Genomic DNA, 72,089 nt, shown 5'->3' with positions numbered 1-72,089 from the left:
CTTGAGGTATTCACGATGTTTGACACCGCGAAAGTCGACATCAAGAAGGAGCATCAATTGTTGACGGTTGGTGAAACCACTAGTTTCAAGAAGGGCAGGGGCAAGAAGGGATACTTCATGAAACGACAAATCAGCTGCTGCTCCAGTGAAGAAACCCAAGGTTGAACCCAAACCCAAGACTAAGTGCTTCTGTGATAAGGGGAATGGTCACTAGAGCAGAATTACCCTAGACACTTGGTAGATGAGAAGGCTGGCAAGGTTGATAGAAGTATATTGGATATACATCATGTTAATGTGTACTTTACTAGTAGAACCAGGGTATTAGATACCGGTTCGGTTGCTAAGTGTTAGTAACTCGAAATAAAAGAGCTACGGAATAAACGGAGACTAGCTAAAGGTGAGCTGACGATATGTGTTGGAAGTATTTCCAAGTTTGATGTGATCAAACATACATCAAGATTAGTATTAAACCTGAATAATTGTCATTTGGTGTTTGCGTTGAGCATAGACATGATTGGATTATGTCTATCGCAATACAGTTATTCATTTAAGGAGAATAATGGTTACTCTATTTATTTGAATAATACCTTCAATGGTCTTGCACCTGAAACGAATGGTTTATTGAATCTCGATCGTAGTGATACACATTTTCATGCCAAAAGATATAAGATAGTAATGATAATACCACTTACTTGTGGCACTGCCATGTAAGTCATATTGGTATAAAACGCATGAAGAAGCTCCATGTTGATGGATCTTTGGACTCACTCGTTTTTGAAAAGTTTGAGACATGCGAACCACGTCTATTGGTGTATACGCATGAAGAAACTCCATGCAATGGATCGTTTGGACTCACTTGATTTTGAATCACTTGAGATATGCAAATCATACCACAAGGGCAAGATGACTGAGAAGCCTCATTTTTAGTAAGATGGAACAAGATAGCAACTTGTTGGAAGTAACACATTTCGATGTGTGTAGTCCAATGAGTGATGAGGCATGCAGTGAATATCGTTATGTTCTTACTTCACAGATGATTCGAGTAGATGTTGAGTATATTTACTTGATGAAACACAGGTCTGAATTATTGAATGGTTCAAGTAATTTTAGAGTGAAGTTGAAGATCATTGTGACAAGAGGATAAAATGTCTATGATATGATCATAGAGATGAGTATCTGAGTTACAAGCTTTGGCACGCAATTAAAACATTGTGGAAATTGTTTCACAATTAATACCGCCTGGAACACCATAGTGTGATGGTGTGTCCGAACATCATAGTTGCACCCTATTGGATATGGTGCGTACCATGATGTCTCTTATCGAATTACCACTATCGTTCATGGGTTAGGCATTAGAGACAACCGCACTCACTTTAATAGGGCACCACGTAATTCCGTTGAGATGACACCGTTTGAACTATGGTTTGGAGAAACCTAAGTTGTCGTTTCTCAAAAGTTTGGGGCTGCGACGCTTATGTGAAAAAGTTTCAGTTGATAAGCTCGAACCCAAAGCGGATAAAATGCATCTTCATAGGACACCCAAATCAGTTGGGTATACCTCCTAATTCAGATCCTAAAGCAATAGGGATTGTTTCTTGAATCGGGTCCTTTCTCGAGGAAAAGTTTGTCTCGGAAAGTTAAGTGGGAGCATGGTGGAGACTTGATGAGGTTATTGAACCGTCACTTCAACTAGTGTGTAGCAGGGCACAGGAAGTTGTTCCTGTGGCGCCCACACCAATTGAAGTAGAAGCTTATGATAGTGATCATGAAGTTTCGGATCAAGTCACTACCATACCTCGTAGGTCGACAAGGATGCATACTACTTCAGAGTGGTACGTACTCCTGTCTTGGAGGTCATGTTGCTAGACAACAATGAACCTACGAGCTATGGAGAAGCGATGGTGGGCCCGGATTCCAAAATGGCTCGAGGCCATAAAATCTGAGAGAGGATCCATGTATGAAAACAAAGTGTAGACTTTGGAAGAACTACTTAATGGTCGTAAGGCTGTTGGGTACAGATGGATTCTAAGAGGGAAGACAGACAATGATGGTATGTGTCTCCATTAAACCTCGACTTGTCGTTAATATGTTTTCCGACAAGTTCAAGGAGTTGACTACGGTGAGGCTTTCTCACTCGTAGCGATGATAAGAGTCTGTTGGAATTGGATTAGCAGTTACTGCATTATTTATGAAATCTTGCAGATAGGATGTCAAAACATTGTTTCCTCGACAATTTCTTGAGGAAAGGTTGTATGTGATACAACCAGAAGGTTTTGACAATCCTGAAAGACGCTAACAAGTATGCAAAGCTCCAGCAAACCTTCTAAGGACTGGAGTAAGCATCTCGGAGTTGGAATGTACGGTTTGATGAGATCAAAGATTTTGGGTTTACACAAAGTTTATGAGAAAATTGTATTTCCAAAGAAGTGAGTGGGAGCACTATAGAATTTCTGATAAGTATATGTTGTAAACATATTGTTGATCAGAAATGATGTAGAATTTCTAGAAAGCATATAGGATTATTTGAAAACTGTTTTTCAATGGAAAACCTGGATTAGGCTACTTGAACAATAAGCATCAAGATCTATAAGATAGATCAAAATGCTTAATAGTACTTTCAAATGAGCACATACCTTGACATGATCTTGAAGGTGTTCAAGATGGATCAGTCAAAGAAGGAGTTCTTGCCTGAGATGTAAGGTATGAAGTTAAGACTTAAAGCTCGACCATGGCAGAATAGAGAGAAAGGACGAAGGTCGTCCCCTATGCTTTAGACATAGGCTCTACAGTATGCTATGCTAAGTACCGCACCTGATGTGTGCCTTGCCACATGTCTGGCAAGAGGGTACAAAGGTGATCAAAGAGTGGATCACCAGATAGCGGTCAAAATTGTCCTTGGAGTAATAAGGACATGTTTCTCGATTATGGAGGTGATGAAGAGTTCGACGTAAAGATTTGCGTCGATGCAAGCTTAACACCTATCCGGATAGCTCTGAGTAGAGAAGCCGGATACGTATAGTGGAACAACCATGTGGAATAGCTCCAAGTAGAGCGTGGAAGCAACATTTAGAATATGACCTAGAGATTTGCGAAGTACATACGGATCTCAATGTTGCAGACCCGTTGACTAAAACCTCTCTCAAGCAAAACATGATCAAACCCCAGAACTCATTGAGTCTTAATCACATGATGATGTGAACTAGTTTAATGACACTAGTAAACTCTTTGGATGTTGGTCACATGGCGATGTGACCTGTGAGTGTTAATCACATGGCGATGTGAACTAGATTATTGACTCTAGTGCACGTGGGAGACTGTTGGAAATATGCCCTAGATGCAATAATAAATTAGTTATTATTATATTTCCTTGTTCATGATAATCGTTTATTATCCATGATATAATTGTATTGATAGGAAACTCAGATACATGTGTGGGTACATAGACAACACTATGTCCCTAGCAAGCCTCTAGTTGACTAGCTCATTGATCAATAGATGGTTACGGTTTCCTGACCATGGACATTGGATGTCGTTGATAACGGGATCACATCATTAGGAGAATGATGTGATGTACAAGACCCAATCCTAAGCCTAGCACAAAGATTGTAGTTCGTATGCTAAAGCTTTTATAATGTCAAGTATCTTTTCCTTAGACCATGAGATTGTGCAACTCCCGGATACTGTAGGAATGCTTTGGGTGTACCAAAGGTCACAACGTAACTGGGTGGCTATAAAGGTGCACTACAGGTATCTCCGAAAGTGCCTGTTGGGTTGGCACGAATCGAGACTGGGATTTGTCACTCCGTGTAAACGAAGAGGTATCTCTGGGCCCACTTGGTAGGACATCATCATAATGTGCACAATGTGACCAAGAGGTTGATTACGGGATGATGTGTTACAGAACGAGTAAAGAGACTTGCCGGTAACGAGATTGAACAAGGTATCGTATACCGACGATCGAATCTCGGGCAAGTACAATACCGTTAGACATAGGGAATTGTATACGGGATCGATTGAGTCCTTGACATCGTGGTTCATCCGATGAGATCATCGTGGAACATGTGGGAGCCAACATGGGTATCCAGATCCCGCTGTTGGTTATTGACCGGAGAACGTCTCAGTCATGTCTGCATTGTTCCCGAACCCGTAGGGTCTACACACTTAAGGTTCGATGATGCTAGGGTTATCAAGGAAGTTTGTATGTGGTTACCGAATGTTGTTCGGAGTCCCGGATGAGATCCCGGACATCACGAGGAGTTCTGGAATGGTCCGGAGGTAAATATTTATATGTGGGAAGTCCTCTTTTCGTCACCGGAAAAGTTTCGGGTTTTATCGGTAACGTACCGGGACCACCGGGAGGGTCCCGGGGGTCCACCAAGTGGGGCCACCATCCCCGGAGGGCTGCATGGGCCAAGTGTGGGAGGGGACCAGCCCCAAGTGGGCTGGTGCGCCCCCCACAAGGTCCCAAGGCGCCTAGGGTTTGGGGAGGGGGCGCCGCACCTTGCTTGGGGGCAAGTTTCCCCCTCTCCCCCCCTTGGCCACCGCCCCTAGGGGTGGAAATCTAGGTGGGGGCGCAGCCCCCTCTCCTCCTATATATAGTGGAGGCATAGGAGCAGCCCAAGACACAAGTTTCTTCTCTTGTTGGCGCAGCCCTACCTCTCTTTCTCCTCATATCTCGCGGTGCTTGGCGAAGCCCTGCTGGATCACCACGCTCCTCCACCACCACCACGCCGTTGTGCTGCTGCTGGATGGAGTCTTCCTCAACCTCTCCCTCTCTCCTTGCTGGATCAAGGCATGGGAGACGTCACCGGGCTGTACGTGTGTTGAACGCGGAGGTGCCGTCCGTTCGGCACTAGGATCTCCGGTGATTTGGATCACGACGAGTACGACTCCTTCAACCCCGTTCTCTTGAACGCTTCCGCTTAGCAATCTACAAGGGTATTTAGATGCACTCTCCTTCCCCTCGTTGCTGGTTTCTCCATAGATTGATCTTGGTGATGCGTAGAAAATTTTGAATTTCTGCTACGTTACCCAACAGTCTCAGCAGCGGCAACAGCTAGCGGATGATCCAGCATTGGATAGTGATAACCCGCAAGTATACAGGATATTTGTAGCCTCTTTTGATAAGTAAGAGTGTCGAACCGAACGAGGAGCTAAAGGTAGAGCAAATACTCTCTCAAGTCCTATCGGCCACTGATACGACTCTACGCTCGCTTGACGTTCGCTTTACCTAGAACAAGTATGAAACTAGAAGTACTTTGTAGGTGTGATAGGATAGGTTTGCAAGATAATAAAGAAAGCATAAATATAAACTAGGGGCTGTTTAGATAAAGATGCAATAAATTAAATATAGCGAGTGTGGAAAAGTGGTGGTAGGAGTTGTGAAATTGTCCCTAAGCAATTGACTACGTTACTAGACCGGTAATCACTATTGCAATTCTATTTGAGGGAGAGGCATAAGCTAACATCTTTCTCTACTTGGATCATATGCACTTATGATTGGAACTTCTAGCAAGCATCCGCAACTACTAAAGATTCATTAAGGTAAAACCCAACCATAGCATTAAAGTATCAAGTCCCCTTTATCCCATACGCAACAATCTCCTTAGTCGGGTTTGTGTTTCAGTCACTCACGCAACCCACTATAAGCGAATCATGAGCGCATTGCAACACCCTACAGTGGGAATCCCTCACGCTAGCGCGACATGGAGGGCACTATAGGACAGCACCAATAATAAGACATGCAACTCAAACCAATCATAGCAATTCATCAATCACCGGTAGGACAACGAAAATCTACTCAGACATCATAGGATGGCAACACATCATTGGAAAATAATATTCATAAAGCACCATGTTCAAGTAGAGGGTACAGCAGGTTGTGGTAGAGTGGACCGCTGAATATAGATGGGGAAGGTGATGGAGATGTTGGTGAAGATGACGGCAGTGTTGGTGAAGATCGCGGTGATGATGATGGCCCCCAGCGGCGTTCCGGCGCCACCGGAAGCAAGGGGGAGAGAGCCCCCCCTTCTTCTTCTTCTTCTTCCTTGACCTCATCCCTAGATGGGAGAAGGGTTTCCCCTCTGGTCCTTGGCTCCCATGGCGTGGGAGGGGCGAGAGCCCCTCCGAGATTGGATCTATCTCTCTATTTCTGCGTTCTCAGATTCTGCCCCTTCACCGTTTCTTTTATATCCGGAGATCCGTAACTCCGATTAGGGTGAATCTTTCGCCCAGATTTTTCTCGTAAAATTAGCTTTCTTGCAGCAAAAAAAGAGCATCAACCGCCTTATGGGTGGCCGACGAGAGTCCTGGGCACGCCCAGGGGGGAGGGCGCGCCCCCCTGTCGTGGCCACCCCAGACACCGTTTCGCGTTGATTCTTCCTCTGGAAAATCCCAAATATTCCAAAATAATTCTCCGTCTGTTTTTATCCCGTTTGGATTCCGTTTGATATTGTGTTTCTGCGAAACAAAAAACATGCAACAGACAGGAACTGGCACTGGGCACTAGATCAATATGTTAGTCCCGAAAATAGTATGAAAAGTTGCCAAAAGTATATGAAAGTTGAAGAATATTGGCATGGAACAATCAAAAATTATAGATATGACGGAGACGTATCAGCATCCCCAAGCTTAATTTCTGCTCGTCCTCGAGTAGGTAAATAATAAAAAAGATGATTTTTGTTGTGGAATGCTACCTAGCATAATCTTGATCATATGTCTAATCATGGCATGAATATTAAGACATGAGTGATTCAAAGCAATAGTCTATCATTTGACATAAAAACAATAATACTTCGAGTGTACCAATGAAGCAATCATGTCTTTTTAAAACAACATGGCCAAAGAAAGTTATCCCTACAAAATCATATAGTCTGGTTGTTGCTCTATCTTCATCACACAAAGTATTTAATCATGCACAACCCCGATGACAAGCCAAGAAATTGTTTCATATTTTAATAATCTCAAACTTTTTCAACTTTCACGCAATACATGAGCGTGAGCCATGGATATAGCACCATAGGTGGAATAGAAAATGATGGTGGGGATTATGTGGAGAAGACAAAAAAGGAGAAAGTCTCACATCGACGCGGCTAATCAACGGGCTATGGAGATGCCCATCAATTGATGTCAATGCGAGGAGTAGGGATTGCCATGCAATGGATGCACTAAGAGCTATAAGTGTATGAAAGGTCAAACTGAAACCAAGTGGGTGGGCATCCAACTTGCTTGCTCATGAAGACCTCAGGCATTTGAGGAAGCCCACCATCGGAATATACAAGCCAAGTTCTTTAATGAATGTCGGTGTACTAAAGTAGGGGTACCTTAATATCCCGAACTTGTGCACGGGCAGTCGCAGCGTCCCGCGGCAAGGCTTGCCGGATGCCCGCCAAGATCCTCCGTAGTTCCTATTAATGCCATTCAAGAACAAAGTATTTTAACTAAGAAGACAAGGCCCCGGTAAGAGGAGCTTCCCGGGAAGGACAAGGCCCCGGCAAGAGGAGCTTGCCGGGAAGGCCAACCAAGGCATTTCAAGAAACTTGCCGCAACGCGCCGCGCGTCCCGGCAAGACCCGGCGAGCGACGGGCTTCCGGGAGCGACAAGACAACGACTGCGGCAAGGTGCTTGCCGCGGAAAAGCCACCACTCTGTGCCCACACTCCAGCACATCCGTCGACGTGTCGCCACAGGACCATTCCAGGCGCATGTGGCGGGAAGCTGTGCAGCCAAGCGGTGTGAGGTGGCGAGTGGAGATGACGAGAAGGCCATCGTGGCGAACGGTGGCGCCCCTAACGGTCGCTTTTATGCACTGTTGGGCGACACGGACGGGCATTAAATGCTCTTGTCCCCTGCCGTCAGAGTTAGGTAGGATGCACTGTAGAGGCAGTTGTACCAACCCCTCTTTTTACATTTGTACCCCTGTCTGCGTTGCCACCTGTCGGTGATCCCTTTAGCCTATAAAAGGAGGCCCATGCGCAACGTAGGGGGGGTTCGACTCATTCGAAACTACAGAACGCTCACGCTCTCGAGCAAGAACACAATACAACCACAAAGCACCAGTAGGAGTTTTATCTCTCCGGAGAGCTCCGAAGCTGGGTAACATCCCTCGCGTGCTCTGCCTCGATCCGCTCTTCGTGCGCCTTCCGCTCCCTGCCGGACCGAAAAGGGGCCCTGCCCCATAGGTGTTCGTTCCCCACGACATCTTTGGCGCGCCAGGTAGGGGGCGTCGAGGTTGTGTGAACCTGATCCGGCGTTCGCGCGCGCTACATCATCATCTTCATCGACATGCCGCCGAAGAAGAAGGCTTCGGAGGTGGCTGGTCCGTCTGCGTCGATCCCACCGCCACCGGAGCAAACGGGCGGTGGGGGAGACGCCAGCGGAGGAACGGGCGCCGACGAGGGAGCTCATGATGCAGCCAAGTCCAAGGACGAGGCTGCACAGACCTCGGCGTCCGTACATGCGCCGCGCCCATCTCAGGAGGCGCGGGACCGACAACGCCATGGTACGCGCGGTACCATACGTTCGTTGGGTCAAGGCCAAGCTGGTGGATCTCGGGACGATCAAGATCAGCATGCACGTCAACATGCTGGCGCGAGCGCGGCGCGGTCGCCTGGGCGAGACGCTGCTCCTTCTAACATTGTTAGAAGTACGAGCATATATCGTTCCTCACGCCGTTCACCGCCGCCGCCCAAAACTCCAGAAGAAGCGTTGGCTCGAGCCCAACTGCTTCTAGATTACCCTCCAGCGCCAGACAAGATCGACGATTGGAGGGCCACCATTCAGAGCCTCATCGGCTTCGCCAACGGCGACACTCCCCGGCAACCGAGCACATCGAAGCCGCGGCAAGACGCCCAGGCGCAAGCCGGTGGCGACAAGACCGGTGGGGGTGCAACCACCGTGCACTCCCCACCCCGAAGGCCAAGATCGCCGATTCGCCGGGTCAACCTCGACACTGACTCCACAGCGTCATCAGATCCGCGAGCTCGTCGTGATCAGCGCCAAGTTCTTCAAGAACGACAGCAAGAGGACGCTCGTACTCAAATCGAGCGTCGAAGAGAAGCACGGCGTCAGTCAGATCAGCGCGCTGGGCCCACTGTCGACATGCATGCGCCAGGGGAACCAGGCGACTTGCCGTACGTGGTAGGTTACCCTGCGTTCACTCGTGAGTTGCGGCAAGTCCAGTGGCCCAGCACCAAGAATTTCAAGCCAGATGTACCGGAGAAGTATGATGGCAGGTTGCATCCGTCGGAGTTCCTCAGCATCTACACCATCGCGGTGCAGGCTGCCGGGGGGCGCTACGAGAAGATCCTCGCCAACTACTTCCCGTTGGTGCTCAAGCCCAACGTCAGATCTTGGCTCATGCACTTGCCGGACAACTCCATCTCCTCATGGGCAGATCTGTGCCATCAGTTTGTCGGCGCCTTCACAGGCGGCCACAAGCCCCATAGCCAGGAGAGCGATCTTCATCTGCTCGCCCAGAAGGAAGGAGAGCCCCTGCGCAAGTACATTCAGAGATTCAGCCAGGTGCAGCGCAACATCCCATACGCCCACCCTGCTGCGGTTATCAGTGCGTTCCATCAGAACGTGCGAAACCGCAGGATGAGGGAGGAGATGGCGATGTGCAAGATTAGAGACGTCAGTGAGCTATATGCCCTGGCCGACAGGTGCGCATGTGCTTAAGAGGGGAGGAAACTCCCCGGAGAGAATGCAGGAGCAGAAGGGTCTGACAGTGAGGATGCCGCCCCGGCAAGGAAAAACCGGCGGCTGAACAACAGAAAGAGGAAAGCAAAAGATGTGCTAGTCGTCGAGCAGTCCGGCAACGGAGGGGGCGCTGAGAAGGCCAAAGCTAGTAACTCCGGCGAGGCCGTGGTGGCCGCCGACAAGCAGGACGGCTCCGGCAAGCAGTACTGCAAGATCCACCGCACCAAGGGCCATGATCTCTAGACCTGCAAGAAAGTTGAGCAGCTTGTTGAACTGCAGAAAGCTGAATACGAGCGACGCGACAAGGAGAAGGCCCAAGAAGGTGGTGGAGGATCCGGCAAAAAGCGTCCCGGCCGGGGAGGGCACCGCGGCAAGGCCAAGCAGCGGCAAGGAGATAGGCCTCCCCGCGGCCGCGACAAGGATGAAGGTGAGGACGAAGATGAGGATATGGAAGATGATGAGGCCGACAAGCAGGAGTTTCAGAAAGCAATGGAGGTTTTGTGCGTTGACGGTGGTGCTTCTCTGCATACCTCGCACCGCCAGCTCAAACAGTGGGTGCGAGAAGTCAATGCAGCAGAACCATCAGTTGAGTCACGCAAGCCCCTGAAGTGGTCCAGCACGCCTATCATCTTTGACATTGAGGACCACCCTGATCGCATCACTGCGGTCGGGTGCTTGCCGATGTTGGTTTCACCAACTATCCGCAACGTCAAGGTCACAAAGATGCTAGTTGACGGCGGGGCCGGCTTGAATCTGATCTCCTCCGCGGTACTCCAGAAGCTACAAATCCCCGACAGCGAGCTCGAAGAGACCGGTACTTTCCAAGGAATCAACCCGGGAAGGAGCAAGCCGAAGGGGAAGATCACACTGCCAGTGACATTTGGCAGCAAGCTGAATTTCAGAATAGAGAAAGTCACTTTTGATGTTGCTGATTTCCCATTGCCCTACAATGGGATACTTGGCCGACCAACGCTCGCCAAGTTCATGGCAGCATCCCACTATGCCTACAATGTGCTCAAGATCCCAGGTCCGATAAGTGTCATCTCTGTCCCTGGCGACAAGAAAGATGCCCTTATCTGTACCGACAAGATCTACCGGGAAGCAGCAGCCGCAGCCGAACGCAAACCACTTGCCGCTGAAGCTCCCGGTGGGAAGAAGAAGACCAAGTCCGGCAAGAGCTCTGATGCCCACTCCGGCAAGCGCACCTCTTCGGAGTGCTGCGCCACCGTCGAGGACGCACCATCAAGCTCCACCGGCAAGTGTAAGAAGGCGAAGGCAGCTCCACCAGAGACCAAGAAAGTGGCCGCCAAGGAGGACGGCACTGGTGGTACCTTCACCATCAGTGCCGCGCTTGACCCTAAATAGGAAAGCGCGCTCGTTGCTTTCCTGCGGGCGAATGTCGATGTGTTTGCATGGCAACCGTCTGACATCCCCGGTATTCCCAGGAAAGTAGTTGAGCACCACCTTGCCGTCTGTCCCCACGCGCGGCCCATCAAGCAGAAAGTCAGAAAACAAGCAGTGGAGCACCAAGAATTCATTGCAGAAGAGATCAAGAAGTTGGAAGTAGCAGGCCTGGTCAGAGGAGTGCTCCATCCAACGTGGCTGGCCAATCCTGTAGTCGTGCGCAAGGCGAACGGAAAATGGAGGCTTTGTATAGACTTCACTGATGTTAATAAAGCTTGTCCCAAGGATCCATTTCCCTTGCCGCGCATTGACCAAATTGTCGACTCCACGGCAGGATGTGATTTGCTTTCATTTCTTGATGCATATTCAGGATATCATCAGATTTTCATGGTAGAAGAGGATGAGGAGAAAACCGCATTCGTTACTCCATGTGGCACGCACTGCTTTGTACGGATGCCTTTCGGACTAAAGAATGCTGGTTCAACATTTGCAAGGGTAGTTCACGAAGCTTTTGAGCCATAGTTGCACAGAAATGTAGAGGCTTACATGGATGATATAGTGGTCAAGAGCAAAGACAAAGCAACTCTGATTCAAGATTTGGACGAGACCTTTGCAAATCTGCGCAAGATCAATCTCAAGCTCAACCCCGAGAAGTGGGTGTTTGGAGTCCCTTCCGGCAAACTTCTCGGGTTCTTTGTGTCTCAGCGAGGGATTGAGGCTAACCCCGACAAGATCAAGGCCATTGAGCAGATCGAAGCACCGAAGCGCGTCAAGGATGTACGAAGGCTTGCCGGCTGCGTGGCTGCTCTCAGTAGGTTTATCTCTAAGTCTGCTGAGCGTGCCCTGCCATTTTTCAAAATATTGAAAAAGGCAGGTCCAATGAAATGGACTCCAGAAGCGGAAGCTGCGCTGCAGGACTTGAAGAGATACATGTCCTCCACTCCAATACTTGTCGCACCTAAACCGCAAGAGAAGTTGCTGCTATATCTAGCGGCAACCAATCAAGTGGTTAGTGCTGTGTTAGTAGCGGAAAGGGAGGTAGATGATGAGCCAGCGGCCACGGCAAGTGCATCCAGCGACAAGCAGGGGGCTTCCCTGACAAGCTCTGGTCCCGACAAGGATGGATCTGTGCAGCCACAAGAAGAGAAGCAAAAGAAAATGGTGCAGCGCCCAGTTTAGTTTGTCAGTTCCCTTCTGCAGGGGGCTAGATCAAGGTACTCTGGTGTGCATAAGTTGCTTTTCGGCCTTCTCATGGCCTCGAGAAAGCTGCGCCATTACTTTCAAGCACATGAGATTACAGTTGTCACTCGCTTTCCGTTGAAGAGGATATTGCAAAATCCAGAAGCAACAGGTAGGATCGTCGAGTGGGCACTGGAACTGTCAAGCTTTGGCCTCAAGTTTGAGAGTACTTCAACTATCCAGAGCCGAGCATTGGTAGAGTTCATAGCAGAATGGACGCCAACACCTGATGAAGAAACTCCGGAGACGAGCATCCCCGTCAAGGAGGCAAGCAAAGAATGGATCATGTACTTTGATGGTGCCTTCTCGCTGCAAGGCGCCGGTGCAGGCGTGTTGCTTGTCGCACCCACCGGAGAGCACCTCAAGTATGTCGTCCAGATGCACTTTCCCAAGGAACAAGCGACAAACAATACTGTAGAGTATGAAGGTTTGCTTGCCGGACTTAGGATCGCAGCAGACCTTGGGATCAAGAAGCTTATTGTCAGGGGTGACTCGCAGCTTGTCATCCGCCAAGTGAACAAAGATTATCAGAGTCCGTTGATGGAAGCTTATATTGATGAAGTGAGAAAGTTGGAAGAGCATTTTGACGGCTTACAGATGGAACATGTTACAAGAGCCCAGAACAATGTTGCCGATGGCCTGTCGAAATGCGCTACATGAAAGTTACCTGTGGAACCAGGGATCTTTGTGCTCAGGCTGACTCAACCATCTGTGATACCATCAACTGGACAGAGCAAAAAGAGAAAGTTAGTTTCCGGTGACTACTTTCTGGCTAAGCTCCCCGAAGCCGCCGCCAAGAAGATCCCCAAGATCAACACCGAGAGTGCTGAGGAGCAGTCTGCTCCGACAAGCCCTAAGGTTTATTCCATTGAAGCAGACGCTCCCGACAAGTTTTGCTCCGGCAAGCTTGCCGGGGAACATCAAGCTCTGGCTGAAACGCAGGTTCTTGCCGTAGAAGCAGATGTTCCCGCAGCAACGTTTATGCCTTTAGTCCTTGTTGTTGAGCCGCAAGCTCCGGCAGGGCACAGCAGATTGTCCGTTTCCTTCAAACAGGAGAACTTCCCGAAGAGCAAGAAGAAGCGGAGAGAGTAGCCTGGCAATCAAGTATGTACCAATTTGTCGACGACATACTGTACAGAAGGAGATTCAATGGAGTGAAATTGAAGTTCATTCCCCGGGATGATGGACAGAAGCTGTTGGCGGAGATACATGGAGGCATATGTGGTCATCACATTGGCGCAAGAGCACTTGCCGGCAAAGCTTTCCGGCAAGGTTTCTTTTGGCCAACAGCCTTCCAGGATGCAACTGCACAAGTAACCAAGTGTGAAGCGTGCCAGTTCCACTCCAAGCAGATACATCAACCAGCTCAAGCTCTCCAGACGATCCCTTTATCCTGGCCATTTTCGGTCTGGGGGCTCGACATCCTCGGCCCCTTTCCCCGAGCTGTCGGGGGCTTTGAGTACTTGTACGTGGCAATCGACAAGTTCACAAAGTGGCCAGAAGTGGAAGTAGTGAGGAAGGTGACAGCACAGTCAGCAGTCAAGTTCTTCAGGTCAATTGTTTGCCGTTTCGGAGTCCCTAACAGGATCATTACCGACAATGGCACGCAATTCACGAGCCGCACCTTCATGCAGTACGTCCAAGATCTTGGCGCCAAGGTCTGCTTCGCTTCTGTTGCTCACCCGAGAAGCAACGGTCAAGCGGAGAGGGCAAACGCTGAAGTGCTGCGCGGGCTCAAGACCAGAACTTTTGACAGGCTGCACAAGTGTGGAAAGAACTGGATCGAGGAGTTGCCAGTGGTTCTTTGGTCGATCAGGACGACGACAAATCGAGCCATTGGCCAGACACCTTTCGCTCTGGTCCATGGAGCGGAGGCAGTTCTCCCCACGGAACTCGTATACGGATCGCCTCGAGTGCTCGCTTATGATGAGCTTGAGCAAGAGCAGCTGCGGCAAGATGACGCGCTGCTCCTTGAGGAAGATCGTCTTCAGGCTGCTGTACGAGCTGCTTGATACCAGCAAGCTTTGTGTCGCTACCATAGCCGCAAAGTCAATGCCAGAAGTCTCGAGGAAGGCAACCTTGTTCTTCGGCGCGTTCAATCCGCCAAGAATTCTAACAAGTTGACGCCGAAGTGGGAAGGCCCTTATCGGGTAAAGTGAGTCACTAGGCCTGGCGCTGTCCGCCTTGAGACCGAAGATGGCTTTCCGGTGAGAAACTCCTGGAACATTGAGCATCTTCGTAAGTTTTACCCATAAGGCGCAGTTGCCGGAACCCGTTCCGGCAACCACCTTTTGTACAAGCTTTGCCGCTGTTGCATGTAACCCTTTGTACAAAGCCGGGCGCAGATCCCGTGCATAAATAAAGATCATATGCTCCGCACATCTTGTCGGTTTTCATGATTTTTTCTTTCTTTTGCATGCATTATCTGACACTTTGTGCAGCACCTGCCCCCGGTAAGCAATAACGAGCCTTAAGGCTCCATATCTTTATTTTCTCTTCTTTCTTTTTTCTCAAAAAAGGAAGGTTCCCTCGCCCACAAGTTCACCGGGGGGGAAGGAGGAGATAATGGTGTGGACCAGGCATCGTTCAAGAAAAGTATCGCCTTGCCGGGATGCAAACGACAGAAAAGCTAAGTTGCCAAAGTTTGAGCACACTCAGTTTTAAAATTTAAAGTTATCTTCCTCGAACGACCGTACTTCGTATGGAAAACCTGTGCGCGGAGGAACTAACTCGTAGCTAGTTGCGCCCTTACTTTGTTTCGAGTCCGCTCAACAACTAGTTGCGACAAGGTTTCTTGCCGAAAGCGACACCGCCTGCAAGCTGCTGATGTTCCGCACTCAGCGCTCGCGGCAAGGGTGCCTGCGCCGGCAAGTTTCCCTGAAAGCATAGGGTAGAAAAACATACAAAGGGAGGAATCAAGTAAAGGAAATAACATAGCAAATACTGCCCAAGATAAAGTTATATTACAAAAATGGCTTGCCGCGCTCTAATAGATTGTTCCCGTAACATGGTTGGCAGCGGCAAGAAAAAGGAGAAAGCATGCGGCCTAATCTACGCGGCCGTCATCAACCCTCCTGACTTCATTCACCTTGTCCACAATGGGTGCGACAAGGGCCTTGAGCTCTTCAAGATCAGTACCCGCCGGCAGCTTCTTAAGGACGTTGGTGAGGTTGAGGCCCGGATTGCGGAAAAGCACCTTCACCAACACCTTCTCCAGAACTCTGGCGCAGATTGCGCGCGACTCGTCAGCCAGCTGTTTTGGGATCCTTTCCCGGAGTTGCTGGAGAGCCGTCGCCACACCCTTGAAGTACAGAGTGAGCTTGGCGCTGGCGCTGGGCTGGAAGCTACCCGAAGAACAGAGTGAGCTTGACTGCAGCAATGTTTACGAGGCCCTCTGTCCAGAGCTCCACCGTAGCCCTGAAGGTGTTTTGAGTCTCGGCGGCCCTCGTCAGCAATTCTTCGTTGGCCTTGATCTCCCCTTTTAGGTCCTCCTCTCGCTTCTCGGCGCCGTCCAGTGTCTTTGTCAGCGTGGCCAGTTTCAGCTCCAGATCAGCATTTGAGTCTTTGACGGCGCTCAGTTCTTTGCCCTTCTCGGTGAGTTGACCCTGTAGATCACCATGGGCGAGGGCGTCCTTCTCGCGCTCGCGCTGGAGCGCGGAAAGCTCTTCATTCTTTGCCTTGAGGGTGGCTTCTAGCTCCGCCACCTTCACCTCAAGCTCCTTCTTGGCGGCCTCGACGGCTGCTGCGGCATCTTTCGCTTCCTTGAGAGCCCCGCCAAGTGTCTCCTCATGTGCAGCGAGCTCCTCCTCATAGCTGTCCAAGTTGACCTTCCTTTGCGTCAGCTCGCCTTCTCGCGTGGACATCTCCTCGGCGGCAAGCCGTTGCTGCTCATCGGCTTCAGCCTTCTCGAGGAGGAAGGCCTTCCACGCCTCGGCAAGCTGTGCCCTCTCCTCTGCAATAGACCGGAGGGCCTCTTGGTTGCGGCTCTGGAGCTCCTCCGCATGCTTCTCTATGTCCACCCCCGCCTGCACGACAAGCGCTTCCCGGGATTCCAGTTTTGCTTGTCGGGCGCGGTAGAGTGACACTAGCTTCCGGAGCAGCTACTCCTCCTCAGACTCGCCGCTGCTGCTGCTTGGCGCGTCAACCACTGTCAACCCAGCGGAGGCGATCACTTCTCCGTCAAAAGCCTCTCCCTCAACCGGCGCCCTGGAGCTTGATGCCCAGGGGAGCTTGATGAAGACACCGTCGCCGGCCATCAAGTAGGCGCCGGGCTGGGGCTCTTCGGAGCCTGGCGCTGCGTCAGCGGCAGAGGGATCGGCGGTCGGCGTAGCGTCTTGCGCTCCTGCGGCCCCCGGGTCGTCAATACGATCGCCAGACCCCTCGCCAGCTCCTGCGCCAGCAGCCTTGGCGGCCTCTTCGTTGGCAGGATCATTAGCGCCGGCCCCTCCTTCAGTAGCAGCGGCATCGTCAGTATTGCCGCGCACGTTCTCCTCGCCGGTGCCATCGGTCTCCATCGGCTCCGAGGAGGGAGGATCTGAAGACAGGAAGAGGTAGAAAGAGTCAAGCAAAATTCCAAGAAAGAAGATCAGAAGAAAAAGAACCAAGGGAAGTTTTCCAGCAAGAAGGATTACCTATGTTGCGCTCTGTAATCATGGGCTCCACCACAGGGGGATCACTGGTCCCGTCCCTTGCCGGAGAGCGCTCCCTTGCCGGGGAGTCGTCCCTTGGTGGCGTAGTAGAAGCAGATAGCACCTCAGGGGCGGCTTTTGGCTGTTCCTGGTGGGCCTGTTCTGCTCCTACACAAGAAAATTAACAATCAGGATATCAGCAAGGAAAGAACACCCGTGCGCACTTGACAGCGGGAAGGAAAATTATGTACTTACGTTGGGGGCTGCGCAGGGGGCTGCTTCGGGGAGAGGTTGCCGGGTCCGACAACGTGGTCTCGGACGGGTCCTCTACTGTCACAGCAGGATCATCCTTGATGACAACCACGGGGACCTTGGCCCTCTTCGCCGCTCTCTCGGCCAGAGTCCTGAAGAGGAACAAGGTTCAGAGGGAAGCAGATCAGATACAAGACAAGAAACAGCAAGAATAGGAGAAATATAAGTACAACAACAAGAAAGTCTTACTCCTCGTTGGAGCTCAGTGCGGAGAGGTCGAAGTCCGGTACTCTTTCAGCGCGACGAGGCGGAGGAGTACGCTCCCTTGGACGCTTGGTGGGAGCTGCGGCAGGATCAGAAGCGGCGGCTCGAGAGGACCCTGCTCCAGTTGCCGGCACGGCATGAGATGCTCCCGCGGCAACGGTGCTTGTCGCGGTGGAGCGTGTCCCGCGGCGCTGCGGTTGTTGGCCTGCCTGCCGCCCTGCTGTGTCTCCAGTCCTGCGGAGGCGCCTTCTTGGTTGAGCTGAGGGCTCCGCCTACGGCAAGCTGCTCGAAGACGGCTGGCCGCTTGCACCCTCGGCGGGCTCGCTCGTTTCGGCTTCGGGCTCTCCCTCGCCGACGACTTCCCCGACAAGCTCTTCTCGATCGGCAAGGCTTGCCGCCTCGGCCGCCTCTGCCTCCTCCACAGTGAACCCAAATTCACCCGCGGCGGCGGCGGCTGCCGCCTCTTCCGCCCTGGTGGCGATGCGCCGCATCTCATCATCGGTGGTGTCGCGGGTGAGGAGCCTCTGCTCGTCGGCACGGACCGCTACCTCCACCAGGTCGTCAAAGAATTGCTGCACGACGTCGTCGGCGGGCTCCTGCCAAGTTGGGATGATCCCGTGGGAGTCGCACTATGGCATCATTGCGCGGATGCGATCGAGCTGGGAGTTGTTGCACAATGGGACGACGCCCTGCGGCAGCCTGAACCACTCGGGATGGTTGGGGTCGTGCTTGAACAGCTCCTTGAGCGTCCCATCCAACTCCAAGACAGTAAAATTAAAACTGAGGCCTGGGCGCAGCCTCATGATATCTGCCGGACCCCCGAATAGCCAGGCGGGTCTTCCCCTCTCCTGCACAAGGGCGATGCGATGGCGAAGAAAGTCCACGCCAACAGCCCCTACAGTAAGCCCGGCAAGCCTGAGCCGCAAGATCCGGGTGGTGGCGATCTTCAGCCTAGCATCGTCCGCCGCCAGGGCGCTCCAATCGCCGCCGCGCACTACTCGGGCTTGGCGCAAGTTGGTGAATGGCTGCGAATCCTTATCAACAATCCAGCACCATTCCTCTCTCCACTCCTCCCATTTGCTACGGAGCTCCCCCTCCAGATAGACCTCCTTCATACCGGCTCTCGAGATCCAGGCGATCCCGCCAGATAAGGGCTCTCCTTTCTCGACCCGGGGCATGAAGTAGTGGCGGAAAAAGGCTACGTTTGGGTGGATTCTGACGAAGTTCTCGCAGAGATGTGCGAAAACCGCCATGGTCAGAACGGCGTTGGGGGTGAAATCGAGGAGATGGAGCCCGTATGTGTTCATGATGTCACAGAAGAAATCGGAAAAGGGCGGGCAGAGCCTGCAATAGAAGAACAATGGGAAGAAGGGGTATCCTTTTGGACACCGTTTCGAGGTAGAAGCTTCGGCGGAGAGTACCTGCGTACGCGGATGCGCCCGCGTCTCCGTCGACCAGAAGAGATAGAACCACTCCCGCAGCTCCTTCGTGGAGAGCTCGGGGGGGGGAAAGTGCTCGCTCCTTGCGCAGCGCCTCAAGCCGCAGCGCCTCGGCCGACTTCGCACCCTTCCCGGTATTCGGAGCCATGGCGGAGGCGGTGGGGGAGAACGGGGGCGTTGGCGGCGACGGCGGCGACGGTCGGCGGAGCGCTGCTCCCTTTCGGCTTTGGGAAGCGGAGGGGAGCGGCGGAGATTTCTGAGGAAGCAACTGCAAGTGGCGAAGGTGGGGGAACGACCCCTGTTTCCCCTGCTTATAAAGAGGAGGAGGTGAACGTTACGCTTTTTCCGAATAAAGAATCACCCACGATCTCTCCCACGACGCCGCGTTTGACGCGTGCCGTTACTGGAGGGCATGGTGGATATGGAGTTAGATTTGGTGTGGACTCAGGCCGCGTGTGCCCGTTCCCTGTTTTGGGCCTGGCCCAACAGCGCTCGGCACCATGTGTGGCTCAGGCCCGGGGGCTCCTGTCGGTGTACTAAAGTAGGGGTACCTTAATATCTCGAACTTGTGCACGGGCAGTCGCAGCTTCCCGTGGCAAGGCTTGCCGGATGCCTGCCAAGATCCTCCGTAGTTCCTATTAATGCCATTCAAGAACAAAGTATTTTAACTAAGAAGACAAGGCCCGGCAAGAGGAGCTTCTCGGGAAGGACAAGGCCCCGGCAAGAGGAGCTTGCCGGGAAGGCCAACCAAGGCATTTCAAGAAACTTGCCGCGACGCGCCGCGCGTCCCGGCAAGACCCGGCGAGCGACGGGCTTCCGGGAGCGACAAGACAACAACCGCGGCAATGCACTTGCCGCGGCAAAGCCACCACTCTGTGCCCACGCTCCAGCGCATCCGTCGATGTGTCGCCGCAAGACCGTTCCAGGCGCATGTGGCGGGAAGCTGTGCAGCCAAGCGGTGTGAGGTGGCGAGTGGAGATGACGAGAAGGCCATCGTGGCAAACGGTGGCGCCCCTAACGGTCGCTTTTCTGCACTGTTGGGCGACACGGACGGGCATTAAATGCTCTTGTCCCCTGCCGTCAGAGTTAGGTAGGATGCACTGTAGAGGCAGTTGTACCAACCCCTCTTTTTACATTTGTACCCCTGTCTGCGTTGCCACCTGTCGGTGATCCCTTTAGCCTATAAAAGGAGGCCCATGCGCAACGTAGGGGGGGTTCGACTCATTCGAAACTACAGAACGCCCACGCTCTCGAGCAAGAACACAATACAACCACAAAGCAGTAGTAGGAGTTTTATCTCTCCGGAGAGCTCCGAAGCTGGGTAAAATCCCTCGCGTGCTCCGCCTCGATCCGCTCTTCATGCGCCCTCCGCTCCCTGCCGGACCGAAAATGGGCCCTGCCCCATAGGTGTTCGTTCCCCACGACAATGAAAATTCCCACTAGTATATGAAAGTGAAAGCATAGGAGACTCTCTTTATGAAGAACATGGTGCTACTTTGAAGCACAAGTGTGGTAAAAGGATAGTAGCATTGCCCCTTCTCTCTTTTTCTCTCATTTTCTTTTTTATTTTCTCTCTTTTTTCTCTCTTTTTTTTTTATTTTTTTGGTGGGCTTCTTGGGCCTCTTTTTTATTTGGGCTTCTTTGGACTCTTTTATTTTTCATAAAGTCCGGAGTCTCATCCCGACTTGTGGGGGAATCATAGTCTCCATCATCCTTTCCTCACTGGGGCAATGCTCTAATAATGATGATCATCACACTTATTTACTTACAACTCAATATCTAGAATAAAGATATTACTCTATATGAATGCCTCCGGCGGTGTAACGGGATGTGCAATGATCTAGCATAGCAATGACATCAAAAAACGGGCAAGCCATGAAAACATCATGCTAGCTATCTTACGATCATGCAAGGCAATATGACAATGAATGCTCAAGTCATGTATATGATGATGATGAAAGTTGCATGGCAATATATCTCGGAATGGCTATGGAAATGCCATGATAGGTAGGTATGGTGGCTGTTTTGCGGAAGATATAAGGAGGCTTATGTGTGACAGAGCGTATCATATCATGGGGTTTGGATGCACCGGCTAAGTTTGCACCAACTCTCGAGGTGAGAAAGGGCAATGCACGGTACCGAAGAGGCTAGCAATGATGGAGGGGTGAGAGTGCGTATAATCCATGGACTCAACATTAGTAATAAACAACTCATATACTTATTGCAAAAATCTACAAGCCATTGAAAATAAAGTACTACGCGCATGCTCCTAGGGGGATAGATTGGTAGGAAAAGACCATCGCTCGTCCCTGACCGCCACTCATAAGGAAGACAATTAATAAATAAAATTGTGCTCCAACTTCATCACAAAGCGGTTCACCATACGTGCATGCTACGGGAATCACAAACCTCAACACAAGTATTTCTACTAATCCACAATCGCCCACTAGCATAACTCTAATATCACCACCTTTATATCGCAAAACTATTGCAAGGAATCGAACATATCATATTCAGCGATCTACAAGTTTATGTAGGATTTTATGACTAACCATGTGAATGACCAATTCCTGTCATCTCTCTAAATAGATATAAGTGAAGCAAGAGAGTTTAATTCTATCTACAAAAGATATTCCCACACTCTAACAAATATAATAGAAGCAAAAGAGCATTCTACAAATGGCGGTTGTCTATTTGAAGAGAAACAGGCAATATAGACGGAGGAGGAGGAGGAGTATGCCTATCCTGAAACCTCTAACCATGATGATGAGTCTTTGGTGATGGCGGTAGAGCCCGAGTGTGGTGACCCTTCTGTTGTTTGCGCTAAGCCTAAACAGACCTGGAAACGGAAGGTGTATCCAGTGTCGGCTGTGCGTAGAAGTGCTAGGATCCGTACCTCTAAAAAAATTCATAACGAAATATGAGAGGCATTTTTTGGAATAGCAGAGGTCTTAAAGACTTGGCTAAAAGACGGTTTCTAGTGGATGCTTCTCTTGAGCATCATTTAGATTTTATTGCTTTGTCAGAGACTGGACGAGGCAATTTCACTCCACAATTTCTTAGCACTTTATCTGAGGGGTAGATTTTGACTGGCATTGCCTCCCTCCTCGAGGAAGATCCGGTGGGGTTCTACTTGGGGTTAAGTGTGAAACTTTGGAGGTTCGGAGTGTAGTTTTGGGAGAGTTTGCGGTAAAGTTTCGGGTCAGAACTAAAGCCGATGGATTTGATTGGGCTTTGGTGGCGGTCTATGGAGCCGCGCAACCAGAACTCAAGCCAGATTTCTTGGCCGATCTGGTCCGTGTTTGCGGTAACAAGCAGCTACCCATCTTAGTGGGTGGTGATTTCAACATTATTCAAAGAAAGGAGGAAACGAATAATGACAATTTTGACGGCAGATGGTCGTTTATGTTCAATACTATCATTGAAAGCTTGGATCTCGGAGAGATAGAGCTCTCGGGTAGGAAATTCACTTGGGCTAACTCATTACCGGTTCCGACATTTGGGAAGCTTGATCGTGTTTTAGCTAGTGTCGATTGGGAACAGAAGTTTCCCCTGGTAATGGTGCAGGCATTGACACGAGGTATCTCGGATCACACACCGCTACTGGTCAACTCGAGGGCTCAAATTCATGTGGCTAACAAGAATGTTTTCTCGTTTGAACTTGCATGGTTTGAAAGAGAGGGTTTCCTCGAGTTGTTAGCTAGAGAGTGGGCTAAAGACTCGGGTGGAAGGTTACCCATTGAGCGGTGGCAGTGCAAGATTCGTCATCTTCGAAGATTCCTTCGTGGATGGGCCAAGCATACGCATGGGATTTATAAGGCGGAGAAGGAAAGACTCCTCCTACTTATTCACACCCTTGAGTTAAAAGCTGAAACCTCTATCTTAGATACCAGTGAGCTGGAGACTAAAATGGAGGCCGAGTTGCGGCTGAAAGAGCTTCTCCGCGAGGAGGAATTGAAATGGGTGTTGAGAGCTAATGTTCGTAAAATCATCCAAGGCGAGGATAACACCCAATTCTTTCATATGATTGCTAATGGAAAGCATCGTAAGAAGAGAATTTTACAATTAGAACAAGACGAAGGAACGATAGCTGGTCAGGAAAACCTGAAAGTTTACATTACCAACTATTATAAGCAGTTGTTTGGACCTCCGGAAGACAATTTTGTGTCTTTGGATGAGTCAAGGGTTGAGGATGTTCCTCAACTTGAGACGGACGAGAATGAGATTTTGACTGCTCCCTTTACGGAGGAAGAGGTGTTTGAGGCCATTGCACAAATGGAAAACAATAAGGCACCAGGACCGGATGGGTTTCCGGCGGAGTTTTACAAAAAGTGCTGGCACTTCATTAAGGGGGACCTGATGCCGCTCAATGGTCAGCTTCATTTGTTCAAGCTGAATTTTGGAACGATAACTCTTCTTCCTAAGAAGACAGAGGCTATTTGCATTGAGCAGTTCAGGCCTATATGTCTGCTTAATGTCAGTTTCAAAATCTTCACCAAGGTTGGGATGAACAGACTTACGCAGATTGCACATTCAGTTGTGCAACCGTCCGAGACTGCTTTCATGCCAGATAGAAATATCCTTGAAGGGGTGGTCGTCTTGCATGAAACGCTCCATGAGATTCACTCAAGAAAAGTAGATGGTGTGGTTTTTAAAGTGGATTTCGAAAAAGCATACGATAAAGTTAAATGGCCTTTCCTTCAACAAGCTTTGCATATGAAAGGATTTGACATGGCCTGGAGAAACCAAATTGAGTCCTTTACGCAAAAAGGGAGTGTAGGGATTAAAGTGAATGACGATATAGGTCACTATTTCCAGACACACAAAGGGTTAAGGCAAGGAGATCCCATGTCACCAATTCTATTCAACATAGTGGTTGGTATGCTAATTATTTTAATAGGACGGGCTAAGGATGCGGGGCAGGTAGGTGGTCTGGTTCCGCACCTAGTTTATGGCGGTATATCCATATTACAGTATGCTGATGATACTATCATCTTTATGGAGCATGACTTGGCGAAAGTGAGAAACATGAAGCTTGTGTTATGCTTATTTGAACAATTGTCCGGGCTCAAAATTAACTTCCACAAGAGTGAATTGTTTTGTTTTGGAAGAGCTAATGATGACCAGGAAGCATATAAGCAATTGTTCGGATGTGAATTGGGTTCGTTACCGTTCACGTACTTAGGTATACCCATTCATCATCATAAGCTGACTAACAAGGAGTGAAAGTGCATCGAGGATCGTTTTGAAAAGAAACTGAGCTGTTGGAAAGGGAAGCTCATGTCATATGGAGGGCGATTAATTTTGATTAATTCGGTCTTAACTAGTATGCCTATGTTTCTCCTATCCTTTTTTGAGGTCCCAGTGGGGGTCAGGAAGAGGTTAGACTTTTATCGATCTCGCTTCTTTTGGCAGAATGATGAACTGAAACGAAAGTATAGGCTTGCAAAATGGGACATCCTCTATAGGCCGAAGGACCAAGGGGGTCTAGGCATTGAAAATCTGGATGTCAAGAACAGATGTCTCCTCAGCAAGTGGCTATTCAAACTTTCGTCCGAGACGAAGGCTACTTGGGCTTAGATTTTGCGAAATAAGTATCTTCACTCTAAAACCTTGGCACAGGTGACAGTGAGACCGACTGACTCACCATTTTGGAAAGGTTTGATGAGACTCAAGCCACTCTTTTTCAACAGGACAAGGTTCTTAGTCGGAAATGGAGCTAATACGAGGTTCTGGGAGGATACATGGCTTGGGGAGACGCCCCTTGCACTTCAATATCCTACTCTGTACAACGTTGTTCAACGTCATGTTGCCAACGTTTTACAATCCACTCCCCTCAATATTAGTTTTCGGAGGACGCTAGTTGGCAATCGTTGGGAGGCCTGGCTTCATCTTCTAAGATGGTTGATGGATGTCCAGTTGTCTCAGCAGCCAGATCGGTTGTATTGGAAACTGACTAAGGACGGCGTGTTCTTGGTCAAATCAATGTATCTGGATGTCATAAACTCTAGTGTCATTCCCTCCTTGAAGCATGTTTGGAAAGTAAAGGTACCTTTGTGAATCAAAGTGTTTATGTGGTTCGTGCATAAACAAGTTGTAAGTGCATCTAGTGCCCCTTAGTGATTTTGGTGTACTGAAGACTTATAGGTTAAGGGACTAATGCGTTTGTGAGTGTACACAGGTCTATAAGTCTATGAGGAGTTTGATATTTACAGAGAAAGCCGACCCCTAAAAATGAAGTTCTTCGACTGAAGACTTTGATATTCTGAAGACTTTCTGAAGACTTTGAAAGTGAAGAAATTGGTGTGACCTTGAAGACTTGGTATTCGTTCGAGGAACATGAAGCGTGAAGACTTTTGTTTTCGTAGTTTCATTTTCTCTTTCTTGAGTCATAGGAAACACCGTACTGTTAAAGGGGGTCGAGGAAATACTAAGGAAAAATTTCCATGTGATGCTCAACTCAAAATCCTACACCTACCAATCCCTTCGAGTGAAGCCTTTGGAAATCTCATACAGTTCAGTCACTTTCTTCAGTGACAGAGACGAAGTTCTTCTGGTCACTGATGAATTTGTTCTGACTGAGGAGTTAGGAATTCGCCAGTGCGAATTACCTACACAGTGAGGAACATGATAGCCCTGAGGAATTTGAGAGTCAAATTTCCGACCGTTGTTGTGCTGCGCGCCGGCTGTCCCAAAATATCTTATCCACCTAACGGTCATATCATTGAAGGGCATTTATGTCTTATCATGTCGGGCTGCTCCCTAGGCTATAAATAGCCGCCCCCTACAACCACTAGCTGGTTGCCTGCTCCGAGAGAACTTGACACTTGTCATTTGAGAGCAACCCATCCTCCGAGGACTTTGAGCGAAAATCATCAAGTGAGCAAAACCCAAAACCAAACCCCTACAAACCCAAAGAGATTGAGCATCACTGAAGAAATTGATCATGCGTGGATTCGATGCTTGTTACCTTTGAAGACTGTGCTTCTTCCAGACGGTTAGGCGTCATGGTCTAGAGCATCCAAGAGGAATTGTGGATCGCTGAGTGACCAAGTCTGTGAAGGTTTGGAAGTCGCCTGAAGACTTACCACGAGTGATTGGACGAGGTCTGCGTGGCCTTAGTTCAAGGAGAATACGGTGAGGACTGGGTGTCCTGAGCTGCGTGCTCAGCGACTGGGTGTCCGGGACTGCGTGTCCTCGAGTTTAAATACTCAGCCGCTCCAACCAGACGTACAATTGAGACAGGAGTTGGAACTGGTCTACCAAATCATTGTCTTCACCAACCTAACTGGTTCTATTTCCTCAACCCTTCCATTTCCTCATTACTGTGTTGAGTGTTTGTACATATCTGTGTTTGAAGACTTTGACTAAAGACTTTCTCAATTTCCTCAGTTCAATTTCTTAAGTCTGTTTGTCTTCGTCTTGTGTTATCCTGTGATTACGCTTTTTGTACTCTGTGCTAGTCTTCATTTCATCATGATGACCATGCTTGTATTCTGTTATGCTTACTTCTGAGTACTTATTCCGCTGCTAGTAGTTCTTCGCTAAGGAATTTCCTCACCGGCAAATTCCTCAGTGAAGAATTCATAAAAATCGCCTATTCACCCCCCTCTAGTCGATATAACGCACTTTCAATTGGTATCAGAGAAAGGTACTCCCTTGTTCTGTGTGATTTTGGTTTAAACGCCTGGAGTTTTAGTTATGTCGACCGCAGGTATGAAGAAAGTGACATGCCCTATCTTTGACAGTCATGCATGATTATCCCAAGTGGAAGGCCATGATGAGGAAACGCCTCACGGCAATGAACAGCGAGCTGTGGACTGTCACTGAGATTGGTCTTACTGATCTATGCAAGATGGCGGATGCTGATGATATTCGCAAGTACACTCGACTTGACATCATGGCGAAGGATATCATCTGTTCCTGCCTATCCAGAGATGAATTCAGGTGCATTATGCATCTTTGCAATGCGAAGCTTATCTGGGACTGAATCTCTGATGTCTATGAAGGTCATCGAACCCGTCATGATCCCTGGTTTGATGACTTCAAGGAATCTCTCAAAACGATGACTTTCGAGTCAGAATCATCATCTTCTGCATCATGTCTCATGGCAAAGGGTGACGAGGTAACCATACGCTCCTCATCCGAGTTTTGTGACGATGAATCTGATAATGATGAATCTGATAATGATGAATCTGATGATGACATTGAATCTTGTTATACCAAACTTGTTTGCATTGCCACTAAACAATAAACAGCTTTGGAACAAGTTCAAAACATGCTAGACAAAAGTGATGATATGTTGGGTAAAGAAATGGATCTGTCAAAAGCATTGGGTGAATGTCTTCAGAGACTTCATTCCAAGTTTGACGCCCTTCAAGATCAACATAATACTCTCTTGACTGATCACGAGAAGCTTTCTTCTGAATCTCTTCAAAGAAAGCAAGATCTTGAGAAGCTAAGAGTGAGTTATGAAGATCTTCAGAAGGAGCGCGATTCATTACTAGCTCAACAAATCAGCACTTCTCAGGAAGAATTTGTTCCTACATGCTTAAAGTGCATTGAACGTGAATCTGCTAATTCTTCACCTGAATGTTCAAATGCTTCAACTGTTACAAATTCTTCACCTGCCTCTGCTATCACTAATTCCTCATCTGAGGACATTGCTAGTATCACTGACAATGCAGGGCTGAAGGAATTGTACATGACAGGCATGTACAAAAGCCTCAAAGGGCATCAGACTCTTTGTGATGTCCTTAAAAAGCAGATCCTCAACAGAAACCCTAGGAAAGAGGGTATTGCCTTTGAGAGGAAACTCAATGCTGATGGAACATATTGGAAGCCTGAGCAGTACCCCAAAACCTCATGGGTTGCTGCAAAGGGACCTCCAGTTGATCCATCTAACTTATCTGGCTTTACATGTGAATCTCCTCATTCTTCTGATGAGTCATTTGACTCCAACTATAAACTGTTCAAAAATCAGAATGGTGAAGTATTTACTAGATATGTTGGCACTAACTGCAGGAATGGTTCTCCTATGAAGAAAATCTGGATTCCCAAGAAGAGCCTCGAAAGTCTTCAGGTGAATGTCCTCATGACACCACCTGTGAAGAACAGGAACCCCAGATCAAATTCTTCATATGGACCAAATTCTTCATATGGATCCAAGTCCTCATACGGACCAAATTCCTCACGTGGATCAAATTCCTCAAAAGGATCAAAGTCCTCATATGATTATCATCGTGCTAACAACTCTGTCTCGCAGGGTAGAGCTAAGGGCTATGAATATGTGCATTATTCTTCAAACCATTATGTTCATAAGTCCTCGAAAAATTTCTCTGCTTATTCATATGCTTACCCTAACCCCTCTTATGTGAAACAAAATGGTTTGGCCTCTATGCCACCATTCTCGTATGGTGCTCGCAGAGTGATGAAGTCTTTGCCACCCCTTCAGATGTGGGTGGTGAAGAAAAAGAACTAATCTCTTCTGCAGGGTCAGGTCTCCAGACGTGCTTTAACGTCTGAAGAATTTGCGGGGGTGAAAGTGCGTTATATCGACTAGAGGGGGGTGAATAGGCGATTTTTATGAATTCTTCACTGAGGAATTTGTTGGTGAGGAAATTCCTTAGCGAAGAACTACTTGCAGTGGAATAAGTACTCAAAAGTAAACATAACAGGATACAAACATAGTCATTATGATGAAATGAGGACTGGCACAGAGTACAGAAAGCGTAAACACAGGATAACAAGATGAAGACAAACAGACTGAAGAAATTGAACTGAGGAATTTGTGAAAGTCTTCAGTCAAAGTCTTCAAGCACAGATATGAACAACATTCAACACAGTAATGAGGTAATGAAAGGGTTGAGGAGATAGAACCAGTTAGTTGGTGAAGACAATGATTTGGTAAACCAGTTCCAACAGCTGTCTCAATTGTACGTCTGGTTGGAGCGGCTGAGTATTTAAACTCGAGGACACGCAGTCCCGGACACCCAGTCTCTGAGCCGCAACTCAGGACACCCAGTACTCACTGTATTCTCCTTGAACTAAGACCACGCAGGTCTCGTCCAATCACTCGTGGTAATTCTTCAGGTGACTTCCAAACCTTCACAGACTTGGTCACTCGGCAATCCACAATTCCTCTTGGATGCTCTAGACCTTGACGCCTAACCGTCTGGAAGAAGCACAGTCTTCAAAGGTAACAAGCGTCGGATCCACGCGGGATCAATTTCTTCAGTGATGCTCAATCACTTTGGGTTTGTGGGGGTTTGGTTTTGGATTTTCCTCACTTGATGATTTTCGCTCAAAATCCTCGGAGGATGGGTTGCTCTCAAATGACAAGTGTCAAGTTCTCTCGGAGTAGCCAACCAGCTAGTGGTTGTAGGGGGCGGCTATTTATGGCCTAGGGAGCAGCCCGACATGATAAGACATAAATGCCCTTCAATGATATGACCGTTAGGTGGATAAGATATTTTGGACAGCCGGCGCGCAGCACAGCAACGGTCGGAAATTTGACTCTCAAATTCCTCAGGGCTATCATGTTCCTCACTGTGTAGGCAATTCACACTGGCGAATTCCTAACTCCTCAGTCAGAGCAAAGTCATCAGTGACCAGAAGAACTGCGTCTCTGTCACTGAAGAACTTGACTGAGCTGTATGAGATTTCCAATGGCTTCACTCGAAGGGATTGGTAGGTGTAGGATTTTGAGTTGAGCATCACATGGAAATTTTTCCTTAGTATTTCCTCGACCCCCTTTAACAGTACGGTGTTTCCTAAGACTCAAGAAAAAGAAAATGAAACTACAAAAACAAAAGTCTTCACGCTCCATGTTCCTCAAACGAATACCAAGTCTTCAAGGTCACACCAATTTCTTCACTTTCAAAGTCTTCAGAAAGTCTTCACAATATCAAAGTCTTCAGTCGAAGAACTTCATTTTTAGGGGTCGACTTTCTCTGTAAATATCAAACTCCTCATAGACTTATAGACCTGTGTACACTCACAAACGCATCAGTCCCTTAACCTATAAGTCTTAAATACACCAAAATCACTAAGGGGAACTAGATGCACTTACAATCTCCCCCTTTTTGGTGATTGATGACAACATAGGTTAAGTTTTCAACGGGGATAAATATATAAAGTGTAAATACTGATATTGAGGAATTTGATTACAAGATATAGAAGAACTCCCCCTGAATATGTGCATAGTGAGGAATTTGCTTTTGAAGCAATGCACATTTGAAGAATTGAATCATGGAGATCTCCCCCTATATCTTGTAATTCATACACGCATTTGATATATAATATGAAGAATTTGAAATGCATGATGAAATATGGTGCCTGATGAAATTCAGCATGCGTGCAATAGTATTAACGAGGAATAAGCATGCAGAATAACACATCAAAAGTATCAGAGCACAGTGCATCATCAAAGCACTATGCACCGTTCAAAAGTATCATGGCACCATCGGATTTAAGATTACAACTCGATCCAGTAAAAACTTTCGGAAGAACGAGAGTTGTAACTTAACAAAACGCCCATAATATAAACCCGCTTGAAGACTAACTCAGACTTCTCCCCCTTTGTCATCAAATGACCAAAAGGATCGAAACTGAGGACTAGCGCCCCTGAAGAATTTCAAGTTGATGGAGGAGTGCCAGCGTTGTGAGGGTTGGTTGTTGAAGTAGGGCCTACCGCACTGTCGTCCAAATCTTCATGTTCATCAGTTTCACGCGATGAAGAATAAGAGCTGGCCACCAGATCAGGAACTTTGACTCTCTTGAATTTCTTCGGAGGTGGTGCAGACCAATCAAATGCTTCCTGGAGACCCATAGTCTTCAGTTCTTCCGCGGTGTATACATGAGTGAGAACAGCCCAGGTGCGGTTGAGGGTTTCATGAAGGTGATAATGATTTTTCTTCACAGCATTATGGGTTGAGGTCATGTTGTGAAGAATAGCAGCAAACTGACGCTTCACCCATTTGTGATTGCAATCAACCTTCTGATGAAGACTGAGGAGTAACTCACGGTCAGTCATCACCCTGGGTGCTGTGGCTTGAGGCTTTTGCTTGGCTGAGGTATTTGTGGCAGTATCATGTGTAGCAGAGTCGTCATTGGTGGAGTAAGATGTAGCCAGACGAAATTGACCATCCAATGGACGAGTGCCTTCATCGATTGTAAGTGCATCAAGTGCCCCTTAGTGATTTTGGTGTATTGAAGACTTATATGTTAAGTAACTAATGCGTTTGTGAGTGTACACAGGTCTATAAGTCTATGTGGAGTTTGATATTTACAGAGAAAGTCGACCCCTAAAAATGAAGTTCTTCAACTGAAGACTTTGATATTCTGAAGACTTTTTGAAGACTTTGAAAGTGAAGAAATTGGTGTGACCATGAAGACTTGATATTCATTCGAGGATTATGAAGCGTGAAGACTTTTGTTTTCATAGTTTCATTTTCTCTTTCTTGAATCTTAGGAAACACCGTACTGTTAAAGGGGGTCGAGGAAATACTAAGGAAAAATTTCCATGTGATGCTCAACTCAAAATCCTACACCTACCAATCCCTTCGAGTGAAGCCATTGGAAATCTCATACAGTTCAGTCAAATTCATCAGTGACAGAGACGCAGTTCTTCTGTTCACTGAGGACTTTGCTTTGACTGAGGAGTTAGGAATTCGTCAGTGCGAATTGCCTACACAGTGAGGAACATGATAGCCCTGAGGACTTTGAGAGTCAAATTTCCGACCGTTGCTGTGCTGCGCGCCGGCGGACCAAAATATCTTATCCACCTAACGGTCATATCATTGAAGGGCATTTATGTCTTATCATGTCGGGCTGCTCCCTAGGCTATAAATAGCCGCCCCCTACAACCACTAGTTGGTTGGCTGCTCCGAGAGAACTTGATACTTGTCATTTGAGAGCAACCCATCCTCCGAGGACTTTGAGCAAAAATCATCAAGTGAGGAAAATCCCAAAACCAAACCCACAAAACTCCAAGTGATTGAGCATCACTGAAGAAATTGATCCTGCGTGGATCCGATGCTTGTTACCTTTGAAGACTGTGCTTCTTCCAGACGGTTAGGCGTCAAGGTCTAGAGCATCCAAGAGGAATTGTGGATCGCCGAGTGACCAAGTCTGTGAAGGTTTGGAAGTCACCTGAAGACTTACCACGAGTGATTGGATGAGGCCTGCGTGGTCTTAGTTCAAGGAGAATACGGTGAGGACTGGGTGTCCTGAGTTGCGGCTCAGAGACTGGGTGTCCGGGACTGTGTGTCCTCGAGTTTAAATACTCAGCCGCTCCAACCAGACGTACAACTGAGACAGCAGTTGGAACTGGTCTACCAAATCATTGTCTTCACCAACTGACTGGTTCTATTTCCTCAACTCATCCATTTCCTCATTCTGTGTTGCATGTTGTTCATATCTGTGCTTGAAGACTTTGACTGAAGACTTTCACAAATTCCTCAGTTCAATTTCTTCAGTCTGTTTGTCTTCATCTTGTTATCCTGTGTTTACGCTTTCTGTACTCTGTTCTTAGTCTTCATTTCATCATGCTGACTATGTGTGTATCCTGTTATGTTTACCTCTGAGTACATATTTCGCTGCTAGTAGTTCTTCGCTAAGGAATTTCCTCACCGGCAAATTCCTCAGTGAAGAATTTCGTAAAAATCGCCTATTCACCCCCCCTCTAGTCGATATAACGCACTTTCAATTGGTATCATAGTAAGGTACTCCCTTGTTCTGTGTGATTTTGGTTTAACCACCTGGAGTTCTAGTTATGTCGACCGCAGGTATGATCAAGGTCTCGGCTGGGTGTCCTACCATTGATGGAACGGACTACCCCTACTGGAAGAACAAGATGCGAATGCATCTTGAGGCAATTGATAATGATCTCTGGTATGTTGTGGAAAATGGTGTCCCCGCTGTCACTGAAACACTGACCGCTACCAATGTGAAGAGATTCAAACAACTCGACTCTCAAGCGAAGAATATCATCTGTGGCCATCTGAGCAAAGGACAGTATGGGAGAGTGAGTGCTTTGGAAACTGCTAAGCTTATCTGGGATAGGCTGTCTAAAGTAAATGAAGGAGTTTCAACTCAGCGTGACTCTCGAGTTGATGTTCTTCGGAATCTCTTCAACCGCTTCAAAAGACTCGACAACGAAAATGTCCAACAAACCTTTGATCGCCTCACTGACATCTCAAATGAGCTTCAAGCCCTCGGTGCCACTGACATCACTGATCATGAAGTTGTGAAGAAACTGCTGAGATCGCTTGATTCATCATTTGATACTCTGGGACTGATGATACAAGAACGTGCTGACTACAAATCGCTTGATCCTGCTGATATCCTCGAAAGGCTTAACACCCACGAGTTCCAGCTTGCTGAAAAGAGAGATCTCTATGGCTCAAACTATGGCAAACCATGTGCCCTGAAGGCTAAGGTTGTGTCTGACTCTGAATGTGAGGATTCTGGTAGTAGCCTTGGTGATCCTGAAGAACTGAGCCAGGATCTAGCCCTCCTTGTGAAGAAATTCCAGAAGTTCACAAGACGTGGTCGTTTTGGAAAATCCTCAAGAGGAAATGACTCTTCATCCAGTGACTACAAGAGAAGACTTTGCCACAAATGCAAGAAGCATGGTCACTATATTCAAGATTGTCCTCAGTGGGAAAAGGAAATGAAGAAGAAGAAATACAAGGACTACAGTTCTGATGATATGAAGAAGAAGAAGAAATCATCAAAATCTACGTCTTCAAAACCATCAAAGTCTTCATCTCACAAGAAGGGCAGCTCCAAGAAAGCTCGTGCATTCATTGGCAAGGAAATGGACTCTAAAGCTGAATCTGAGGAAAATGATGAAGAGGAGGAGTCTGAAGAATCTGAGTCTGGTGTGGCGAGTCTGGCCGTTGCTACTGCTTTCGTCAGCAAGTCCATCTTCAACACTGAAGAAACTGACTCCACCGACAAGCATACTGAAGATAATGACGGCTACGCTCCCACCTATTGCTTCATGGCAAAGGAGCTAAGGTACTCAAATACAACTCCTCTGACTCTAGTGAAAATGAATCTGATGAGGATCTAAAGCCCAGCTACTCTAAACTTGCTAAAATTGCTGTGAAACAACAAAGGGCTCTTTAAAAGGTTCAAACCATGCTAGAAAAAAGTGATGATATGTTGGGTGAAGAAATGGATCGCACTAAAGCCCTGACTGAAAATCTTTAGAGACTTCAGTCTAAGTATGATAACCTTCAAGGTCATCATAATTCTCTCTTGTCTGATCATGAGAAACTTTCTTATGAATTTCTTCAAGAAAAGCAAGACAATGAGAAGCTTTCTCTTGAAGCTATTCAAAGAAAGGCAGATCTTGAAAAGCTAAGAGTATGTTATGAAGATCTTCAGAAGGAGCGCGATTCATTACTAGCTCAACAAATCAGCGCTTCTCAGGAAGAATTTGTTCCTCCATGCTTAAAGTGCATTGAACGTGAATCTGCAAATTCTTCACCTGAATGCTCAAATGCTTCAACTGTTACAAATTCTTCATCTGCCTCTGCTATCACTAATTCCTCATCTGAGGACATTGCTAGTACCACTGACAATGCAGGGCTGAAGGACTTATACATGACAGGCATGTACAAAAGCCTCAAAGGGCATCAGACACTTTGTGATGTGCTCAAAAAGCAGATCCTCAACAGAAACCCTAGGAAAGAGGAAACTCAATGCCGATGGAACATATTGGAAGCCTGAGCAGTATCCCAAAACCTCATGGGTTGCTGCAAAGGGACCTCCAGTTGATCCATCTAACTTGTCTGGCTTTACATGTGAATCTCCTCATTCTTCTGATGAGTCATTTGACTCCAACTATAAACTGTTCAAAAATCAGAATGGTGAAGTATTTGCTAGATATGTTGGCACTAACTGCAGGAACGGTTCTCCTATGAAGAAAATCTGGGTTCCCAAAAGCTGTGTTGAAAGTCTTCAGGTGAATGTCCTCATGACACCACCTGTGAAGAACAGGAACCCCAGATCAAATTCTTCATATGGACCAAATTCTTCACGAGGATTAAATTCCTCAACTGGATCAAAGTCCTCATATGATTATCATCGTGCTAACAAATCTGTCTCGCAGGGCAAAGCTAAGGGCTATGAATATGTGCATTATTCTTCAAACCATTATGTTCATAAGTCCTCAAAGAATTACTCTGCCTATTCATATGCATACCCTAACCTCTCTCATGCTAAGCGAAATGGTTTGGCATCTTTGCCACCCCTCCAGATGTGGGTGGTGAAGAAAAAGAACTAATCTCTTCAGCAGGGTCAGGTCTCCAGACGTTCTCTAACGTCTGAAGAATTTGCTGGGGACCTGACAAAAATGCCTGAAAGGACACAGGCAAATCATGATGAAATGAACCTTCATTTCACACGTCCTCACACTGCTATACCTGTTTACTGCTTGATGAAATTCATCTGATGAAATTGATATCATATTCTTCACTGATGAAGCATATGAGATTGTAAGTTACACTAATTCATCTGCAGGATGATCAACCCAAAACCACTGAATGGGTCCTTGATAGTGGATGTACAAATCACATGACTGGTGACAAGAATCTATTGATGGATGCTCCTTTATCACCGTCACCTCTGAAGCATATCATATTTGCTAACAAAGGCAAAAGTCAGGTATTGGGTCTTGGTAAGGTTGCTATCTCTAAGGATAAGCACATGGACAAAGTCATGCTTGTTGAGTCCTTAGGTTACAATCTCATGTCAGTCTCAATGCTTTGTGATCTTGATATGGTTGTTGTCTTTGGCAAATATCGCTGTGTTGTGATTATGGAAGCTGACAATTCCAAAGTCTTCGAAGGCTTTAGGAGAGGAGACCTGTATATTGTTGATTTCTCTACAGGACCACAACCAGCCATGTGTCTACTTGCAAAAGCTTCAGAAGGCTGGCTATGGCATCGACGACTTGGTCATGCAGGCATGAGGAATTTGAACACGCTTGCGAAGAAGAAGCATGTCATTGGCATTGAGAATGTCAAATTCCTCAAGGATCACTTATGCGGAGCATGTGAAGCCGGAAAAATGACCAAGGCCAAGCACCCAGCGAAGACTATCATGACCACTACCCGTCCATTCGAATTGCTTCACATGGACCTCTTCGGACCGAATCATTATTCAGCAGTCACTAATGATGCATCTCTATATGGTTTTGTCATTGTTGATGATTATTCTCGATACACATGGGTACACATTGTTACTTACAAACATGAAGTGCAGGAAGTCTTCAAACGATTTTCCTCGAGGGCTTCAACCAACTTTGGTGTGAAGATCAAGCATATCAGAAGTGACAATGGGACTGAGTTCAAGAATTCTGGTCTCGATGCCTATCTTGATGAACTTGGTATTACTCATGAATTATCTGCTCCCTATACTCCTCAGCAGAATGGCATCGTGGAGCGCAAGAATAGAACTCTTGTTGAGATGGCTCGCACTATGCTTGATGAATACAAAACGCCTCAGCGTTTTTGGATTGATGCAATTGATACTGCCTGCCACATCATCAACAGAGTATATCTTCACAAATTCTTCAAGAAGACTGCCTATGAACTCCTCACTGACAAGAAACCCAATGTGAGTTATTTCAAAGTCTTCGGTGCTAAATGTTGGATTAGAGATCCTCACCACAATTCTAAATTTGCACCGAAAGCACATGAAGGTTTTATGCTTGGTTACGGAAAGGACTCGCACACCTACAGAGTCTTCAACATTGTTCTTCACAAGATTGTTGACACTGTAGATGTGCGGTTCGATGAAACTAATGGCTCGCAAAGAGAGCACCTACCTTCTGTGTTAGATGAACCAGCACCTGAGGATGCTATCAAGCTCAAGGCAACTGAGGATGTCATTCCTACTGAAGAATCTGCTGAAGAATTCATTCCTGTTCATGAAGAACGTCGAGCTGATGCACCTGAAGAACATGATGAGGAAAATGGTGCTGAAGAAAATGCTGATCAAAATCCTCAGCGTCAACCAACTCATCCACACGTTGCAAAAGAAGTGCAAGTGGAGAAGATCATCGATGACATTAGCGCACCAGGTCCTCTCACCCACTCAAAAGCCTCACACTTATCTAACTTTTGTGGGCACTATGCTTTTGTCTCTATCTCAGAGCCCACTAAGGTAGATGAAGCATTTCTGGAGCCGGAATGGATTCAGGCTATGCAAGAAGAATTACATCAGTTCGAGTTGAACAATGTCTGGGAATTGGTTAATCGCCCAGATCCTCGCAAGCATAATATCATTGGCACAAAGTGGATCTACCGCAACAAGCAAGATGAAAATGGCCTTGTGGTGAGGAATAAGGCACGACTAGTAGCTCAAGGCTACACACAGGTTGAAGGAATTGATTTTGATGAAACTTTTGCACCTGTTGCTAGACTTGAGGCTATTCGCATTTTACTTGCCTATGCTAACCATCATGATATCATCTTATATCAAATGGATGTGAAAAGTGCATTCCTCAATGGTAAGCTTGAGGAAGAAGTATATGTTGCTCAACCCCCAGGTTTTGAAGATCCCAAGAATCCTGACAAAGTCTTCAGACTCAATAAGGCTCTATATGGCCTCAAGCAAGCCCCACGGGCGTGGTATGACACATTGAAGGAATTCTTCGTGAAGAATGGCTTCACACCCGGTTCACTCGACCCTACTCTATTTACTAAATCATATGATGGTGAACTGTTTGTGTGCCAAATATATGTTGATGATATTATCTTTGGCTGTACTAACCAACGATATAGTGATGAATTTGCCTATATGATGAGTGAAGAATATCAAATGTCTATGATGGGAGAGTTGAAATTCTTCTTAGGTCTTCAAATTCGTCAGCAGCGCAATGGCATATTCATATCTCAGGAGAAATACCTCAAAGATGTACTGAGGAAATTCGGCATGCAAGATTGCAAAGGCGTCAAAATTCCTATGCCCACAAATGGCCATCTATGCACTGATGAAAATGGTATTGATTTCGATCACAAGGTATACCGCTCCATGATTGGTTCTTTATTGTACTTATGTGCATCTAGGCCAGATATAATGCTTAGTGTTTGCATGTGTGCCCGATTTCAAGCTGCACCGAAGGAATCACACCATAAGGCTGTGAAGCATATTCTTCGATATCTAGCTCACACACCAACACTAGGACTATGGTACCCCAAGGGCTCTGCTTTTGATCTCATTGGATATTCTGACTCTGACTATGCTGGTGATCGTGTGGACCGCAAGTCAACATCTGGCACTTGTCATTTCCTCGGACGATCTTTGGTCTGTTGGTCCTCGAAGAAACAGAATTGCGTATCACTGTCTACTGCTGAAGCTGAATACATTGCTGCTGGCTCATGCTGTGCTCAACTGCTTTGGATGAAGCAAACCCTCAAGGACTATGGCGTCAATGTGAAGAATGTGCCTCTCCCTTGCGACAATGAGAGTGCCATCAAGATTGCTCACAACCCAGTTCAGCACTCGAAGACTAAGCACATCCAGATTCGTCATCATTTTCTTCGTGATCATGTGTTGAAGGGCGATATCTCCATCGAGCATGTGAAGACTGAAGAACAGCTAGCTGATATCTTCACCAAGCCCTTGGATGAGAAGAGATTTAGCAAGTTGCGGTGTGAGCTAAATATCTTAGAATCTTCGAATGTTGTTTGAAAAGGACACACATTCTAACCCTTATGCATAATAGATGACTTAGATGTACAACACATGAAGAAACGTTTTTCTTCAATCAATGAAGAATAACACTCTAAGTGTGAAGAAATTAATGAAGAATTTGATTCTCAGAACCCTACGACAATTGTACGCGGTGTCTGAAATCATCATTCTTATACGGTGGGCTACGCCACCACAAAAGTTGAAAATCTTCAATTTGAGTTTTTCCTCATTTTTGAAATTCCTCAGTTTTTCAAATTCTTCAACTTTGCAAAATCTTCAATGTTTCCGTCGTTTTTCTTCATTGGCTACATATAGATATATGAGTTTATGTCCTCTACAGCATTCACTTATTGCTAATTCTTCAAGTTGCGATTTCTGCTAAGTGAATGTGATCGGACCCTTCCCCCTCTATGCTATACTCAATCCAATCTATTCACAAATTCTTCATGTGCGTTCTGATTGAAACTCGTTCAAAGTCTTCACTGGTCCTTGACAGCTGAAGAAATTGCGAACGAAACTTTTAAACAAATCTTATCCAAGTTTTCGGTTTTACCGCTCAAACCATTCCTCATCCCACGATGTATTAGTTTAATCACCCACGATCTTACACGATCTCATCTGCACAGTACGTGGGTGACACATGTCGCGTGAAGGAGAAAGGGCAGGGGCACGTTCGTCCCAAAATCTTCGGGCGAACAGTTTTTCACCGTGGCTATAAATACCCCTCTACCCTCCTCACTTCATTTACTCCGCTCGATCGTTGTCTCTCGCTCGAGCTCTCCTCAAACCCTAGCGCCACCGCTACTCCATCACCGCCGGTGAGGAAAAGCTTCACTGCCTCGACCTCATCGCCGTCGTACTCGCGCGGGTCGCGGAAATCTTCACTCTGCCGCCGCCGTAGCCGTCTCCCTCTGCCAAGTTAGGGCGTGGGAGATCTAACGTGACGAACTTCACTACAGTTCACTCCTGTTCATCGTGTTCTTCAGTTCGGGTAATTAAAAGTCACTTTTATTACTCGCGTTGATTCTCAAATCTTTCTGAAAATCTCCAAAGGTGTTTTTGCTCTTCAAATCTTCACATATGAACACCTCACACACTATATGCTCTTGATTTATCTCTCTAAGCATTCATTTCTTCAAGATTCCTCAATTGTGCGGATTTTCAATCTGTACAACTCTGGAACCTAAGACGAAATGCTTAGTGAAATTCCTCAAGGCTCAACTGGTCAAATTCCTCAAAACTTGTTCCTTTTGAAAAATCTTCTGAGAACGCATATGACCTCTCCAAATTCCTCGCACCTACACTCTGTTCACAGGTACTCATGTCCGCTGCTGAATCACTAGGTTCTCATCAACTTAACTCATTTGCAGCGTTCCTCGAAGAAAAACTGCATACTTCTTCAGAGTGCTCTATTGTTCAAATTCCTCACCTGAAGAAAATGGCAGAAGGCAAGAGACCACAGAAGGGAGGAAAGAAACCGGAAGTCATGACTGCCTTTGAGATTCCTGAGGAAATCTACAAAGACTACTGCACACCTGATGAATCCAAGTTTGGCAAGGAGACCAAAAATCAGCGCAAAGTGCGCATACAGAGGATAGAAAGAAGATGGGCACGAGAATGGAGAGAATACCGCTATGTCACTCCCAAGTACATGAGGAAATTAGCTTTAAACCCTCCATGCCCAAGAGCTCCACTTGCACCTGGCCAAGTCGCTGATCCCACTAGCATCAAGAGTGGTGAAGACTTTCCTGAAGAATGGTCCAGGCGTCAAGCCAAATTGGCAAGACAGGCCAAGGAGGCAGTGAGGAAATTCAATGAGGATTCTGCTGCTGCTGCTGAGCCCTCGGTCAAGCCGAGGAAATCAATGCCGAAGAAGCCTGCTCGCAAGCCAAGTGCTTCACCGTCAGCGCCCTCACGGCCCAGTTCCTCAGCCGCGCCCTCACGGCAAATTCCTCGGACTGCTGCTGCTCATTCAAAATCCTCAGCAGCTCCCTCCAAGTCCTCAACACCTGTGCATCTGGCTACTTGTCAAAGGACTCAGGGTTTCTCAATTGCTTCTGGTGTCTCAGCAAGTTCCTCAGCTGCACCAATGTCCTCAACAGGCCCCACTCTGCTGAAGACAAAAGCAACAGCTGGACGCGGTCCTCGCCCAAGTCCAAAGAAGAAACAGGTTGCATTCAATGTGCCTTCTGATGATGAAGCCTCTGATGAAGAACTTGAAGAAATCATCAGAGACAGACTGACCAAGGCCGCTAGAGCCAAAAGAACAAGTGTGCCTCTGCTTTTGGATCCAAAGAAGATCCTTGACTTCATTGACCTATGGCATCAGGATCCAAATACTCCTATACTGGATCTACCACTGACTCTTGATCAAAGTCATATGCTTAACCATTTCATCGCTGAAGAGAAATGGAAATTTGAAAAGGTTCGTGAATTGAAGAGAGCAAAAATAAGAAAGGAGAAGCTTCTGAGGAAGAACTTAGTCAACTTGACTCCTGAAGAACTTCTCAAAGCTCAATCAGAAATCCAAGCCCTCAGCAAGGATTTCGAAGCTTACAAGGCTGATTGGCAAGGAGCCAAGGTGAGATTCGTCAATCTGACGAAGAAAATGACAACTGTTGCAGCCCCATCGCAACAAGAAAATCCTCAGGCTGAAGACACTGCTCAGCCTGCTGAAGAACATGCCAGCACTGCTGATGACTTTCAGCGTGCTGATGAGAACACAAGTTCCAGGGCTGATGACTCCATTCCAGCTGCTGAAGAAATTCCCAGGGCATCCACTAGTGGTGCGCCTGAAGAATCTGAAGGAAACAGGGCAACTACACCAATTGCGCCTGAAGAAACAGTACCACAATCCTCAGCTCCTCCTGCACCAACACCATCTCCAATTCTTCCTTCTGCATATGAAGTGAAGAAGACAAAGGCTGCAGAACGAGCTGCAGTGAAGAAGAGGAAGGCATCATCTGCGTCAAATTCTTCGGCTGCGAAGAAAATGAAGCCAATGACCAGCTCGATTTAAAATCCTATTGATGCCATTCCCATTTCCTCCATCTCGTCCAAGGAGATTGTCCCTTATGGAGAAGATTACAAGATCCCAAGCGGATCTGATGAAGAAAATCAATCTGTTGCTACTTCAGAACAGCTTGATGAAGAAATTGAAGTGGAAGCTTTCCCTTCAATCCCAGTTGTTTCCTCACCCGTGCCTCAGTTCACAGCTAAAGAGGCAGGTGTTGAGAAAATTGAAAAAGAAGACGAAGACGTGGATATTGGGTGCACTACACCAGTGATGAACGATGACTTTTGGGAAAGTCAGCATCCCAATACTCCTCTCTTCACTCCGCTTCAACAAGTTCCTCTGTCCCCGGCTACAACTGTTCAAATGGGCTCTGAAGAAACTCATCCCACTTCATCTGTCAATGAAGAAATTCCAGCCACTAGCGCTGAAGAACCCACTGCTGATCCTCAAACTGCACAAGGAGAAGAACCAGAAATTCCTCAGCCTGAAGAACCCGAGATCGCGATTCCTGAGGTTGTGCTGCAAATCACAGATATTCCTCTGCCCAAGCCAAAGAATCTGTTCTCAAGCAAGCAAAAATTCAAGGCTGAAGACTTCTTTTCTGAGCATGTGTTCTTCACTGCTTATAATCCATATGACTCTGCTCGAATGAGGAAAAGACGCTTCTGGACTCCAACACAAGCAAACTTCTATTCCTCAGTGCTATTTGACAAGGACAAGATCTTCGACCATGAGCATATTCCTCATGTGGATATGGAATCACTACCGTGCTTCGAGCCAGTACTCCGTGTTCTTCACGATGCAGGGCTGCTGAATTTCTGCACTGATATATGTGACTGGAATGAAGAACTCATTCTTCAGTTCTATGCCACCCTGCACATCACCGGAGATGCTGAAGACATCAACTCATGGGTATTGGATTGGATGATAGAGAATACTTACTACAAGGCACCAGCAACAGAATTGCTTCGTGTCCTTCCTCTTGATCCTCCCCATGAATCTGCACGTTGCATCTACAATGATCGCGAATTGTCTGATCACTTTATGCAAGTGCTTATGAAGCCACTGAAGCCAGGTCAAGCCCCTCGAACCAAATTCCTTGTCAAGGATTTGCTGTATGTGCCTCGGACTGTTTATAGAATCTTGACGAAGACAATGAGTCCCATAAAAGGCCACGACTCAAATGAAGATGATGTCGTAGGCATCATGAAGAACATGCTTTTCAATATCATTCATGGCATTCCTGTCAATTTCCATGATTTCTTCATGAGGACTCTAGCCAATGTTGCAATGTCACCTTTTGAGCTGAAGCCATATGCGCCTTGGATCATGAGATTCATAAGGGCAAGATCTTCACTGAACTACAAGGCTGACACTCTGAATCATGGCAGCTACTTGCCGCCCATTGAAGTCCTCAAGCGACCAGTTTCATCATCTGATGATAAGGGCAAGGCAGCAGCTGTAATTGATGAAGGCACTCGTCCATTGGATGGTCAATTTCGCAAAGCTGCATCTTACTCCACCAATGACGATTCTGCAACGCATGACACTGCCGCAAATACCTCAACCAAGCAACAGCCACAAGCAACTGCACCCAGGGTGATGACTGATCGTGAGTTACTCCTCAGTCTTCATCAGAAGGTTGAACGCAATCAGAAATGGGTGAAGCGCCAATTTGCTGCAATTCTTCACAACATGACCTCAACGCATAATGCAGTGAAGAAAAACCAGTACTACCTTCATGAAACCCTCAACCGCACCTGGGTTGTTCTTAATCATGTATATTCCGCGGAAGAATTGAAGACTATGGGTCTTCAGGAAGCTTTTGACTGGTCTGCACCACCTCCGAAGAAATTCAAGAGAGTCAAAGTTCCTGATCTGGTGGCCAGCTCTTATTCTTCATCACGTGAAACTGATGAATATGAAGATTTAGACGACACTGCGGCAGGCCCTACTTCAACAAACAACCCCGACAACGTTGGCGCTCCTCCATCAAATTGAATATCTTCAGGGGCGTTAGTCCTCAATTTCGATCCTTTTGGTCATTTGATGACAAAGGGGGAGAAATCTGAGTTAGTCTTCAAGCGGGTTTATACTATGGGCGTTTTTTTAAGTTACAACTCTCGTTCTTCTGAAAATTTTATTGGATCGAGTTGTAATCTTAAATCCGATGGTGCCCTGATACTTTTGAACGGTGCATTGTGCTGACTTGCACTGTGCTCTGACACTTTTGATGTGTTATTCTGCATGCTTATTCCTCGTTAATATCATTGCACGCATGCTGAATCTCATCAGGCACCATATTTCATCATGCATTTCAAATTCTTCATATTACATATCAAATGTGTGTATGAATTACAAGATATAGGGGGAGATCTCCATGATTTAATTCTTCAAATGTGCATTGCCTCAAAAGCAAATTCCTCATTATGCACACATCCAGGGGGAGTTCTTCTATATCTTGCAATCAAATTCCTCAATATCAGTATTTACACTTCATATGTTTATTCCCGTTGAAAACCTAACCTATGTTGTCATCAATCACCAAAAAGGGGGAGATTGTAAGTGCATCTAGTGCCCCTTAGTGATTTTGGTGTATTGAAGACTTATAGGTTAAGTAACTAATGAGTTTGTGAGTGTACACAGGTCTATAAGTCTATGAGGAGTTTGATATTTACAGAGAAAGTCGACCCCTAAGAATGAAGTTCTTCAACTGAAGACTTTGATATTCTGAAGACTTTCTGAAGACTTTGAAAGTGAAGAAATTGGTGTGACCATGAAGACTTGATATTCATTCGAGGATTATGAAGCGTGAAGACTTCTGTTTTCGTAGTTTCATTTTCTCTTTCTTGAGTCTTAGGAAACACCGTACTGTTAAAGGGGGTCGAGGAAATACTAAGGAAAAATTTCCATGTGATGCTCAACTCAAAATCCTACACCTACCAATCCCTTCGAGTGAAGCCATTGGAAATCTCATACAGTTCAGTCAAATTCATCAGTGACAGAGACGCAGTTCTTCTGTTCACTGAGGACTTTGCTCTGACTGAGGAGTTAGGAATTCGTCAGTGTGAATTGCCTACACAATGAGGAACATGATAGCCCTGAGGACTTTGAGAGTCAAATTTCCGACCGTTGCTGTGCTGCGCGCCGGCGGACCAAAATATCTTATCCACCTAACGGTCATATCATTGAAGGGCATTTATGTCTTATCATGTCGGGCTGATCCCTAGGCTATAAATAGCCGCCCCCTACAACCACTAGTTGGTTGGCTGCTCCGAGAGAACTTGATACTTGTCATTTGAGAGCAACCCATCCTCCGAGGACTTTGAGCGAAAATCATCAAGTGAGGAAAATCCCAAAACCAAACCCACAAAACTCCAAGTGATTGAGCATCACTGAAGAAATTGATCCTGCGTGGATCCGACGCTTGTTACCTTTGAAGACTGTGCTTCTTCCAGACGGTTAGGCGTCAAGGTCTAGAGCATCCAAGAGGAATTGTGGATCGCCGAGTGACCAAGTCTGTGAAGGTTTGGAAGTCACCTGAAGACTTACCACGAGTGATTGGACGAGGCCTGTGTTGTCTTAGTTCAAGGAGAATACGGTGAGGACTGGGTGTCCTGAGTTGCGGCTCAGAGACTGGGTGTCCGGGACTGTGTGTCCTCGAGTTTAAATTCTCAGCCGCTCCAACCAGACGTACAACTGAGACAGCAGTTGGAACTGGTCTACCAAATCATTGTCTTCACCAACTGACTGGTTCTATTTCCTCAACTCATCCATTTCCTCATTCTGTGTTGCATGTTGTTCATATCTGTGCTTGAAGACTTTGACTGAAGACTTTCACAAATTCCTCAGTTCAATTTCTTCAGTCTGTTTGTCTTCATCTTGTTATCCTGTGTTTACACTTTCTGTACTATGTTCTTAGTCTTCATTTCATCATGCTAACTATGTGTGTATCCTGTTATGTTTACCTCTGAGTACATATTCCGCTGCTAGTAGTTCTTCGCTAAGGAATTTCCTCACCGGCAAATTCCTCAGTGAAGAATTTCATAAAAATCGCCTATTCACCCCCCCTCTAGTCGATATAACGCACTTTCATCGATCACAGCAGCTGCCTTGCCTTTGTCATCAGATGATGAAACTGGTCGCTTGAGGACTTCAATGGGAGGCAAGTAGCTACCATGGTTCAAAGTGTCAGCCTTGTAATTCAGTGAAGATCTTGCCCTTATGAATCTCATAATCCAAGGCGCATAGGGCTTCAGCTCAAAAGGTGACATAGCAACATTAGCAAGAGTCCTCATGAAGAAATCATGGAAGTTTACGGGAACGCCATGAATGATGTTGAAAAGCATGTTCTTCATGATGCCAACGACATCTTCATCGTCTGAGTCGTGGCCTTTGATTGGACTCATTGTCTTCTCAGGATTCGATAGACAGTCCGGGGCACATATAGCAAGTCCTTGACGAGGAATTTGGTTCGTGGGGCCTGCCCTGGCTTCAAAGGCTTCATGAGCACTTGCATATAATGATTCGTCAGTTCAGAGTCATTGTAGATGCAACGTGCACTGTCATGGGGAGGATCAAGAGGAAGGACACGAAGCAATTCAGCTGCTGGTGCCTTGTAGTGAGTGTTCTCGGTCATCCAATCCAGCACCCATGAATTGACGTCTTCAGCATCTCCGGTGATATGCAGTGTGGCGTAGAACTGAAGAATGAGTTCTTCATTCCAATCATAGATATCAGTGCAAAAATTCAGCAGTCCTGCATCGTGAATAACACTGAGGACTGGCTCGAAGCACGGCAGAGATTCCATATCCACATGAGGAATATGTTCATGATCGAAGATTTTGTCCTTGTCAAAGAGCACTGAGGAATAGAAGTTGGCTTGAGTAGCAGTCCAGAAACGCCTCTTCCTTATACGAGCAGAGTCATATGGATTATAATCAGTGAAGAACACATGCTCAGAAAAGAAGTCTTCAGCCTTGAATTTTTGCTTGCTTGAGAACGGATTCTTCGGTTTGGGCAGAGGAGTATCAGTGATTTGCAGCACAACCTCAGGAATCGCGAGCTCAGGTACTGCAGGCTGAGGAATTTCTGGTTCCTCTTCTTGTGCAACTTGAGGATCAACAGCAGCAGGTTCTTCAGCACTAGTGGCTGGCATTTCTTCATGAACAGATGAAGTGGGATGAGTTTCTTCAGAGCCCATTTGAACAGTTGTAGCCGGGGACTGAGGAATCTGTTGAATAGGAGTGAAGAGAGGAGTATTGGGATGCTGACTTTCCCAAAAGTCATCATTCATCACTGGTGTAGTGCATCCAATGTCCACATCTTCATCTTCATTTTCAATTTCCTCAACACCAGCCTCTTCAGCTGTGAACTGAGGCATGGGTGAGGAAACGACTGGCGTTGAAGGGAATGCTTCCACTTCAATTTCTTCATCAAACTGCTCTGACGTAGCAGCAGAATGAGTTTCTTCATCAGATCCGCTTGGGATCTTGTAGTGTTCTCCATAAGGAACAATTTCCTTTGATGACATGGAGGAAATCGGGACGGCATCAATAGGATTTTCAACAGAGCTGGTCAATAGCTTCATTTTCTTCGCAGCCGAAGAATTTGACGCAGCTGATGCCTTCCTTTTCTTCACTGCAGCTCGCTCTGCAGCCTTGGTCTTCTTTACTTCATAGGCAGAAGGAAGAATAGGAGTTGGAGTAGGCGCGGGAGGAGCTGAGGACTGTGGTTGATTTTCTTCAGGCGCAACTGATGTAGTTGCCCTGACCTCTTCAGTTTCTTCAGGCACATCACTAGTGGATGCCCTGGTAATTTCTTCAGCGGCTAGAATGGAGTCATCAGCCCTGGAACTTGTGTTTTCATCAGCAGGCTGAAAGTCATCAGCGGTGCTGGCATGTTCTTCAGCAGGCTGAGCAGAGTCTGCAGCCTGAGGATTTTCTTGTTGCGATGGGGCTGCAACAGTTGACATTTTCTTCGTCAGGTTGACGAATCTTACTTTGGCTCCTTGCCAATCAGCATTATATGCATCGAAGTCCTTGCTGAGGGCTTGGATTTCAGATTGAGCCTTGAGAAGTTCTTCAGGTGTCAGTCTGACAACGTTCTTCTTCAGAAGCTTCTCTTTTCTAGCTGGAGCTCTCTTTATCTCACGAGCCTTTTCAAACTTCCATTTCTCTTGAGAGATGAAATGGGTCAGCATGTGACTTTGACCAGGAGTCAGAGGCAGATCAGGCATTGGAGTGTTTGGATCCTGGTGCCAGAGGTCAATGTAGTCAAGGATCTTCTTCGGATCCAAAAGCAGTGGCACAGATGTGCCTTTGGCTCTAGCGGCCTTTGCTTGTCTGTCTCTGATGATTTCTACAAGTTCTTCATCAGAGGCCTCATCATCAGAGGGCACTTGGAATGCAACCTGTTTCTTCCTTGGACTTGGCCGAGGACCGCGTGCAGCTGTTGCTTTTGTCTTCAACAGTGAGGGGCCTGATGAGGACATTGGTGCAGCTGAGGAACTTGCTGAGACACCAGAAGCAATTGAGAAACCCTGAGTCCTTTGGCATGTAGCCAGATGCACAGGAGTTGAGGACTTTGAGGGAGCTGCTGAGGACTTTGATGGAGCAGCAGCAGTCTGGGGAATCTGCCGTGAGGGCGCAGCTGAGGAACTAGGCCGTGAGGGCGCTGAAGGTGAAGCACTTGGCTTACGAGCAGGCTTCTTCGGCATTGATTTCCTCGGTTTGACCGAGGTCTCAGCAGCAGTAGCAGTGGCAGAATCCTCATTGAATTTCCTCACTACCTCCTTGGCTTGTCTTGCCAGTTTTGCTTGGCGCCTAGCCCATTCTTCAGGAAAGTCCTCACCACGCTTGATGCTGGTGGGATCAGCTACTTGGCCAGGTGCCAATGGAGCTCTTGGGCATGGAGGATTTAAGGCGAATTTCTTCATGTACTTAGGAGTAACATATCGATATTCCCTCCATTCTTGTGCCCATCTTCGTTCAATCCTCTGAATATGCACCTTGCGCTGATTCTTGTTTTCTTTGCCAAACTTGGCTTCATCAGGTGTGCAATAATCCTTGTATATTTCATCAGGGATTTCGAAAGCAGTCATGACCTCCGGTTTGTTTCCTCCTTTCTGCGGTCTCTTTCCTTCAGCCATTTTCTTCAGATGAGGAATTTGAACAATTGAGCACTCTGAAGAAGTATGCAGTTTTTCTTCGAGGAACGCTGCAAATGAGTTAAGTTGATGAGAACCTAGTGATTCAGCAGCGGACATGAGTACCTGTGAATAGAGTGTAGGTGCGAGGAATTTGGAGAGGTCATATGCGTTCTCAGAAGATTTTTGAAAAGACAAGTTTTGAGGAATTTGACCAGTTTAGCCTTGAGGAATTTCACTAAGCGTTCTTGTCTTAGGTTCCAGAGTTGTACAGATCGATAATCCGTACAATTGAGGAATCTTGAAGAAAATGAGTGCTTAGAGAGATGGATCAAGAGCATACCGTGTGTGAGGTGTTCATATGTGTGAAGATTTGAAGAATAAAACACCTTTGAAGATTTTCAGGAAAACTTGAGAATCAAAGTGAGTAATAAAAGTAACTTTTAATTACCCGAACTGAAGAACACGACGAACTGAGATGAACAGCGGTGAAGTTCGTCAAGTTAGATCTCCCACGCCCTAACTTGGCAGAGGGAGACAGCTACGGCGGCGGCGGAGTGAAGATTTCCGCAGCCGGCGCGAGTACGACGGCGACGAGGTCGAGGCAGTGAAGCTCTTCCTCACCAACGGCGATGGAGTAGCGGCAGCGCTAGGGTTTGAGGAGCTCGAGCGAGAGACAGCGACCGAGCGGAGTAAATGAAGTGAGGAAGGGGAGAGGGGTATTTATAGCCACGGTAAAAACTGTTCGCCCGAAGATTTTGGGACGAACATGCCCCTGCCCTTTCTCCTTCACGCTACATGTGTCACCCACGTACTGTGCAGATGAGATCGTGTAAGATCGTGGGTGATTATAATAGTGCATCATGGGATCGTGGATAAGATTTGTTTTAAAGTTTCGTTCACAATTTCTTCAGCTGACAAGGACACAGTGAAGACTTTGAACGGGTTTCAAATAGAACACACATGAATAATTTGTGAATAGATTGGGTTGAGTATAGCATAGAGGGGGAAGGGTCCGATCACATTCACTTAGCAGAAAATGCAACTTGAAGAAATAGCCATAAGTGAATGTTGTAGAGGACATAAACTCATATATATAGAGAGAGAGAGAATGAAGAAAGACGACGGAAACAGTGAAGATTTTGCAAAGTTGAAGAATTTGAAAAACTGAAGAATTTCAAAACTGAGGAAAAACTCAAATTGAAGATTTTCAACTTTTTGTGGTGGCGTGACCCACCGTATAAGAATGATGATTTCAGACACCGCGTACAATTGTCGTAGGGTTCTGAGAATCAAATTCTTCATTAATTTCTTCACACTTAGAGTGTTATTCTTCATTGATTGAAGAAAAACGTTTCTTCATGTGTTGCACATCTAAGTCATCAATTTTGCATAAGTGTTAGGATGTGTGTCCTTTTCAAAGAACATTCGAAGACTCTAAGATATTTAGCTCACACCGCAACTTGCTAAATCTCTTCTCATCCAAGGGCTTAGTGAAGATATCAGCTAGCTGTTCTTCAGTCTTCACATGCTCGATGGAGATGTCGCCCTTCAACACATGATCACGAAGAAAATGATGACGAATCTGAATGTTCTTTGTCTTCGAGTGCTGAACTGGGTTGTGAGCAATCTTGATGGCACTCTCATTGTCGCAGAGGAGAGGCACATTCTTCACGTTGACGCCGTAGTCCTTGAGGGTTTGCTTCATCCAAAGCAGTTGAGCACAGCAAGAGCCAGCGGCAATATATTCAGCTTCCGCAGTAGACAGTGATACGCAGTTCTGTTTCTTCGAGGACCAACAGACCAAAGATCGTCCGAGGAAATGACAAGTGCCAGATGTTGAGTTGCGGTCCACACGATCGCCAGCATAGTCAGAGTCAGAATATCCAATGAGATCAAAAGCAGAGCCCTTGGGGTACCATAATCCTAGTGTTGGTGTGTGAGCTAGATATCGAAGAATATGCTTCACAGCCTTGTGGTGTGATTCCTTCGGTGCAGCTTGAAATCGGGCACACATGCAAACACTAAGCATTATATCTGGCCTAGATGCACATAAGTACAATAAAGAACCAATCATGGAGCGGTATACCTTGTGATCGAAGTCAATACCATTTTCATCAGTGCATAGATGGCCATTTGTGGTCGTAGGAATTTTGACGCCTTTGCAATCTTGCATGCCGAATTTCCTCAGTACATCTTTGAGGTATTTCTCCTGAGAAATGAATACGCCGTTGCGCTGTTAACGAATTTGTAGACCTAAGAAGAATTTCAACTCTCCCATCATAGACATTTGATATTCTTCACTCATCATATAGGCAAATTCATCACTATAACGTTGGTCAGTACAGCCAAAGATAATATCATCAACATATATTTGGCACACAAACATTTCACCATCATAAGATTTAGTAAACAGAGTAGGGTCGAGTGAACCGGGTCTGAAGCCATTCTTCACGAAGAATTCCTTCAATGTATCATACCACGCCCGAGGGGCTTGCTTGAGGCCATAGAGGGCCTTATTGAGTCTGAAGACTTTGTCAGGATTCTTTGGATCTTCAAAACCTGGGGGTTGAGCAACATATACTTCTTCCTCAAGCATACCATTGAGGAATGCACTTTTCGCATCCATTTGATATAAGATGATATCATGATGGTTAGCGTAAGCAAGTAATATGCGAATAGCCTCAAGTCTAGCAACAGGTGCAAAAGTTTCATCGAAATCAATTCCTTCAACCTGTGTGTAGCCTTGAGCTACTAGTCGTGCCTTATTCCTCACCACAAGGCCATTTTCATCTTGCTTGTTGCGGTAGATCCACTTTGTGCCAATGATATTATGCTTGCGAGGATCTGGACGTTTGACCAGTTCCCAGACATTGTTGAGCTCGAACTGATGTAATTCTTCTTGCATAGCCTGAATCCACTCCGGCTCCAGAAATGCTTCATCTACCTTAGTGGGCTCTGTGATAGAGACAAAAGCATAGTGCCCACAAAAGTTAGATAAATGTGAAGCTTTTGAGCGTGTGAGAGGACCTGGGGCTCTAATGTCATCGATGATCTTCTCCACTTGCACTTCTTTTGCAACGCGAGGATGAGCTGGTTGTCGCTGAGGAATTTGATCAGCATTTTCTTCAGCACCATTTTCCTCAGCATTTTCTTCAGGTGCATCAGCTCGACGTTCTTCATGAACTGGAATGAATTCTTCAGCAGATTCTTCAGTAGGAATGACATCCTCAGTTGCCTTGAGCTTGATAGAATCCTCAGGTGCTGGTTCATCTAACACAGAAGGTAGGTGCTCTCTTTGCGAGCCATTAGTTTCATCGAACCGCACATCTACAATGTCAACAATCTTGTGAAGAACAATGTTGAAGACTCTGTAGGTGTGCGAGTCCTTTCCGTAACCAAGCATAAAACCTTCATGTGCTTTCGGTGCAAATTTAGAGTTGTGGTGAGGATCTCCAATCTAGCATTTAGCACCGAAGACTTTGAAATAACTCACATTGGGTTTCTTGTCAGTGAGGAGTTCATAGGCCGTTTTCTTGAAGAATTTGTGAAGATATACTCTATTGATGATGTGACACGTAGTATCAATTGCATCAATCCAAAAATGCTGAGGCGTTTTGTATTCATCAAGCATAGTGTGAGCCATCTCAACAAGAGTTCTGTTCTTGCGCTCCACGACGCCATTTTGCTGAGGAGTATAGGGAGCAGATAATTCATGAGTAATACCAAGTTCATCAAGATAGGCATCAAGGCCGGAATTCTTGAACTCAGTTCCATTGTCACTTCTGATATGCTTGATCTTCACACCAAAGTTGGTTGAAGCCCGCGAGGAAAATCGTTTGAAGACTTCCTGCACTTCATGTTTGTAAGTAACAATGTGTACCCATGTATATCGAGAATAATCATCAACAATGACAAAACCATATAGAGATGCATCATTAGTGACTGCTGAATAATGATTAGGTCCGAAGAGGTCCATGTGAAGCAATTCGAATGGACGGGTAGTGGTCATGATAGTCTTCGCTGGATGCTTGGCCTTGGTCATTTTTCCAGCTTCACAGGCTCCGCATAAATGATCCTTGAGGAATTTGACATTCTCAATGCCAATGACATGCTTCTTCTTCGCAAGCATGTGCAAATTCCTCATGCATGCGTGACCAAGTCATCGATGCCATAGCCAGCCTTCTGAAGCTTTTGCAAGTAGACACACGGCAGGTTGTGGTCCTGTAGAGAAATCAACAATATACAAATCTCCTCTCCTAAAGCCTTTGAAGACTTTGGAATTGTCAGCTTCCATAATCACAACGCAGCGATACTTGCCAAAGACAACAACCATATCAAGATCACAAAGCATTGAGACTGACATGAGGTTGTATCCTAAGGACTCAACAAGCATGACTTTGTCCATGTGTTTATCCTTAGAGATTGCAACCTTACCAAGACCCAATACCTGACTTTTGCCTTTGTCAGCAAAGATGATATGCTTCAGATGTGACAGTGATAAGGGAGCATCCATCAATAGATTCTTGTCACCAGTCATGTGATTCGTACATCCACTATCGAGGACCCACTCAGTAGTTTTGGGTTGATCATCCTGCAGATGAATTAGTGTAACTTACAATCTCATATGCTTCATCAGTGAAGAATATGATATCAAGTTCATCAGATGAATTTCATCACGCAGTAAACAGATATAGCAGTATGAGGACGTGTGAAATGAAGATTCATTTCATCATGATTCGCCTGCGTCCTTTCAGGCAATTTTGTCAGGTCCCCATGTAAGTGCATCTAGTGCCCCTTAGTGATTTTGGTGTATTGAAGACTTATAGGTTAAGGGACTGATGCGTTTGTGAGTGTACATAGGTCTATAAGTCTATGAGGAGTTTGATATTTACAGAGAAAGTTGAAGAACTTCATTTTTAGGGGTCGACTTTCTCTGTAAATATCAAACTCCTCATAGACTTACACGATCTGTACAACTCTGGAACCTAAGACAAGAACGCTTAGTGAAATTCCTCAAGGTTCATCTGGTCAAATTCCTCAAAACTTGTTCTTTTCGAAAAACTTTCTGAGAACTCATATGACCTCTCCAAATTCCTCGCACCTATACTATGTTCAGAGGTACTCATGTCTGCTGCTGAATCACTAGGTTCTTATCAACTTAACTCATTTGCAGCATTCCTCGAAGAAAAATTGCATACTTCTTCAGAGTGTTCAATTGTTCAAATTCCTTATCTGAAGAATATGGCAGACGATAAGAGGCCGCAGAAAGGAGGAAAGAAGCCTGAGGTCATGAGTGCTTTCGAGATCCCTGATGACATTTATAAGGACTATTGCACACCTGATGAAGCCAAATTCGGGAAAGAAAACAAAAATCAGCGCAAGGTGCGCATTCAGAGGATTGAAAGAAGATGGGCAAGAGAATGGAGGGAGTACAGATATGTGACTCCAAAGTACATGAAGAAAATTGCCCTCAATCCTCCATGCCCAAGAGCTCCATTGGCACCTGGCCAAGCAGCTGACCCCACAAGCATCAAACGTGGTGAGGACTTTCCTGAAGAATGGGCTAAGCGCCAAGCCAAATTGGCAAGACAAGCCAAGGAGGCAGTGAAGAAATTCAATGAGGATTCTGCCACTGCTGCTGCAACTGAGGCCTCGGTCAGGTCGAGGAAATCTATACCAAAGAAGCCTGCTCGTAAGCCAAGTGCTTCACCAACAGCGCCCTCACGGCCAAGTTCCTCAGCAATGCCCTCACGGAAAATTCCTCACACTGCTACTGTTCCACCAAAGTCCTCAGCAGCTCCTTCAAAGTCCTCAGCTCCTGTGCATCTGGCTACATGTCAAAGGACTACGGGTTTCTCGATTGCCTCTGGCGTCTCAGCGAGTTCCTCAGCTGCACCTATTTCCTCATCAGGCCCCACACTGTTGAAGACTAAAGCAACAGCAGGACGCGGTCCTCGGCCAAGTCCAAAGAAGAAACAGGTCGCATTCCATGTGCCCTCTGATGATGAAGCTTCTGATGATGAACTTGCAGAAATCATCAGAGACAGACATGTGAAGGCCGCTAGAGCCAAATGCACATTTGTGCCACTGCTTTTGGATCCGAAGAAAATCCTCGATTACATTGATCTCTGGAACAAGGATCCAAACACCCCAATGCCTGATCTTCCTCTGACTCCTGGTCAAAGTCACATGCTGACCCATTTCATCACCCAAGAGAAATGGAAGTTTGAGAAGGCAAGAGAGATCAAGAAAGCTCAATACAGAAAGGAGAAGCTCCTGAAGAAAAATGTTGTCAGAATGACACCTGAGGAACTTCTCAAGGCTCAGTCTGAAATTCAAGCCCTCAGCAAAGAATTTGATGCCTACTATGCTGATTGGCAAGGAGCCAAAGTGAGATTCGTCAATCGGATGAAGAAATTCATGAATGTTGCAGCCGCATCGCAACAAGAAAATCTTCAGGCTGCAGACTCTGCTCAGCCTGCTAAAGAACATGCCAGCACCGCTGATGACTTTTAGCCTGCTGATAAAAATGCTAGTTCCAGGGCTGATGACTCCATTCCAGCCGCTGAAGAAATTGCCAGGGCATCCACTAGTGGTGCGCCTGAAGAAACTGGAGAGATCAGGGCAACTGCATCAGTTGCGCCTGAAGAAAATCAACTAGATTCCTCAGCTCCTCCCGCGCCTACACCAACTCCAATTCTTCCATCTGCCTCTAATGCGAAGAAGACCAAGGCTACAGAGTGAGCTGCAGTGAAGAAAAGGAAGGCATCAGTTGCGTCAAATTCTTCGGCTGCGAAGAAAATGAAGCCAATGACCAGCTCACTTGAAAATCCAATCGATGCCGTTCCAATTTCCTCCATGCCATCAAAGGACCTTGTTCCTTTTGGAGAAGACTATGTGATCCCAAGCAGATCTGATGAAGAAAATCATTCTGCTGCTTCATCAGAGCAGATTGATGAAGAAATTGAAGTGGACGCAATCCCTTCAACGCCAGTCATTTCCTCACCTATGCCTCAATTCACAGCTGAAGAGGCTGGTGTTGAGGAAATTGAAGATGAAGATGTGGATATAGGATGCACCACACCTGTGATGAATGATGACTTCTGGGAAAGTCAGCATCCCAATACTCCTCTATTCACACCTATCCAACAGATTCCTCAGTCCCCGGCAACAACAGTTCAAATGGGCTCTGAAGAAACTCATCCCACTCCCTCTAATCATGAAGATATTCCAGCCGCTAGTGCTGAAGAACCTGCTGCTGCTGATCCCCAGGTTGCACAAGAAGAGGAACCAGAAATTCCTCAGCCTGAAGAACCTGAGCTCGCGATTCCTGAGGTGGTGCTGCAACTTACTGACACCCCTCTGCCAAAGCCAAAGAATCCGTTCTCAAGCAAACAGAAGTTCAAGGCTGAAGACTTCTTCTCCGAGCATGTATTCTTCACTGACTACAACCCCTATGACTCAGCTCGCATAAGGAAGAGGCGTTTCTGGACTGCTAGTCAAGCCAACTTCTATTCCTCAGTGCTGTTTGACAAAGACAAAATCTTCGATCATGAACATATTCCTCACGTGGACATGGAATCTCTGCCATGCTTCAAGCCAGTCCTCAGTGTTCTTCATGATGCAAGATTACTCAATTTCTGCACTGACATTTGCGATTGGAATGAAGAACTCATTCTTCAGTTCTACGTGACACTGCATCTCACTGGAGACGCTGAAGATGTCAATTCATGGGTGTTGGATTGGATGACTGAAAACACCCACTACAAGGCACCGGCAACTGAATTGCTTCGTGTCCTTCCTCTCGATCCTCCCCATGACAGTGCATGTTGCATCTACAATGACCCTGAACTGACAAATCACTATATGCAAGTGCTCATGAAGCCTTTGAAGCCTGGGCAGGCCCCACGAACCAAATTCCTCGTCAAGGAATTACTCTATGTGCCTCGGACTGTCTATCGCATTCTGACGAAGACAATGAGTCCTATCAAAGGCCACGACTCAAATGATGAAGAAGTCGTTGGCATCATGAAGAATATGCTTTTCAACATCATTCATGGCGTTCCCGTCAACTTCCATGATTTCTTCATGAGGACTCTGGCCAATGTTGCTATGTCACCATTCGAGCTGAAGCCCTATGCACCTTGGATTATGAGATTCATCAGGGCAAGATCTTCACTGAATTACAAAGCTGACACTCTGAACCACGGTAGCTACTTGCCTCCCATTGAAGTCCTCAAACGGACAGTTTCATCATCTGATGATAAAGGCAAGGCAGCTGCTGTGATCGATGAAGGCATTCGTCCATTGGATGGTCAATTTCGCCTGGCTACATCTTACTCTACCAATGACGACTCTGCCACACATGACTCTGCCGCAAATACCTCTGCCAAACAAAATCCTCAAGCCACAGCACCCAGGGTGATGACTGACCGTGAGTTACTCCTCAGTCTTCATCAGAAGGTTGATCACAATCACAAATGGGTAAAGCGTCAGTTTGGTGCACTTCTTCACAATATGACCTCAACACACAATGCAGTGAAGAAGAACCAATACTACCTTCATGAAACCTTCAACCGCACCTGGGCAGTCCTCACTCATGTCTATAGCGCTGAAGAACTGAAGACTATGGGTCTCACGGAAGAATTTGACTGGTCTGCACCTCCTCCGAAGAAATTCAAGAGGGTCAAAGTTCCTCCACTAGTGGCCAGCTCTTATTCTTCATCGCGTGACACTGATGAGTATGAAGATTTGGACGACACTGCGGCAGGCCCTACTACAACAAACAACCCCGACAACGCTGGCGCTCCTCCATCGACTTGAAATTCTTCAGGGGCGTTAGTCCTCAGTTTCAATCCTTTTGGTCATTTGATGACAAAGGGGGAGAAATCTGACTTAGTCTTCAAGCGGGTCTATATAAAGGGCCTTTTTTTAAGTTACAACTCTCGTTCTTACGAAACTTTTAATGGATCGAGTTGTAATCTTAAACCCGATGGTGCTCTGATACTTTTGGATGGTGCTCTGATACTTTTGATGCACGGTGCTCTGGTACTTTTGGATGGTGCTCTGATACTTTTGATGCACTATGCTCTGATACTTTTGATGTGCTATTCTGCATGCTTATTCCTCATTAATATTATTGCACGCATGCTGAATTACATCAGGCACCATATTTCATCATGCATTTCAAATTCTTCATATTATATATCAAATGCGTGTATGAATTACAAGATATAGGGGGAGATCTCCATGATTCAACTCTTCAAATGTGCATTGCCTCAAAAGCAAATTCCTCACTATGCGCACCTTCAGGGGGAGTTCTTCTATATCTTGCAATCAAATTCCTCAATATCAGTATTTACACTTCATATGTTTATCCTCGTTGAAAACTTAACCTATATTGTCATCAATCACCAAAAAGGGGGAGATTGTAAGTGCGTCTAGTGCCCCTTAGTGATTTTGGTGTATTGAAGACTTATAGGTTAAGGGACTAATGCGTTTGTGAGTGTACACAAATCTATAAGTCTATGAGGAGTTTTATATTTACAGAGAAAGCCGACCCCTAAAAATGAAGTTCTTCGACTGAAGACTTTGATATTCTGAAGACTTTCTGAAGACTTTGAAAGTGAAGAAATTGGTGTGACCTTATTCATTCGAGGAACATGAAGCGTGAAGACTTTTGTTTTCGTAGTTTCATTTTCTCTTTCTTGAGTCATAGGAAACACTGTACTGTTAAAGGGGGTCGAGGAAATACTAAGGAAAAATTTCCATGTGATGCTCAACTCAAAATCCTACACCTACCAATCCCTTCGAGTGAAGCCTTTGGAAATCTCATACAGTTCAGTCACTTTCTTCAGTGACAGAGACGAAGTTCTTCTGGTCACTGATGAATTTGTTCTGACTGAGGAGTTAGGAATTCGCCAGTGCGAATTACCTACACAGTGAGGAACATGATAGCCCTGAGGAATTTGAGAGTCAAATTTCCGACCATTGTTGTGCTGCGCGCCGGCTGTCCCAAAATATCTTATCCACCTAACGGTCATATCATTGAAGGGCATTTATGTCTTATCATGTCGGGCTGCTCCCTAGGCTATAAATAGCCGCCCCTACAACCACTAGCTGGTTGGCTGCTCCGAGAGAACTTGACACTTGTCATTTGAGAGCAACCCATCCTCCGAGGACTTTGAGCGAAAATCATCAAGTGAGGAAAACCCAAAACCAAACCCCTACAAACCCAAAGTGATTGAGCATCACTGAAGAAATTGATCCTGCGTGGATCCGATGCTTGTTACCTTTGAAGACTGTGTTTCTTCCAGACGGTTAGGCGTCATGGTCTAGAGCATCCAAGAGGAATTGTGGATCGCCGAGTGACCACGTCTGTGAAGGTTTGGAAGTCGCCTGAAGACTTACCACGAGTGATTGGACGAGGTCTGCGTGGCCTTAGTTCAAGGAGAATACGGTGAGGACTGGGTGTCCTGAGCTGCGTGCTCAGCGACTGGGTGTCCGGGACTGCATGTCCTCAAGTTTAAATACTCAGCCGCTCCAACCAGACGTACAACTGAGACAGCAGTTGGAACTGGTCTACCAAATCATTGTCTTCACCAACCTAACTGGTTCTATTTCCTCAACCCTTCCATTTCCTCATTACTGTGTTGAGTGTTTGTTCATATTTGTGTTTGAAGACTTTGACTGAAGACTTTCTCAATTTCCTCAGTTCAATTTCTTCAGTCTGTTTGTCTTCGTCTTGTGTTATCCTATGATTACGCTTTCTGTACTCTGTGCTAGTCTTCATTTCATCATGATGACCATGCTTGTATTCTGTTATGCTTACTTCTGAGTACTTATTCCGCTGCTAGTAGTTCTTCGCTAAGGAATTTCCTCACCGGCAAATTCCTCAGTGAAGAATTCATAAAAATCGCCTATTCACCCCCCCTCTAGTCGATATAACGCACTTTCACAAGTCATTTTGACAAAGGATAATCTGGCAAAACGCAATTGGATGGGTTCTGCTAGGTGTAGTTTTTGTGACCATAACGAAACTATCAAACACCTCTTTCTAGATTGTTTGCTGGCTAAGATTCTTTGGCGTTCGATTCATATTGCTTTTAATATTACTCCGCCCACCTCCATCAACATGTTATTTAGAACGTGGCTTGATGGGGTTGACTCAGATATAGCGAGGCACATTCGTGTTGGAGTTTGTGCCTTATTACGGGTAGTCTGGAACTGCAGAAATGATTTGGTTTTTAACAGATCAACTAGCATTCACTTTTTGCAGGTTATCTTCAGGGCCACAGCTTTGATCCGTATGTGGTCGCTACTCACTCCGACGGAGGCCAGGGGGCGTTTGGCTACTGCGTCTACCCGATGGGAGATGGTAGCTCGGGTTATTTTCAACCGGTTTGGATGGCGGTCATGTAATAGGATAGGCATGTAGTGCTCCTATTTTATTTGCCAGCCGGTTGTGGCTTTCGTTCTGGCTCTTATGAGCTTTTTTTGTTTTATTTCTTACTTTCGAGACTTGGAGACTTTGTTGCTGGATTTTTATTATTAATATGAGCCGTATGCATCTTTCTGATGCAGAGGCTGGGGTAAAACCCCTTTTCGGAAAACTAGCTCACAAACTTCCAACACATCCGGGAATGCCTGCATCTGCGCTGCTGCGCTTGGAGTGGCAGAAAAGTGCTCAAATTCCCACATACATTCATTAAAGTCACCCGCCACGATCCACGGTAAATTTGATTGCACACTTAAAATTTGTAACAGAGACCACATGTTGTGCCTATTCTCTACTCTCGGCTCACCATAGACACAAGTGAGACGCCACTCAAGTTCATCCGGCCCCAACTTAATATGAGCATCAATACATCGCTGGTTTGAAAATACCACCTTTACCGAGAGTGACTCATGCCAAAATAGGAACAAAGCTCCACTGTTCCCTTCACTATCAACACCATGAAACCCATGCAGGCCTAGCCGTGCTTGATACCGCTTCATCCTGGAATTGGACTGGCGAGTCTCACACAAGAAGACCAAGGTGGGGGAAAGCGACTGAACTAATGTCGCAAGGTCTCGAACTGTCCGGGAGTTCCCCGCCCCCCGGCAGTCCCAACAGACAAGATTCATTTGTCCTGGCGGCGTTCCTGATTGGAACCCGCCGTGTTGGACAAATTTTTTGTTTTGGGTGTGCCATGATCAGTTTTTGTACGCTTCTGTTCATGCTTCCCAGACGGACTAGGAGGAACCGCCTGATTCATATTAGTAAGCAATAATTGGCCCTTTGCATTTACAGTAGCGGAAGTTGATTCAGTTGTCGAACGCGAAGCCAGTGCACGTTTCTTGCTTTCGTCAGGATCTGCTTCTTCATCAACCTCAGCTACAGCTCCTTTAGACGAGTCAACATCCATTCCATTTAACTCATGTTTATCGGCTCCAGATGCACCATCGTCCGCTGCAGGAGTCCTTTGGCCATAGGAGGGGGTATGTTGTGAGCATCTTTTCCAAAACCATTTCTATTGACTTGTCTACGCACCACCTTGCCTTGTGGATGAGACGATTCTACCCCTACTGCATATACTCCCTCCGTTTCTAAATAATTGTCTTTCTAGAGATCTCAACAAGTGACTACATACGGAACAAAATGAGTGAATCTACATTTTAAAACATGTCTACATACATCCGTATGTTGTAGTCCATTTGAGATGGCTAGAAAGACAAATATTTGGGAACGGATGGAGTAAATGATCAGCATGGGCCAGCAGCTAGCATATTCCATTAATTTCGTATATAACATTCTTGGCCATTCAGTTTTCACCAGGTACTTGAACACTAAATTGTAACCAACCATGCATGTCGAAGATGTTGTAATACACATACTTTCTACTTACCGTATTTATATCTCTAAGCTGAGCTGCTTTTTTTTTTTTTGAAAAGGGGTGCAACCCCAGCCTCTGCATCAATAAGATGCATACGGCTCATAATATTAAAATAGAGAGTGTCACAAAGTCTTCAGCAGGTTTAAAGTAAAAAAGACGACAAGCCGCTCAGACGAGCGTAAACATAAAGCCACAACCGGCTGGCAAAAAATAGGAGCACTACATGCCTATCCTATTACATGACCGCCATCCAAACCGGTTGAAAATAACCCGAGCTACCATCTCCCATCGGGTAGACGCAGTAGCCAAATGCCCCCTGTCCTCCATCGGAGTGAGTAGCGACCACATACGGATCAACGCTGTGGCCCTGAAGATAACCTGCAAAAAATGAAAGTTCGTTGCTCTGTTAAAAACCAAATCATTTCTGCAGTTCCATACTGCCCATAACAAGGCACACGCGCCAACACGAATGAGTCTTGCTAAAACCAAGTCTACCCCATCAAGCCATGTTCCAAACAACATATTGATAGAAGTAGGTGGAATAATATTGAAGGCAATATGAATCGAACGCCAAAGAAGCTTAGCCAGTGGACAATCCAGAAAGAGGTGCCTGATAGTTTCATTACAATCGCAGAAACTACATCTAGCAGAACCCACCCAATTGCGTTTTGCCAGATTATCCTTTGTCAAAATTACTTTTTTATGCACAAACCACATAAACACTTTAATTCGCAAAGGTACCTTAACTTTCCAGACATGTCTGGAGCAAGGAATGACACTAGTATTAATGACATCCAGATACATGGATTTAACCGAGAACCTACCGTCCTTTGTCAATTTCCAAAACAACCAATCTGGATCCTGAGACAGTTGGACATCCATCAGCCGTCGTACAAGATGAAGCCATGCCTCCCATCGTTCACCCACTAGTGTCCTCCGGAAGCTAATATTGAGAGGCGTTGACTGTAAGACATTTGCAACGTATACTTCTCGACGTTGAACAATGTTATACAGTGTGGGATATTGACGTGCCAGAGGTGTTTCTCCTAGCCACGTATCCTCCCAGAACCTCGTAGTAGCTCCATCACCAACTAAGATTTTTGTCCTGTTAAAGAAGAGGGGCTTGACTCTCATCAACCCTTTCCAAAACGGTGAATCAGTTGGGCGCACCGTCACCTGAGCTAAAGTTTTTGACTCAAGATACTTATTACGCAGAATTTGTGCCCAAGTAGCCTCTGTCTCGGATGAAAGTTTAAAAAGCCACTTGCTAAGGAGACATCTATTCTTGATCTCTAGATTTTCAATGCCTAGACCGCCTTGGTCCTTGGGCCTACAGATGATGTCCCATTTGGCAAGCCTATACTTACGTTTCAACTCATCGTTTTGCCAAAAAAACTGGGATCGATAAAAGTCTAATCTCTTCCTAACCCCCACCGCGATATCAAAGAAGGATAGAAGAAACATAGGCATACTTGTGAGAACCGAATTAATCAAAATTAATCGACCTCCATATGACATGAGCTTCCCTTTCCAACAGCTTAGTTTCTTTTCAAAACGATCCTCAATACACTTCCACTCCTTGTTCGTAAGCTTACGATGATGAATGGGAATGCCCAAGTAAGTAAACGGTAGTGAACCCAACTCGCATCCGAACAATTGCTTATACGCCACCTGGTCCTCAGTAGCTCTTCCAAAGCAAAACAATTCGCTCTTGTGGAAGTTAATCTTGAGTCCAGACAATTGTTCAAATAAGCACAGCACAAGCTTCATATTCCTAGCTTTCACCAAGTCATGCTCCATAAAGATGATCGTATCATCAGCATACTGCAAAATGGATATACCTCCATCAACTAGGTGCGGAACCAAGCCCGAAACCTGCCCCGCCTCCTTGGCCCGGCCTATTAAAATAGATAGCATATCAGCTACTATGTTAAATAAGATCGGTGACATTGGATCCCCCTGTCTTAGGCCTTTATGTGTCTGGAAATAGTGACCTATATCGTCATTCACTTTAATCCTTACACTCCCTTTTTGCGTAAAAGAATCAATTTGGTCGCGCCATGCCTTGTCGAATCCTTTCATACGCAACGCCTGATGAAGGAAAGGCCATTTGACTTTATCGTATGCTTTTTCGAAATCCACTTTAAAAACCACCCCATCAAGTTTTTTTGAGTGAATTTCGTGGAGCGTTTCATGCAAGACGACCACCCCTTCAAGGATATTTCTATCCGGCATGAAAGCAGTCTGGGACGGTTGCACCACCGTATGCGCTATCTGCGTGAGTCGGTTTGTCCCAACCTTAGTGAAAATTTTGAAACTTACATTAAGCAAACAAATGGGTCTGAACTGCTCAATGCGAATAGCCTCTGTCTTCTTAGGAAGAAGAGTTATTGTTCCAAAATTAAGCTTGAATAAATGAAGCTGACCATTAAACAATTCATGAAACATGAGCAACAGGTCATGTTTAATGAAATGCCAGCACTTTTTGTAGAACTCCGCCGGAAACCCATCTGGTCCTGGCGCTTTATTATTATTCATTTGTGCAATGGCCTCATACACCTCCTTCTCCGTGAAAGGGGCAGTCAAAATCTCATTCTCTTCCGTCTGAAGTTGGGGAACATCCTCAACTCTTGACTCATCCAAAGACACAAAACTCCGTTCCGGAGGTCCAAATAACTGCTTATAGTAGTTGGTAATGTAAACTTTCAGGTTTTCCTGACCAACTATCGTTCCTTCATCTTGTTCTAATTGAAAAATTCTCTTCTTACGATGCTTTCCGTTAGCAATCATATGAAAGAATTGGGTATTATCCTCACCTTGGACAACCTTGCGAACCTTAGCTCTGAGAGCCCACTTCAATTCCTCCTCACGGAGAAGCGCTTTCAGCCTTAGCTCGGCCTCCAATTTAGACTCCAACTCTCTGGTATCTAAAAGAGAGGTTTCAGCTTTTAACTCTAGGGTGTGAATCATCATAAGGAGCCTTTCCTTCTCCGCCTTATAAATTCCGTTCGTATGCTTAGCCCATCCACGAAGGAACCTTCGCAGATGACGAATCTTGCATTGCCACGCTCCATGGGTGACCTTCCCCCCGAGTCTTTAGCCCACTCTCTAGCCAACAGATCGATAAATCCTTCTCTTTCAAACCAAGCAAGTTCGAAAGAGAAAATATTCTTATTACCCAAATGAGTTGGGACCCCTGAGTCCACTAATAGCGGTGTGTGATCCGAGATACCTCGTGTCAACGCCTGCACCGTTACCAGAGGAAACTTCTGTTCCCACTCAACACTTGCCAGAACACGGTCCAACTTCTCAAACGTCAGAACCGGTAATGAGTTTGCCCAAGTGAATTTCCTACCCGAAAGCTCTATCTCTCTGAGGTCCAAGCTCTCTATGATAGTATTGAACATAAAGGACCATCTGCCGTCAAAGTTGTCATTATTCTTTTCTTCCTTTCTTCGAATAATGTTAAAGTCACCTCCCACTAAGACAGGTAGTTGCTCATTCCCGCAAACTCGGACTAAGTCCGCCAGGAAAACTGGTTTAAGTTCGGGTTGCGCAGCCCCATAGACTGCCACCAAAGCCCAATCAAAACCATCAGCTTTCGTTCTTACCCTAAACTTAACCGCAAATTCACCCATCACTACACTCCGAACCTCCAACGTATCGCACTTAACCCCGAGTAGAACCCCACCGGATCTTCCTCGAGGTGGGAGACAATGCCAATCAAAGTCTACCCCCCCCTGCTAAGGTGCTAAGAAACTATGCTGAAAAATTACCTCGTCCAGTTTCGGACAAAGCAATAAAGTCTAAGTGATGTTCAATAGAAGCTTCTGCTAGAAAACCTCTTTTAGCCAAGTCTTTAAGACCTCTGCTGTTCCAAAAAATGCCTTTCATAATTCATCATGAAATTTTTTGGAGGTACGGATCCTAGCACTTCTACGCACAGCCGACACCGGATAAACCTTACGTTTCCAGGTCCTCTTAGGCTTAACCCCACCATCAATAGATTCAACACACTCGGAAAGAGGCTCTACGGCCACAGGCACCACCTCTAGGTTTGTGGTTTCCGGAGAGGTATACTCATCCTCCTCCTCCGTCACCTGGACCGCAGGATCAAGATCAGCACACAAGCTATCAAGAACCCTAACCCCTAGCTTGTCAATCTCCGACTCATTCATCGGTTTTACTGCAGCTATGTTACGAATCAATTCTAACGCACGTTCAGCTTCCAAGTCTAGCATCTCATTAACCGATTTAGAGATCTCTAGATCATCGTTACCAAGAGACACTCCTATTTGGTTTGCATTATGAACAATCTCTTCATTGGTAAAATGCATAATAGAATTAGACTTATTAACTGACATACCAGTTGTAGTCTCGACGTCCCGCAGCTTGGCCGCTCTCAACGCGCACCTCAGCTGCATGTCATCAACATCGGAGTGCTCCTGTAGTCTCCCGCTGACCCGTCTCCCTACAGAGACCGGGTCCGGGATCCCACCGAACGCGATGACCTCGTCGCGCGAAGTAGCGGTAGGGGAAGAGCCTCCTGCCCGTCCCACAGCCGCAGTGGCCATCACCGAGGCCACCGGAGCAGCCACCAGAGATGCTGAATCCTCCAACTCGCGGACCTCCTCGCGCGAAGTAGCGCTAGGGGAAGAGCCTCCTGCCCGTCCCCCAGCCGCTAAGACCATCACCGGAGCCGCCGGAGCAGCCACCCGAGATGACGAAGTATCCACCTCGCCGATGCTCATGCCCAAAGAAAAAGGCGCTGCCGGTTCCGCAGGAAGCGCACCCACCAGGCTGCCTTCCAGTGCCACCGCAGGAGAAAGGGCGGCCTCCTGCGCACCCGTTTCCCTGCCATCCGGGGACCTCTCCAGTGGGGCCGCGCCGCCCCCAGTCTCCAGCCACATCAAGGACCCAGAAGGTCTAGCCTCCTGCAAGTCCGCTCGTCCCGCAGCGACCGGCTCCGCCACGATCTCCATGGCCGAAGGCGAGCGAGGGACAGACGACGGGGCCTGCTGCCCCACCTCATCAGTGTGGTCGATCGACCTCCCCACACATAATCTAAGTCTTGGACTCGGAGGACCAGCCCTAACACTTGACAATCTCGGCGGCGCCGAGAAGGCCCCAAGAGAACCCAGCTGAAGCGTGGTAGTTGGTACCGTGGAGGACGGCCCAACAGGAGTGGAGTCGGCATTCTCCGACTGCCCCGACGGTCCCAAAGCCTTATCCTCATTACTCTTAGCATTGTCATCCCTGGTACCTGAACCCCCACCTCCCTCAGAAGTGTCCATGGGATTGTCATCCTCAAACTCATTGAAAAGATCAGGATCCTCATAGTGCACGTCCAACTGATACAGAACGCCTGCGTAAGTCCAAGGCACCACGTCTGGCAAGTACTGAATATTGGCGACACTAACTAGCAGCCGTGCGACCCCATGAGCCCGAGTGAACTGCATATCCACCTGCTCGGTCTTACCTATCAGCGACCCCAGACTCCATGTCACCAGAAAGCTGTCCAAAGGATCAGACGGGGCACCAGAGAAACGAACCAGCACAAAGCTAGTGCCTGTGACCCTGCTCATACCAAACTTGAGAATCCTCACCTGATCCTCCTTAGAAGGGAAGTCCACTTTATACGAATTATCAGAGAGCTTAAGTAATGACCACTGAAAATTACCCGGAGCTAGCTCTCTCAACTGCTGAATAATCTGTGCTTCGGTCAAAGGCCCGTGGACCACCTTCACAACACCGGGGAAGGAGGTTTCCACTATGGGCGCGGAAGGTTCCGCAGACGGAGATTCAAAAAACATCAACTCGGAGCAACACACCCCGTATATCTAGACGGATGGTTTTGGCCCCAACATCAGAGGACAGTCAGCCGCTGTGTGATTAGGCTTCCGGCAAAGATCACAAAGCTCCGCCGTACACTGGACCAAAAAGTGCCCCGGTTCCCCACACCGGAAACAAGTGAGCTTTTTCTTCTTAGCCGCCCACTTAGACAATTTGTCACTCTCGACCTTGTCAGAACCGTGCTCAGAAACAGTATCCTCAGTCTGCATAGGCTCAGGCAGCGAGACTGAAGCCAAAGCCTGCACCGTCTCCACTGCCACCTGGGGTAACTCTGATGCACCCTCCGCGACCTCCGTCACTGTAGCCGTCCTAGCATACCGAGTCTGATTAAACCTGCGGTTACCGCCCCGACCTCCGTGGAAGCGCCCGTGAAAAGCACGGTTGGGACCGGGAGCTCCCTCGACAAAGTTCCCGGTCGGTCCTTGGAAACCATTGTTACTCTGTCCCTTGTCCACCCGAGCATATCCTCGGTCTCCACCGGTTGAGGAAGAGCCCCTGTGCAACCCAGCACCATAAGCATCGTATCCGTCGTCGCCCCACTGACCGCGCGGTGGGTTTCGATCATCTCCCGCCGACGCGCTCGAGCCGTTGCGAGTGGAGTTTTGAGCACCAGAGCCCGGAGCTGCCGCCATTTGCCTCGGCCATGGTCTCTGCGTAGTTGTCACCTCGGCCCTGGGAACCGGCACCGGTGGTGGCCGCGGACCGGCAGTAGGCGGAGGTACCGGTCCTCGCGGAGGAGCTGGCGCCCTAGGCATAAGCGCGGTTCCCCCCCCCCCAGCCGCCGTCTGGGTCGGCGCCCGTATCGGAGGCGGCGCAGGTCCCCTGGGGGCTGGCGTAACCGCACCTCTGGGCGGCCTCGCACCAGGCGCCGCCCTAGCCAAGACCGGCGCCGGCAGCTCCGCTGCCCCGGCCGAAGCTCCTGGGGTAGCGACATTTTTCGCCGTCGGCGGCGGAAGTTTTGGCGGCATCGCGCCGCTAGCTGTTGTTTCTGCAAGATCGGGTTGCCGAGAGCCTCGCCTGACTCGGTCCCGAACTGACGAAGGAAATCCCACCCGGCCGCGGCGGCGAACCCTAGCTAGAATAACGCCTCGACAGGGAGACGATCGTGCATGTGGCAGCTCGCGATCCGACGCAATCACATGCACGAAGGCCTCTACCGGTTTTGCCTGGGCTTCCAGCCCCGCTAATCCCGGCCCACAGTCCACGGACTGAAAAACATCAATCTTTGCTGTTGTCGATGGGCCCGTATCGTGGCCCACAATGTCGAGCCCGTCAGCACCCAGCAAGGACATCAAACGCGTGATCCGATCCGCCCGAATCACGGACGAACGGCCGGTCGCCGGCTCCGGCCTCGGCGGCGCCGGAGGCCGCCGCCCCTTGTTCTTCTTCCTGGTCACTAGGGTCCAATCATCCGGAATGAAATCAGACAAAGTTACCGTTTTCCTCATGATCTTCGGGATTGGACCGCACCATGGCTTCAAGCCCGGCTTCGATTTTTGAATTGGAGGGATGCGTTGAACGGGCGTAATCGCTGTGAACGAACGAGCACTCGGCGAGGCGATTTTCACCGCAGCATCCTGCGTGGTTGATCCACCCTCGGCCTGGTCCTCGTCGTCACTGTCAATGAGCGCCCAAAACCTCCCTCCCGGTTTCACATGAACCATCGGCTCCGCCAGATCGATCACCTCCGGTGATCCCATTTGAACATCCACCTGCATGCACTCACAAACAACTACATCATATAAATCGAGCGTGAATCTGGAACCAACCTCAATCTTGCCGTCGTCCAGAAGATAGTCGCCAGGGAGGACGTCGTTGTCCAGATCTAGGAGCGCCATCCATCTCGAACGTGGAGAGAAACGAAGGCGTCCTTCGATCCAGCTGTTGTAGTTGATCCCCTCAGAAAACTTCGCCCGCCATTGAACCAGACTGCATTCATTTCGACCGATCTCGTCGCCTTGGGCTTCAGTCGATCCTCCCTTCTCCTCCGTTCCGCCCGACGGCGCCGCCACCGAGGTACTAGGAGGAATCTGTTGGATCTCAGGCGCCGAGGAGAGATGGAAGGGCGGTGGCGAAGATCCCGTCCTCGCCGTCAGCAAGCCATTGGAGACGCCCTCCGAGTCGCCCCCCACATCGCCCTCCGCATCGCCCGCTTCGCCATCCATGCACAAATGCAAAAATCCCCCTAAGCTGAGCTGCTTGATTTGTGTTCTATGACAACCTCATGCATGCTCAAACTGGTACAGTTTAAAACAAGCAGCAGCTGTTTTTTTTTATATATTGCTTTGCGACCGTTTGGAATGGTGCAGGTGAAAAGCAAGCAACGCTTTCGTACGCAAGATAGTGTCAACGAAGATTGCGTGTGTGTCTCTATGTGTACGACTGATTACCTCATATCATGAGCACAACATATTACCACCGGCAGTGCTAGTAAGAAAAATCCTAGAGATTTCGATCCTTCAAAATTTCTTCGCAAATCCTTTGAATCAAAGAAGCCATAACCCTTGTTTATTTCCTATACATGTTATTTGATTTGTAGAGATGCAACCATAAAGATTTTTTCTTAGGATCCATTTGTACTAGATGCCAGTGAAATTTTTTCATCCACTCCAACACCCCATGTGAAGATTCCTATGCTCAATCAAACATCCATGCAATCCTGTAGTACTGAAGATGACATGATATCTTATTCCCGTGTTTTCCCTATTCCTATGTTTTAAAACTCCCCCAAATCAAAGAAGCCCGGTGGCAACAATGCAAATGTGTTTTTGTACCCAAAATATTACCACAAGTAATTTGTGATAATTTGAAATAAGAATAATACAAATCCAACTCCGATCTGCATCCTCCAAAAATAGTCTTCAATCACTCTTTATCTAAGATAGCCACATATTAAAGAGGACGTGTTGGGGGTGTTCAGCTTGATATCATATGCAAACACAAAAGGAACCAACACAACGAACTTGAAGGTAAGGTCAAGCACACTTTTTTTAGATAAAAGGCGTAAGGAGCGCCCAGCTTTAAATGAATAAAGCCAACAACGCCAACGTTGTTCAGTATAACAAACCAAGCAAAGAATAAACAAAGGTTACATGCCATCTCAAAAGGCAAAGGATGTTAAAACAAACTAGAGGTGAAAGGATCAAACACCGAAGACATCAGGCATGGTGTTTTTGTTGACCTAGTGTACTTATTTAATCTTGTTTTGCACCGCACCAGCCACCTCGATGTGCTTCCTCTTCCCAGAAAGACTTCAATACCCAAAAAACAATGACCATTTGATGTGATCAATAGGTTGATTTAGAAATTTACCCGTCGCAGTCAGTTTATTGTGGCTTCCAAAGAGCCCAGGCTAGAGCCGCAGAGGAATGCCATACAATTCTTTGGTGCTAACTGTTGTGGGGTGACGTGACACACGGTAGGGGGAGTGAGGAAGAGAAGGCACTAGTGGCGACTAACATGCAAGAGTTGAGGGAGGGGGGAAGCGGTGGCGGTTTGACCGCGTGAGAAGAGTTGGGGTGAGGAGAGATTTTTTTTAGGGTGGGTGAGGAGAGGGTTCCAGCATGGTCCCACCTGTCTGAAGAGGTGGGTAGCTAGGCCAGCCCACATGGCTGTAGCACATCCAGCAAAGAGGCTCTTATATTGGAAAAGGGAATTTGGCGCTCATTGTGACAAAGTGTTGGATAAATACATTGGGGGGGTGTTCGATGCAGATTAAAGTTTAGATTAGAAGGTACCTTTTCAATCAAAAAGGATACCATACTATTTTGTTTTCCAAATCAATCTATTCAGTACTTCTGATCTGCAGGATAATATGGTGATAGCCTTTTTGAGTAACTTTAAGATTCGTGCAAGCTTCCTAGGGGAGGGGGGGTGCTGTACCGATGCGAAATTCATTTGGTAGTATTATTTGCATGCTAAACATGTTGAGTGCTTACCACTAGAACAATCTATGCCATTGGATTGACATGGTTTGAGGGCCGAGATCAATTGCATCTGCTCATTTGGGTATTTTTATATATGATGATGATGGTGATTATTGATGATTGATGATGATGGCGATGAAGATTGATGAATGATGAAAATGAAAATGATGTCTAACCTCTGATTGGTTTGATGCGAAAAATTGACACTTCAATATTTTATAATTTTGCCAACCTAACATAAAGTTATCAACTTTTGGCAAGTCTTGCCATTGCCAACACGTTGGCTAACAAATTTTGCAGTGAATCAATTACGCTGGTCGTATTTGAGTCAACACACAAATGCACATCGCTGTGCGAAATAATCGGATGACATTTTCGGGTCACACATGTGCTCGCACACAGCTATATATCCCTTTTTTCAAACCGAGAAAAAAAAGGGAAGACATCATATTGATTTCACCCATTAATTTACAGCGTATATAAATATGCTTACACGATTGGTTGTTTACAACAGTTCATTGCGGCATAGCATCATCCCTAGTTAGCTCTTCTGCTAGATTGTGTCACTGTTGATCATATTGGTAGTACTACCAACCATGGTATGGGCAGGTTTTGTTCATGATCAGCTCAAT

The sequence above is a fragment of the Triticum dicoccoides genome, chromosome 4B (genome assembly GCF_002162155.2).
Source record: "Triticum dicoccoides isolate Atlit2015 ecotype Zavitan chromosome 4B, WEW_v2.0, whole genome shotgun sequence".
In the NCBI taxonomy this organism is placed as follows: domain Eukaryota; kingdom Viridiplantae; phylum Streptophyta; class Magnoliopsida; order Poales; family Poaceae; genus Triticum; species Triticum dicoccoides.
This window is presented reverse-complemented; position numbering follows the sequence as displayed.